Below are 72,089 nucleotides of genomic sequence, written 5' to 3'. Positions count from 1 at the left end.
AAGGTGGAACCGCCCCTTCTTCTTCCTCTTCTCGCATTCTCCACCCTTCGCGCACAGTGCTCCTCGCTCTCTGCGCCTTCACCGTTCTCCGTCCGCCGCCGTTCGCTCGAGCTCTGCCGCCCGGCGAACTTGAGCCGCTCCTCCGCCGGACTTCGCCGTGCGGAAATCCCTCGCAGCGCCTCCGCTGCGACCGCTACATTCACGCTTCTTTGCGCCGTTCTCTGCTCCGCCATCGTCGGAGCTCCTCGGTGACCGCAGGCCCGCTGCTTCGCCGGTGAACGTCTTTCCCAGCGACCGCGCCGCCTCAGGTTAGTTCCAATCTCAGTTTGCTTGCCCTTTGCTCGTTTTCTAGATCTTGGGTCGACAGTGTTTTTATTTCCCCTTTTTCTTTGATTTTCCTCTTACTCGTAGATCTTCGCGCGGGGGCCAACTGTGGGATTTCTGTTTTTCTGCCTCTAAACCAATGTCTAGCGAGGAATCTTCCTCTGGTTCCTCCTCTGCCTCTTCTTCCGGTAGCCGGCGTAGGCAATCTTCCGATAGATCCGCCGATTCCGCTTCGATGGATACCGATTCCGGTAGCCACAGAGAATCCGGTAGCTCTAGCCAAGCTTCCGGTATAAACCCTTCCCCTGTCACTTGTGGAGCCTGGATGGGCTCCAACGTCACTGAGTACGAGATCGACTGGTTATACCGGTCCCGCAGGATTCCGGAAGGAGTAACCTGCCGGCTTCCCGGTGACGAGATTGAACCGGTGCTTGAGCCCGGTGAACATGTTGTTTTCCTCGCTCACTTTGAGCGCGGCTTCGGCCTTCCTGCTTCGCCGTTTTTTCGGAAGTTCTTAGATTTCTATGAACTTCAACCTCACCACCTCCCTGGCAACGCCATTTTTTATCTTTCCTGCTTTGCCACCTTCATGGAGGCCTACATTGGCATTCGTCCCACTCGTGAGACGTTTGCCCGCTTCTTTGCTCTACGGATTAATTCCGTTCAGGGCAAGGAAATTCCTAAGCCCAAACCCCCCGTACAGTGCGGGTCTTGCATCATCGGCTCCCGCCAAGGGAGCACTTTCTTCAAATTCTCCGGCCTCGAGTCCTGCCGCTTATGGCAAGGGACGTTCTTCTACGTGAAGAACAACGGCCCCGCGAACCTCATCGATCTGCCGCCCTTCAACGCGGCGCCACCCAGCAGAGCCAATTGGAGCTATAACCCGAAGACGGATCACATCGAAACCAACCGGGTGGTACGCTTCATGGCGAACTTAGTGAAGGAGACCAACATCTGCTCGGATGATATTATCCGCACTTTTATCTCGCGCCGGGTGCTTCCTCTTAAGCGCCGGCAGCATAGGATGAGCGAGATGTATGGTCATGGCGATCCCACCAAGATCACCGGCCTTCCCCTCTCCAAGAAGGACATCGTCCGCAAGGCTAGGCAGATCTGCCAGACTGCCATGCCGGTTGACTGGGAATGGGGCCTCCTTCCTCTCAGCACTACTAACCCTCCGACCCAAGAAGTAAGAAATTACGCAATTCGGGTCGGTTTACCGGTAACTTTTACTGTTATTAACCTCCTTTCTTCTCGTTTCAGGTCAAGGATCGCTTCCCCACCATTCACGCAGAGCGGCGAGGCCCTTGCGTGAAGCGTGCGCTTGATTCTGTCGATCCGGATCCGTACATCCGTTGGAAGGATCTAAAGATGGGCAAGACCGCAGCTTCGCACCTCGGCAGGTCCGTGCCGGAACCAACCGGTTCCTCCGATGACCTGACATTGCTCGAGGTACCTTTCTTTTCCGGTTTCCTTTACTTCTTTCATTATTGCCCTTTCGCGGATCCTTTCTCAAGTATCTTGAGCTCGTAGGTCCACGAGCACGCGCCGCCCTTGCGAGCCGAGGCCGGCTCTGAGTTCGTGGAGAAGCTGATGGCCCAGGGCCAAAAGAACAAGGTTCCGGCCTCCGATGCCGGTTCCAGCCAGGCCCCTCCCCCTAAGCGCTTCCGGACGGAGCCTCTGGGGGAGAAGGAAGTGGGCATGCGGCGCTACAAGCGCAAGCAGATGCCGACCGCCTCTGGGTAAGTTTCTTGTTTTTTTGCTTGTTTATTTTTGCCAAGTTATTTTTCCGGCTTCTTTTTCCAACTGTCTCTTTTTCTTTTTCTCAGCCCTGCGCTCAAGCTTGGCTCAAGGCCAGCGGGCTCTGAGGGTTCCGCGAGGACCTCAACCCCTCCTCCTCACTCAAGCCCGGCACCTTCTGGTGCCGGCAACACCTCTGCCTCCCCTCTGGGGGGCACTACAAGTTCGGGGCGTGCGGCCCCTACACCGCCTGAACACCGCACGGAGGAGGACTTCGTCTTGTCGGGGGGAAGACCCCGGATAGGGCAATGGATGCGGAGCAGCCGGCTGGCCACTGGCCGGCTCGCGGCAAAGGCCGGCTGAGGAGCAGCCGGCTGGCGCCGTGGCCGGCTGGTCCGGAAGCCGGCTGGCTCTAGGTCCTAGTCGGCCTGGCTACGGCCACCAATGCTGTAGCTGGGCCGGCTTCTACAAGCCATATCCGACTGGGGTTTGTACCTCAGACCGACTCGAGGCTGGCGAGTCTTGCACTGGAAGGGACCGGGTTGGTGATCCGGGTTCCTAAAGTCCACGCTGACTCCATCTTCCGTAAAGCGCGGGGCACTGTGGAGCAATAGTGCCGCGCGCCGGACAGGCCGTCAGGGCTTACGACGATCCGTACCGGCTACAGTGGCTGACGGCGACAGGGACACCTCCTCTCCATACCGCTGACCGTGGCAGCCGGATGGGACAGGCCACGATGCCTCAACAGCTCCTGACGTCACCGCCTCGGGAAGGAGCGGAAGCCGAAGCCGGCCAAGCCGGCCAGTAAACTATAGGGTCTTATATGTAAAGTGCCGGCACCTATATAAGCCGCACTACCCCCTCTCGTGCAGGGGATCGATCATTCTTACTTCACTCCACCCATAGAGCTGCCCTGAGAGAGAGACCATCGTCTTCCTTAGCCTCCCAGGAGCAGCCGGACACAGCTCTAAGAGCACCATTGTATTGTGTGATCATCATATACACTCATAGCAGGAGTAGAGGTTTTACCTCCATCGGAGGGCCTCGAACCTGGGTACGTCGCCGTGTCGCTCGTGCCCATACCCGCATCCGGATACCGCCGTGAGATCCCTCAGGAACCACTCCGATTAGCCACCCTATGGCATATGCCGTGACGATACCACAACATTTGGCGCCCACCGTGGGGCCCTCAGCATCCTCGGCCGGTGTCTTCATCCGGACGGGCCTCACCATCACCACCGGCGAGCGAGTCGCTTCAGGCTTGATCTGGAGATTCGGCTCCCTCGATCGCGCCGGGCCGACAACGCTGGCTGCTTCGCTGACCGGCCCTTCCCAGCCGGCGGCAGCGTCATCTCCTTCGGCGGCCACGACGTCTACGTCGCTACCGTCGCACCGCCGCGCTACCCACGGCAGGTCCTGCGCTGCGCAAGCCCTCCTCCGCGAGCCGGCAGCAGCGCTCCCGCCAGCCCCGTCGTCGTGCAAGTCATGATGGCTGGCGAGGAGCTCCCCACCAAGAACCCGCGCACCCGCGGCCGCAACCTGGAGCGCAACGTCGACCCCAACGCCTCCGGCTCGGGCCCAAAGGCGCCACCACCACCGTCCCGGCTGGACGAAGTCCGGGCAAAGCTGAGCACCCCGCTCACGCCTGGCGGAGACCCCACCACCATCGAGGCGGATCTGGAGGCGCACCGCCAGCTCCTCCTCAAGCAAACCGAAGAACCGGCTGCTGCTAAGCGCCAGATGGAGATCACCCAGCCGCGAGTACAACCGCGCCCACGGCCTCACCTGTGCGGCGACGAGCCAAGCCGAGCCGGCCACATCCGCCGCAGGGGCCGTGACCTCGGCGCCGAGATCGCCCGCGACGGCGCTCCTTCGCCGGCTCCGTCCGCGGAGCTCCCCGTCTACAACACCCCCGACAAGAACATGCGCGCGGCACAAGCCGCCGCAGAAGAGCTGAACCGCCTTCGTGGCGAAGAGTTACGCCGCCGGACCAAGCGGGTAATCGAGCTGCTCAACGCAGCCACCAGGCAGACGGCCGACCCCGTGTATGTCAATGCCCCCGCAGCTTCTCACGCTCGTGGAGCTGCAGGCAACGACAGGAAGGCGCCAGGGACTCGGCCGAGTCCGCCTCCCCAGCGCCAAGCCGGCACCATGACTCCCGCGCCACGCACGCAAGCTCGAGCAGGCCGAGCCACGGTCAGCGGCAGCAGCCGCAGCCGGCCTCCTCCGAGCGTAACCAGGAGCAAGACTCCGAGCCCCGCCGTCGGCACCGGCCGGCTCCGAAGCAGCCGGCACACGCCAGCCGGCACACTCCGGCTGGGCCCGCGCATCGAGCCCGCCGACGCCCGAGATCGCCTCGACCGGCTGGTCGAATCCCGCATTGCGGAAGAAGAAGCTCCAGCCGGCCCAAAGTGCTTCGGGCCCCGCATCGCCAACGAGCCCACGCTTGAGGGCTTCACGCTCCCCCGCGACACCCCAAGTACGACGGCATCGCCAAGCCGGAGGACTGGCTGCAGGACTACTCCACCGCAGCCGGCATTGCCAAAGGCAACAAGCGCCGGGCTGTGCGCTACTCCCCTCGATGCTGGTCGGCTCCGCCCGCACATGGCTCAACAACCTGCCAGCCGGCAGCATAAACGGCTGGCTGGACTTCGAAGCGGCCTTCATCGCCGGCAACTTCACCGGCACCTACCGCCGGCCGGGTCGCCCCAGCAGCTTGAGATGTGCAAGCAGGGCCCCGACGAGACGGATCGCGCGTACCTAACGCGCTGGTGCGAGATGCGCAACTCCTGCGAGGGCGTGCACGAGATCCAGGCCATCAGCTTCTTCATGGGAGGCTGTCGGCCCAACACCATGTTGTGGCACAAGCTGCGCCGCAGCGACCCCAAGTCGATGGCCGCCTTGATGGCCATCGCCGACAAGTACGCGCTGGCTGAGGAAGCCGGCAAGGCGCCGGCTGCTGAAATTTCGCCGGCCCCCGCCGTAAGAGACAACAACAAGCCGGCCGAGGGCGCCTCGCACGGCAGCCGGCGGGACAACTACCGCGGCAAGCGTCACAGTGACCAGCCGGACCGCCGGTACGGCTCCGCCCACGTAGCCGCCGTGGCAGACAACGCGGCAGGCGGCAGCCGCCGCCAGAAGCAAGACCGGCAGTGGAAGCCGAAGTACACCTTCGAGCAGATGCTCGACTCGCCGTGCAAGTACCACAGCGGCAAGAACCCCTCCAACCACACCACCCGCGATTGCCACTTCATGAAGCGGCTGACAAGCGGTGAACCCCTCCCGCCTCCCCCCCCCCCGCCTCCACCAGCCGGCGGGCCGGGTGGCCAAGCCGGCGCAGAGAACGCCAACCTCGAGCACCACGAGGCAAACCAAGTGCACCATGCCGGCCGATATCTGGCCGAAGATGCTACCTACATCATCTTCACCTCCGAGCCCGAGGACAAGACGAGCCAGCAGAGCCGTTCCCTCGAGGTCAATGCGGTCATACCGCCGGTCCCCCAGTACCTAAACTGGTCAGAGCAGGCCATCACTTTTGATCGCCGCGATACACCGGCTGTCTTGCCGAAGCCGGGCAGCTACGCCATGGTCCTCGACCCCACCATCGGCACAACCCGGCGCAGCGTGCGTTTTTCGCGCGTCCTCATCGACGGCGGCAGCAGCATCAACATCCTCTACCGCGACACCGCCCGCAAGCTGGGCATCCAGGAGGCCGAGTTGCGCCCCACCCCCACCGTCTTCCATGGCATCGTGCCAGGCCACTGCTGCCAGCCGATCGGCCGGATCACGCTGGAGGTGATGTTCGGGAAGCTGGATCACTTCCGCACCGAGAGAATCGAGTTCGAGGTGGTGGACCTCGTGAGTCCCTACCACGCGCTCCTGGGCAGGCCGGCCCTGACCAAGTTCATGGCGGTGCCCCATTATGGGTACCTGAAGATGAAGCTGCCTGGCCCCAAGGGGGTCATCACCGTAGCCGGCGACTATCGCCGCTCCATGGACTGCGCCACGCAGAGCTCCAAGATGGCCCAGACGCTGGTCATCGCCACCGAGAAGCAGCTCATCCGCGACGCCGTCGCCCTCGCCAAAGCCGCGCAGACAGACATGCCGGCTGCAGGCAACCCGGCTGGGACGACTCACTTCCAGCCGGCCGACAACACCAAGAAGATCCTGCTGGACCCGGCGCAGCCGGACAAGTACGTCACCATCGGTGCCGGCTTGAGCAAGAAATAGGAAAGCGAGCTCACCAGCTTCCTCCGTGAGAATCGGGACATCTTCGCATGGACTCCAAGAGACATGCCGGGTGTGCCGAGGGAGTTGGCTGAGCACCACCTCCACGTCCGGCCTGAAGCCAAGCCGGTGAAGCAGCCCCTCAGGCGTTTCGCCGAAGAACGAAGGAAGGCCATCGGTGAAGAAATCGCCCGGCTCCTAGCTGCCGGCTTCATCATGGAAGTGCTGCACCCGGACTGGTTGGCGAACCCGGTCCTGGTTTTGAAGAAGAACGGCTCCCGCCGCAGGTGTATCGACTACACCAGCCTGAACAAGGCGTGCCCGAAGGATCCCTTCCCCTGCCGCGCATAGATCAAGTCATAGACTCGATCGCCGGCTGTGAACTGTTGTCTTTCCGAGACGCCTATTCAGGCTACCACCAGATTCCTTTGAATCCGGCTGATCAAATAAAGACTTCGTTCATTACCCCGCACGGGCTTATTGCTACACGACTATGCCGTTCGGCTTGAAAAATGCAGGCGCCACCTACCAAAGGTGCATGCAAAAATGCTTGCAGGATCAAATCGGCAGAAACGTTCACGCATATGTGGATGATGTCGTTGTAAAGACCAAGGAGACGACTACCCTCCTTGATGACCTGAGAGAAACCTTCACCAATCTGAGAAGATTTCGGATGAAGCTCAACCCGGCCAAGTGCACATTCGGCGTGCCGTCTGGCCAGCTCCTTGGCTACCTCGTCTCTCAGCGAGGGATCGAAGCCAACCCGGACAAGATCAGTGCCCTGGAGAAGATGGAACTGCCGCAGTGCCTCAAGGACGTCCAGAAGTTCGCTGGCTGCCTGGCTTCCTTGAGCCGCTTCGTCACCGGCCGGGGGAGAAGGCACGCCCTGTATCAATTGATGAAGAAGGCGGACAAATTCGTCTGGTCACCGCAGGCGGATGAGGCCTTCCGTGACTTGAAGCGCGTGCTCTCAACCGCGCCAATCCTTGCAACGCCGGCTTCAATGGAGTCGATGCTGTTGTACATCGCAGCCACCAATCGAGTGGTTAGCGTTGTCCTGGTGGTGGAGCGCAAAGAAGACGGCAGGGAGCAGCTGGTCCAACGTCCAGTCTATTACCTTAGCGAAGTGCTCTCCCAGTCGAAGCAAAACTACCCCCACTACCAAAAAGTCACCTACGGCGTCTACCTGGCGGCCAAGAAGCTCAAGCATTACTTCCAAGAGCACCTCATCAAAGTGGTCGCCACAGCACCCTTGGCGGAAATCATAGGCAGCAAGGATGCCAACGGCCGGGTTGCCAAGTGGGCCCTGGAGCTAGCCGCCCACACCATCCTCTACGAGCCACGCACAGCCATCAAGTCGCAGATCCTCGCGGACTTCTTCGTCGACTGGGCTGAGATGCAGTACCTGCCGCCTGTGCCGGATTCCACACACTGGAAGATGCACTTCGACGGCTCGAAGATGCGCAACGGCTTGGGAGCCGGCATCGTCATCACCTCTCCCAAGGGAGACCGGCTGGACTACGTCCTGCAGATCCACTTCGCCGCATCCAACAATGTGGCGGAGTACGAAGCGCTCATCCATGGGCTGAAGCTGGCCAAGGAGATTGGCGTGCGTCGCATACTCTGCTTCGGCGACTCCGACTTGGTTATACAGCAAGCATCTGGCGACTGGGACGCGAAGGACGCCAACATGGCCTCATACCGCTTCCATGTCCAGCAGCTATCCGGCTTCTTCGACGGCTGCGAATTCCACCATGTGCCACGAGCAAACAACGAGGCGGCTGACGCCTTGTCCAAGATTGGCTCAACCCGGCAAGCCATTCCGCCGGGCATCGCCTTGGCGGTTCTCAAGAAACCGTCCATCATACAGTCACCGGACTCGGATTCAATATTCGTACCGGCTGACCCGGGGGCTTCTCAGCCAAACCCGGGGGCTTCATCGCCCAAGTCGGGGGCTAACAAGCCGAACCCGCCGGCTACCATGCCGAACCCGGGGACTTCTCAGTCCAACCCGGGGGCTTCATCGCCAAACTCGGGGGCTAGCAAGCCAAACCCGCCGGCTAGCAAGCCGAACCCGGCGACCATGCAGTCGGATCCGGAAGCTCCCACGCAGGAGGCCCTGTTGGTTAGCGTATTCGAGATAAGATGCGTACCTTCATGGGCACAAGAATTCCTCTCCTACCTCACCGACGGTGTGCTGCCTGAGGATAGAGTCCAGGCCAGGCAGATTGAGAGAAGGGCCAAGGCCTATACCATCATCAACCACCAGCTGTACAAACGCAGCGTAAGTGGGGTGTTCCAGCGGTGCGTCGAGCCGGCTGAAGGGATTGAACTCCTACGGGAAATCCATCAAGGAGAGTGCGGACATCACGCCTCATCCAGAGCCATAGTGGCCAAAGCCTTCCGGCACGGTTTTTATCGGCCGATCACGCTCAAAGACGCAGAAGAGTTGGTGAAGAAGTGCAACGGCTGTCAGCGCTTCGCAAAGAAGAGACATCAGCCGGCTTCCGCCTTAAAAACCATCCCCATCACATGGCCATTTGCCGTATGGGGCTTGGATATGGTAGGCCCATTCAGAACGGCGCGAGGCGGCATGCCACATCTCTTGGTAATGATTGACAAATTCACCAAGTGGATTGAAGCCAAGCCGAGCATGAAACTGGACGGGTCCACAGCCGTCACATTCCTCAAGGAAATCATTGTGAGATTCGGCTACCCCCACAGCATTATCACTGACAACGGCAGCAACTTCTCCCAAGGCATCTTCTCTCGCTATTGCGGGGAAATGGGGATCCGGATGGCCCTATCTTCTGTGGCGCACCCAGAGTCCAACGGACAAGTGGAAAAGGCTAACGGCTTAGTCCTAGCCGGCATCCGACCCCGGCTGATGGAGCCGCTCGAGCGAGCAGCCGGCTGCTGGATTGAAGACCTGCCCAATGTGCTGTGGAGCCTGCGCACGACGACAAACCGCTCAGTCGGCTTCACACCTTTTTTTCTCGTATATGGGGCCGAAGCCGTCCTGCCGACTGATATCGAGCACGACGCGCCAAGGATCAAGCTCTACACTGAAGCCGAGGCCAAAGAAGCTCGTGAAGATGGAGTTGACCTGGTCGAAGAGGCCCGGCTGCTAGCTGCGTCTAGATCTACCATTTACCAGCAAAGCCTCCGACGCTATCACAGCCGGAAGGTCCAGCCCTTAGCATTCCGAGAAGGAGACCTAGTGCTCCGGCTGATCCAGCGGACAGCCGGACAGCATAAACTGTCATCCCCATGGGAGGGTCCCTTCATCGTGAGCAAGGCAGTAGGCAATGATTCCTACTATCTCATAGATGCCCAAGAGGCTAAGAAAAACAAGCCGGACAAGGCTGATGAGGAGACTAAACGTCCCTGGAATGTCAACTTACTCCGCCCATTTTACACATGAGAGCAGGAATGTATGTATCCCTTGTATCCCTTCTATAAGCTATGAAAAAGCACGCGCCAAGAGCGCCGTTTCCGACAAGTTTTTCGCGTACTTTACCTCTGTTTCGCCAATTGGCTTGAACCCTCTCACGCAGTCGGCTCAGTAACGTGATCCGGTTTCCGACAGCCGGCTTCCGATCCAGCTACAGACCGCAACCCGGCTGTCCGGCTGGCGGGAGTAAGGCCTAGGGAGCCGGCACGCGAAAAACGGCTAAGGGAAAGAGTAAAAGCAAGTTGACTTGCAACTTTTCATGAAAGTGCCGGATTGCCGAATTCAGCTCGTTCGACTGAAATACTGTCAGCCTCACCCAGCGGCCCGCTCTTGATCCGGCGACGGATCGCAAGTCGGACGTACGACCGGCAAGAGCACAGCCAAAGAGTGGGGCGGATGGGAAAAAGCGAACGAGTCGAAAGAAAGCAACTCGGCACACAAATGATTAACAAACACATTAAAGTGTGACATAATTAAAAGACGATAATATTCATACATGCGCACCCGGCATCCCGGGGATTTAATAAATCGTCTTGGCAAAAGAACAACTGAAAAGCAGGTAAACTAAGCCAGAGGGGCATCAGCGGAGCCGGCTGCCGGGTCGTCCTCGGGCGCGTCTTCCGCCTCCTCATCTTCCATGTAATCTTCATCGGATGCAGGAGGGTTCGGGTCCGCGACGAAGGCGCCCTTGTCGACGAAGTCGGCGATGGCGCTGGCTCGGGCAAGACGGGCGGCCTTGAGTTCGGCTGGGAGCTTGTCCTCCACGCCGGCTCGCCGGAACTCAAGCTGCCCCAGGTCCACCTCGTTGTACCAAGAGAGGACGAAGGACAGCGCCATGTCGGCGCCAGCGCGCGTGGCCGACTCCTTCCAGTCGAGGAAGCGATCCGGCGCCCGCTCCATCAGGGAGGTGAGGCTGGAGATATCTTGCGGCACCGCCTCCTCAGGCCACAGCATCGGCGCCAGCTCCTCAACCGCCTTCCGGAGCTCCCAGCCGAGCTTGGTGATGGGCTCGACGCGGGCAGCCATGGACGCCATGTGATCCTCCATGGAGAAATACTCCGAGCTGCCCTCGCCGGTCTCCTGCCTCCTGGACTCGCGCGCAGCGCCAACGGCTGCCAAAGCCGCGTCCTGCGTCTCCGGGAAGGCCGCTGCAAGAAGAAGCAAGTCAGAAATCATCGAAGCCGAAATAAGCTGAAAAATGCAAATTTTCGAAGTCCTAAGCCAAAAGGAAAGCTCGGCGGCAGCCGGCAAGAACCGATCGCCACCAGCCCGAAGATGGAGATAGCAAAGACATCGAAGTTTCGCTGCCGGCTGCCAACGAAAGCCGGCAGCCGACAGCCGAAAGCCGGCAAAGGGAAAGGAACACTAAGGTGCACTCACCCGCCAAGCCGCGATCAAGTGCGCCAATCTCATCCGTCCAGCGCTTGGCGGTAGCCGTCAGCTCCGTGGACTTGGCGGTGACCTCCTCTTGCAGCACAAGCCGCTGTTTCTCCACCTCCGTTAGCCGCCGGCTCAGATCGTCCACCTTCTCCTTCTCCGCCGTCCTAAGGGAGTTGAGCTCAGAGAGGTGGTTCTGCTCCAGCAGGCGCAGTCGTGCCAGCTCCAGCTCAGCTAGCTTGAGCTTGGCGGCTGAAGAACGGCCCGCCTCCTCGCTCTCGGCGCACTGGGCGCGAGCAGCCCGGAGATCCGACTCCAGCCGCGGGACCTTGGCGGCTTCAACTGCGAGGCAGCCGGAAAGAAACGTCAGCCGGCGAAGATTCAAAAGAAAATAAGACATCGAGTCGAAAGAAGCAAGAGCTCACCCTTGGCGGTTTCCAGCTCGCGGGCCAAGTCGGCCCGGTCCAGCTTGGCCTTGTGGTAATGGGTAACGGCGCGATTGTACAAAGTGGTGCGCCGATCCATCACAGCCTAAGAAAAAGAGAAAGTCAGTCGGCTAGGCGAAACCCGGGCCGGCTCCAAGCAGCCGGCCCATGCCTCGGAGGGCTACCAGGATGATAACCAAATCAAAAAACAGATAAAGCTTACCTTGCCGGCTTCCTCCACCTTGGCAACGCTGGCCGCGGTCTCGGCAGCCCCTGCCTTGAGGTGGGCCTGCAGGCTGGAGAAGAACATCTCCACCGATGCTAGGCCAGGGTTCCCCTCCCGGCTGGTCACCTCGTAGGAGTCGGCGCGGACCCACGCATGCTCCAGGGAGGCACCCGAGCCGAGGCTGGAGTCGGAGGCGGACGGCACCTGAAGAAGAAGTGCGCCCTTGGCCACATGCAGGCCCTGCTGCGACGCCGATGGGGTCTCCGTCCTCACCAGTGCGCGCGAGTCGGCGCCCTCCGTGCGCGCCGGCTCATCCCTTGCCGGCTCCCGCCGGGTTGGCTCACCCCTCGTCGGCTCCGGCGGCGGCGACGCTCCGGGCGCAGCAGATGGCCCAGCCGGCGCAGCTGTCTCCGGCGCCTGAGGTGCCCCCTCCGGGCTCTCATCCAGCACCACCATGCTCGGCGTGGCGCCGGCTCCGGTCGCAGGCGGCGCAGCTCTGCCGGCTCCGGCTCCGGTCGCGGACGGTGCAGCCTTTCCGGCTCTGGCTCCGGGTGAGGGCGGCATGCCCCGGCTGGCCCCAGCTGCGGGGTCCAGAAGGCGAGTCCGGCGCGGGAACATGTCGTCCAGCGTCGGCCACCGAGTCGGCTCGACCCGCGTGCCGCGATCAGGCGCTGAGGCCAGCGGCACGGCGAGGGAAGGTGCCCCTGCGGAAGGCGCAGTACCCGCAGGCGGCGGTGGCGTAGGAGTGCGCGATGAAGGCTGCGGCGTCGGCTCCCTCCTTTGGCGCAGCGGCGGCGACGCAACGCGCGGAGCCTGCCGGGAGCCGCCGCCCTGGGCAAACTTGATGGGAGCCCTAGCCGGACAAACAAAGAGAAGATAAGCATAAAAAGTAAGGAAAGAAAAGGAATCAAACAAGAAAGAGAAAGAGAACTCACCCGGCCTGCTCCGGAACCTTCTTCGGCTGCTGCCGGCGGAGCTTCTTCGCCTTCGCCTCCAAGGCGGCAGTGGAGCGAGGCTCGCTGGCCCGCTTCTTCCCCTGGCGCACCGAAGTCGCCGTGGTGCTTGGCGGCCTCGCGCGCAGAGGCACGGCCGGGATCGGCCCCGTGCCGGACGTCGCCGGCTCCTCGTTCTCCTGCTGCTCTGGTGAGGGGGGCGGATTGTGCTCCCCCTGGCCGCCTAGATCAGGCGCCTGCGGCAGGTCGTCGTCGCCGGCCTGGTCGCCGGCTTGGTCAGCCGGATCGACGTGATCCGGCGTCCACCTCCTCGTCGCCAGGTCGCCGTCCTCGGTGTTCTGGCGCTCAAAGAGCTAGAAAGACAGAAAAAGCATGAGCAAACAACAAGCCAAAAATTGGCGGGAGCAAAAGGAAGTCGGCCTCGCAGCCGCAAGCCGGAAGCCGGCGAAAAACACAAGCTTACCTGCTCGGGTAGGTGGTCCCTGTCGTGGGGCGCCAGCCCGTAGCTCCAGTCGTCCGCCACGTTCGCCTTGGTGATGTAGTTCACCCGGCTGGCCACCTGGGCCTTGGTGAGCACCGCCCTGGACGTCCGGTTCGGGTCGAACCGGCCGGACATGTGCCCGATTTTGTGGGTGCGCTCGGAGCGGCAGCACCCGGCGCTCAGCGATGGTGCAGAGGAGATCTTCCGCAGTCAGCCCGTTCTCGACGGCTGCCCCCAAGAAGTCCCAGAGCTGGTTCACCTCGGCGTCCGGATCCGACGTGCGGGTGTTGTAGCTCCAGTTGATCCGGCCGACTGGAGGGGCCGGATTGTACTCCGGCAGATTGATCCGGTCGACGAGCTGCCCCTCGTTGCGCACATAGAAGAACGACATCTGCCAGTTCTTCACCGAGTCAACGGTGGGGATCTTGGGGAAGGGCGTACCAGGCCGAGTGTAGATCGAGGCGGCGCCGCAGGCCCGCAGGCGGCCCTCGGTGGTTTGCGCCTTCAAGTAGAACAGCCGGCTCCGTGGTCGATGTCTGGCCACAAGCCGGCGTAGGCCTCCATGAACACCACGAAGCAGCTGAGGAGGACGCACGCGTTGGCCGGCAGGTAGTGCGGCTGCAGGCCGAAGTTGTCCAGGAACTGCCGGAAGAAGGTCGAGGCCGGCAGGCCTAGCCTGCGATCCAGATGCGCGCCGAAGACGACGCGCTCGCCGGGCCGCGGCTCGGGCTCCATCTCCTCGCCGGGCGCCCGCTGCACCACCGCCGACGGGATCCGGCGGAGGCGCACCAGCCGCTCGATGTCATCCTCCCGCATGTATGAGCCCCTCCACGATCCGCTGGGGGAGGCCATTGTCGACGAAGAGGAAGAAGTCCAGGAGAGGCGAAACGGCGACGAAGAGCCTTGCGACGGCGGCGGCGACGGCGGCGGCTGAGGACGCTCCGTCGAGACGCGCGGCCCCGTGACGCCGGATTGGTGGAGAGGCGGCGGCGGCCCGGCGGGAGAACATCGGGGCAGCTGCTCGCCGGAGTTCGCCAGGAGTGTTGGCGTGCGACGGAGCGCTCGAGCGAAGAAACAAGAGAGTTTGGGCGAGAGGACGAAGAGCGCGAGGAAGAAGAAGGGCGCCTCGGTACCGCTACCGGGGGCATTTATAGCCGCCTGGCGCGCCAGTTGCGCGGCCACGTGGCGATCGTGGGCCACGATCGGGATTTACTGCGCCGTAACTCCTCCCACGACCACGACGGTTACCGAAAACGGCCACACCACGTCGCCCACTACCGCACCGGATCCGGAGGGACATTGATGTGACCAGACGAACCGACCGCAGCGCCAGGCGTCAGACCGGTCAAGTCGGGCGCGGGACCCGAGGCGGCGGAGGCTCCGGTGCGCCGCAAGCCGGAGCCGGACAATAAGTTCAACCCGGACTAAAAGTCGTCAACAAGGCGGAGACTCCGCCAAAACTTGCGAGAAAGCGAAAGCTGTATAAGTGTAAAAAGCGGCCGGCTAGAAGCAGCCGGCAGGAACGAGCCGGATGAGGGCGCAGCCGGCTGAATGGAAATTCTCAGTCGGCCCCTCCAAGTGCCGTCAAGTATATTCGAGAAGCCAGGAAAACCTGCCTAGGTCTTTCTAGACGCAGGACCTTGCCAGCTTCGGGGGCTAATGTCGGGGGGAAGACCCCGGATAGGGCAATGGACGCGGAGCAGCCGGCTGGCCACTGGCCGGCTCGCGGCAAAGGCCGACTGAGGAGCAGCCGGCTGGCGCCGTGGCCGGCTGGTCCGGAAGCCGGCTGGCTCTAGGTCCTAGTCGGCCTGGCTACGGCCACCAATGCTGTAGCTGGGCCGGCTTCTACAAGCCATATCCGACTGGGGTTTGTACCTCAGATCGACTCGAGGCTGGCGAGTCTTGCACTGGAAGGGACCGGGTTGGTGATCCGGGTTCCTAAAGTCCACGCTGACTCCATCTTCCGTAAAGCGCGGGGCACTGTGGAGCAATAGTGCCGCGCGCCGGACAGGCCGTCAGGGCTTACGACGATCCGTACCGGCTACAGTGGCTGACGGCGACAGGGACACCTCCTCTCCATACCGCTGACCGTGGCAGCCGGATGGGACAGGCCACGATGCCTCAACAGCTCCTGACGTCACCGCCTCGGGAAGGAGCGGAAGCCGAAGCCGGCCAAGCCGGCCAGTAAACTATAGGGTCTTATATGTAAAGTGCCGGCACCTATATAAGCCGCACTACCCCCTCTCGTGCAGGGGATCGATCATTCTTACTTCACTCCACCCATAGAGCTGCCCTGAGAGAGAGACCATCGTCTTCCTTAGCCTCCCAGGAGCAGCCGGACACAGCTCTAAGAGCACCATTGTATTGTGTGATCATCATATACACTCATAGCAGGAGTAGAGGTTTTACCTCCATCGGAGGGCCTCGAACCTGGGTACGTCGCCGTGTCGCTCGTGCCCATACCCGCATCCGGATACCGCCGTGAGATCCCTCAGGAACCACTCCGATTAGCCACCCTATGGCATATGCCGTGACGATACCACGACACGTCTCCCCTCCCGAAAACCAAGATACCGGCGCCAGCAACATCGGCGCCGAGGAAGAAGCTGCCGGGCGGGCGGAACCTTTGGTTCCTCCCGTCCTTGAAAAGAAGAAAACTTCCGCGCCGGGAACTTCCGCGCCGGAAAGTTCCAACCTGGGTGACGCGCCTAGCGCTCCCCCATCTCCACGAACTGCTCCAACGCCACCGCCGGATGCCCCTCGCACCAAGCCATCCGGGGCTGCTCCAACTGCGCCGCCGCCCAAGACCTCCAGGCTCATCAAGGGGAAGGCGGCGGCCTCCAACGCCCCTTCCGGTGGTCAGCAGCCCCTGGTGCTGCACGTCTCCAAGGCAGCCAGCACTGCTAGCGAGAAGGCCACCGGCCTGCTCGGCCGGATCACTGAGTTCCAGCGCGGGGGCTGGGAGCTGGGGCATCTGCTGCCCTACGCCCAGAAGTGGAACGCCGCGGATATGACTCCGGCGACCCGCGGTATGGGCAAGGACAGGCTGCCGGCACCTGACCCTGTTGGGGACCGGTCTTCCGAGGAGCACTTCATGCGGCTTCGCCGCGCCGTGAAGGAGCTCGACAGCGCGTGGTACGATTCCACGAACAATCTGAGGGTAAGTTTCCAGCAACTCTTTGAGGACGATGAGGAGCCTCTGGACGATGCTGATGCTGGCGATGCTCCTCCGGAAGCCCCTGCTGCCTGATGATCTTCTATTAAGTGTTTGCCTGTGATATGTTCGTTTGTCCTGCTTGTCTCAAAACAATGCCCGTTAAATTCTACCCCGGTATGCCGGGGTTTATGATGTAAAACTTTAAGTTTGCTTTTGGTTGTGGCACAACAGTTTATGCCGGTATGTTATACCGGTGCTAATTATCTTATGTTTGCTTTAGCATATTTGCTCATGGTTTTGCTTTTATCCTGCACTGCAAAGATTTCCAAATTGTTTCCGCATCCAATTCGATGCACACTTGGTTCTTTTGCCTTGGCTCTGCCTGCCTTCTCTGGGCGTTCTTTGGCGTATGAGCACAAGGTTCTTTCACCAAACAAGCATTTTCTTGAACTTAGAAATAACTTCAAAATTTTGCAAAAAACCGGTTTAACCGGGGTTAGTTAAATTTTTCTGGATTGCTTGTTCCCACTCTCTCTTTTCACAGTTCACGTGCTTAGTTGCTACCGGTTTATCTTGCTTGCCATGAAGCCGGTTTGCGGACAGCAGCAGAGTCGAAGACTCCGGTAGGTTTTGCACGCTACTAAACCGGAAAGAAAAAATGTTCACTAAACAACCGGTGAACTGAAAAAATAAACATATTGCATGCAATTTTAGGGGTAGTCCCCGAGATTCATTCGAGGTTCCGACATCTTTTTATTCATAGCATATAAGGTACAAAAAGGAACTTCTTACTCCACAACTTCAAGAGTAGAAAGGACGCAACAGAGCTACGTTCCATGGACGCTTGCTCTCCTCTCCGGATTTGTCCGCCTTTCCTTTTTTCCACTCCTGTGCATCGATCAAGTAATAGGAGTCATTGTGAAGAGCTTTGCTCACAATGAAGGGACCTTCCCATGGTGGTGAAAGCTTATGCCGGCCTTCAGTGCGCTGCACTAGGCGTAGCACCAGATCTCCTTCCCGGAATACTCTCGGGTTAACCTTCTGGCTGTGATAGCGTCTGAGGTTTTGCTGGTAAATGGCTGTTCTTGCCAATGCCAACTCTCTTGCTTCTTCTAGCAAATCCACATCATTTTCTCTGGCCTCTTTGACCTCTTGCTCAGTATAGAGCTGTACCCTTGGTGAGTCATGGATGATATCGGTTGGTATGACCGCTTCTGCTCCGTACACCATGAAGAATGGAGTGTATCCGGTGGACCTGTTTGGAGTTGTTCTTATGCTCCACAACACTGATGGAAGCTCATCAAGCCAGCAGCCTGGTGACTTTTCTACCGCTTCGATGAGCCTTGGTTTGATACCGGAAAGTACCAAAGCATTCATTCTTTCCACTTGGCCATTGCCTTGTGGGTGTGCCACCGAGCACAAATCCAACCGGATGTTGTTGTCCTCACAAAACCTTTTGAACTCACCTTGAGCAAAGTTGGTTCCATTGTCAGTGATGATGCTATGCGGGTATCCATACCGCAAAATGACATCTTTTAAGAACTTCACCGCTGTGTGCCCATCACACTTTGCGATAGGTTTCACTTCTAGCCACTTGGTGAATTTATCCACCATAACCAAGATGTGAGTCATGCTACTCCTTGCAGTTTTGAATGGGCCAACCATATCAAGGCACCAAATAGCAAATGGCCATGTTAGTGGTATTGTCTTTAAACCGGACGCTGGGGTATGATTTTGCTTGGCGTACCTCTGGCACCCATTGCATTTTCTTACCAAATCCTCAGCGTTTTCCAAAGCAGTAGGCCAGTAGAACCCATGCCGGAATACTTTTGCTACCAGCGCCCTTGATGAAGCGTGGTGCCCACATTCTCCTTGGTGAATCTCCTCAAGCATTTCTTTTCCTTCTTCTGGCTCCACACATCTTTGAAGGACACCGGTAACGCTTCTCTTGTACACCTCGCCATTGATGAATGTGTATGCCTTGGACCTTCTTTGGATTCTTCTTGATTCATTTTCGTCATCCGGCAAGGTGCCGTTGATCAGGAACTCCTTAATAGGTTTAACCCACGACGGTGTCTCTCGAATTAGAAACACCGGTGCATCTATCTCCATGTTATCCACCAGCATTGTTTCTTCCGGTATAACTGCAACAGTCCCCGAGCTTGCCAGAGCAGTCCCCGAGTTTACCGGAGCAGTCCCCGGGTTCCCTTCGTCGATGTCCATGGGTACTATGTGTGATTCTGGTACGAAAATTGATTCCGATTCCGGGCTTGGTTTGATTGATGGTACTCTTAAGTGTTCCAAGGCTATTCCGGGAGGAATTTCCTGCCTAGATGAGCCCAGTTTGGACAAAGCATCCGCGGCTTGATTTTCCGCTCGTGGTACATGGTGAAACTCACAGCCCTCAAAGAAGCCGGCAATCTTTTGCACGTGAAACCGGTACAAAGCCATGTTGGCATCCTTTGCGTCCCAATCTCTGGAACATTGTTGCACGACAAGATCTGAATCTCCATAGCAAATGATCCAGTGCACACCGATTTCTTTTGCTACCTTGAGCCCATGGATCAGAGCCTCATACTCAGCGACATTATTCGATGCCCTGAAATGCACTTGCAGAACATACCGGAGATGATCTCCCTTAGGCGAGGTAAGCACCACACCAGCACCTAGACCCTCCTTCAGTTTGGATCCATCGAAGTGCATCTTCCAGTACTCTATTCTTTGATCTGGTGGCTTGTATTGCATTTCCGCCCAATCAACGAGGAAATCAGCCAAAGCTTGTGACTTTATGGCATCTCTCCTTTCATACACAGGCACATACGGTGATATCTGAATTGCCCACTTTGCAATCCTACCGCTAGCATCTTTGTTGCACATGATGTCGGAGATTGGTGCTTCACTTACCACTTTCATGGGGTGTTCTTCAAAATAATGCTTAAGCTTTGTGGCGGCCATGTACACACCATAGGTCATCTTTTGGAAGTGAGGGTAGTTTTGTTTTGAGAGGGAGAGCACCTCGCTCAGGTAGTATACCGGCCTCTGGACGGTTTTTCCTTCCTCTTCTCTTTCAACCACAACTACAACACTCACAACCTGGTTTGTTGCTGCTATGTATAATAGCATAGGCTCCCTTTCTAGAGGTGAAGCCAGTATAGGCGCTGTAGCCAACATGGTTTTTAGCTCTTTGAACGCTGCGTCTGCCTGAGGGGTCCAGACGAACGTGTCAGATTTTTTCATGAGAGCATAGAGTGGTAGAGCTTTTTCTCCCAACCTGCTTATGAACCGGCTTAGCGATGCCAAGCTTCCGGTAAACTTTTGCACGTCTTTTAGATCGCGCGGTATAGTTATTCTTTCAATTGCCCGGATTTTTACCGGGTTGACCTCAATGCCCCGGCTTGATACGAGAAAGCCAAGCAACTTGCCGGCAGGGACTCCAAAGGTACATTTTGCTGGATTGAGTTTCATCCGGAATCTTCTCAAGTTATCAAATGTTTGCCGGAGGTCATCGATTAAGGTTTCTTTTACCTTGGTTTTTACCACTACATCATCCACATAGACTTGCACATTTTTTCCGATTTGATCAAACAAGCATTTTTGCATACAGCGCTGGTACGTTGCACCAGCATTGCACAAACCAAAAGGCATAGTGACATAGCAATAAGCCCCGTGCGGGGTGATGAACGCAGTTTTTATTTGATCTTCCTTTTTCAAGAGGATTTGGTGGAAACCGGAATAAGCATCCAAGAAAGACAACAGCTCACACCCTGCAGTGGAATCAATCACTTGATCGATCCGAGGTAAAGGGAAAGGGTCCTTCGGGCAAGCTTTGTTCAAGTTGGTGTAGTCGATGCACATGCGCCACACCTTTGGAGCTTTTGCTTCCATGTTCTCTTCTTTTTTCTTCTCGACCAGCACCGGATTGGCTAGCCACTCAGTGTGCAGTACTTCCACAATGAAACCGGCAACCAGCAACTTTGTCACTTCCTCTCCAATGATTTTTCTCCTGTCTTCAGCAAACCGGCGCAGCGGCTGCCTTACCGGCTTTGCATCTTTCCGGACATTTAATGAGTGCTCAGCCAGCTCCCTCGGAACACCTACCAAGTCATCAGTAGACCAGGCAAAGATATTCCGATTCTCACGGAGGAAGCTGACGAGCGCGCTTTCCTATGCCTCATTCATACCGGCACCGATACGAACGGTGCGCTCAGGGTAAGCCGGATCCAGCACAATGTCCTTTGTTTCTTTTGTCGGCTTAAATGCCGGTGCACCCAGGTTTGCACTCATTGCCGCTAAACTCAGCTGTGAGGACTGAGCCAGCGCAACTGCAGTTTGCATCCTCCTTTTTTCTTCAGCGATCACCAGCGACTCTGCCAGGTTTGATCCGGCGGAAGCTGTTTCCAGCGAGACTTTGTAGTTTTCCTACCACAGTCAAGGGTCCACGAGGTGCCGGCATCTTCATCTTGAGATATGCCATGTGAGTTGAGGCCATAAAAGCAGCCAATGCTGGTCTCCCCAGCAAAGCATGGTAAGGACTATCTAAGTCCACCACCTCAAACTCAAGGTTTTCAACCCGGCAATTGTCACGTCCTCCAAACGACACATCCACCCGGACTTTTCCAACCGGTGCGCAGGATAGTCCCGGAACGATTCCATGGAACGTTGTGCGCGTTGGCTGAAGCATGTTTTCTGTTATGCCCAGCATGTTCATGGTGTGCCGGTACATGATGTTTATGCTGCTGCCATTGTCTATCAGCACCTTGCTGAACTTGACTCGAGCATTTGGCCCTTGCATGATTGGGTCCAAGACAAGAGCATAGCCACCCGGGTTAGGCATGATCTTAGGGTGATCCTTGAATGACCACGAGATCTCTTGATCAGACCACAGCATATATTTTGGTACTGCCGGCATCACCGCGTTCACTTCCATAGAACGGCGATATAGGCTCTATCTGTCGGTTGGCTCAGTTACGAACACCACGCAGCACATATCTGGATCTTTGTAAATATTCCGGCCCAAAGGTGCCGGTGGAGGTGGTTGGCCATTGCCTTCTTCCACCTGGTTAACTTGCTGGTATTGTTGCCGGTTTGGCTGTACCGGTAAGGCGTTTGCCCCGGTAAGCGGTGTTGGTGGTGGTAGCTGTTGTTTCCGCGGCATGTCTTGCGGCGGTTGTGCATCCTTTACCGTTCCCTTTTGCATCAAGTACTTGGTCCAGGTACAATCCTTCGTCAGATGGTTTGACGGGTGTGCCGGATTCGGTGTGTGCCACCGGCAAGGTTGGTCCATGGCCGCTTCCATGGTGTACTTCGCGGGTTCTTGCCAGTTCTTTTTCTGAACCCAAGGCTTCTTTTCTACCCACTGTTTTTTAGGACCCGCCCATGGCTGTGATCCGGTTCTCTGCCTCTGACTGCCGCTGGCCTCAGAGTTTTCTTGTACAGCAGCAACTTGCTGCGGACCGTACCTTCGATCCGGAAAATCTTCCCTTCTTTTGTTATTCCGGTTATCCCGGTGTTGCTCTTGGCGCTGCTGTTCCGGCTCGGGTTGCACTGCCAGCTGCGTTGGGTCTCCCAACGCATAGCTATCCGCCACACGTATCATCTCTGCCAACGTTGTCGGCATGTTCCGCTACAGCTTTTGCCACAACGGTGAACCTCTCCTGCACCCACTGCTAAACCAAGCAATGGCTTGTGCCTCTATTACCCATTCACAGGAGTTCCTTGTAGTGTTCCACCGGGCCAGATAGTCCCGGTCTATTTCGTTCTGGCGCTGTATGCACAGAGCGAGCTGCTGCGGCCTGTTTGGCCTCTGATAGGTGCTGCTGAAATTGCTCACGAAGGCTTCCTCAAAATCCAACCAGCCATTTATGCTTCCTGCCGGCAAGTTGTTTAGCCAGATTCTTGCCGGTCCAACCAAAAACGATGGTATGATTCTCACGGCCCATCGCCGGTTTCCTCCTCCAGCTACGGTTCCTCCGTCGCCTGCGACGTATACCGCGGTCACGTAGTCCGCGAGCCAGTCTTCCGGCTTCGTGGTGCCATCATATGTTTTTGTGTCACGAGGCAACATAAAGTTGCGAACTGGCGGTTTTTCTTTCATGATCCTTGGACCAAAAAACTTTGGGCCCGGGGGACCTTCTTCTTCGATCATTTCTGACAAGTATACCCTATCCAGACGGTGCCTCGCATCCCGTTCTGGTAGGTATCTTTCTCCCAAGCGTTCTCCCAACGGGTTCCGGTATGCTGCCGGTCTTGCGGAATCAGCCTCATCATAACATTCCGGTACCGCGGCCCTTGCCTGCCGGTACCTTGGGGGATCTATTTCCTCCTCATCATACGCCGCCCTTGCAGCTCGATAATTTTGCCTGGTTTCTTGTCTACCGGCATGATCGTTTCCGGCATAGCCCTCTTTGGCGTAGCCTCTGTTTGCCCCTTGGCCTTTTCTGCCGGCATCATATTGCCCGGCTTGTTGTTTTCCGGCAAGAACCGGATCATACACAGTCATCTGCTGCGCATTCACCTCTTTTTCTCTTCTTCTGTCCGGATGGGGGGACGAAGCCTGCCCATGGGACTTGCTACCGGCATTCCTTGTCGAACGCGCGGATTTTGAAGCCACAGCCTTGTTCAGCTTATCAAGCTGTTCAGCATTTTGCTGCTCTATAGTTTCAAGAAGTTCCCGGACACGCTCTTGTTGTTTTGCCAGAGCGTCCCCGGAAAGCGAGTCACACAGCGCTACAGCAGCTTTAGCAGCTTTTATTGTTTTATCCGGGCTACTGTACTTAGGTCTCTCTACAATGCTCACAGATGCAGATGTGCTTTTGCCGGCAGCAATTTCTTTGCGCAGATCCTGATCTAGATTGCGAGCCTTAAGCCGGTTTTCCGGTAGCCTAGCAGCATGAGCGCTAACAGAAGCAAAGCCATGGGCAGCGTTATACTCACGTACGGTTAGGTTCAGCTCGCGCTGCGCCCTGACGATGTCTTTGCCGCTCTCGAGCATCTTCTGGCGCTGCGCCTCCAGCTCCGCTTGAGCCGCTGCCGGGTCGATGTTCTGCGCGATGGGGGTGGCGAGGACGTTCATCGCCGCTTGGAGTGGTGTTTCCGGTGGCGCGGACGATGCTCCCGCAGCGCCTGCGCCGCGTTCCAGCGGTGGCTTGGCCGCACGGGTCGAAACCGCATGCCCAGCGCCTTCTTCTGCAGCTTCTTTGCCGGCGTCGACCGCGCCTGCCATCATCACCTCCACACTGCCAGGAGCGCGGCCTGCATGTAGCCACCTTGGCGGATCCGGCGCCACCAGCACCGGCGAGAGGCACTGGCGCACAGGGACGGTGCCGAAGTAGATGCGGTGGCTGCCGAACTCGATGATGCGGCCGTTCTTGGGGAAGATGCCGCCGTTGGCGAAGCAGCCCGCGTTGTCGTTGATGAAGTCCATGGCATAGATGCGCTGCACCAACGCGGAGACTGTACGCTGGCCGACGACGTCGAGGATGCCCGCCCGAATGTGAACTCCAGCAAGCGCCACTTCATGCCCCATGGTGGGCGCCAACTGTCGTCGTGGCGAACGAGCAGATGCCATGGGATGGCTTAAGTTGGGGCCGAATGGGCGCTAGAGGATTCGGGGGAGGGTTTGCGACTAGATGGGATGAACTTCCGGATGCTTTCCTCAAGAACACAACCAAAGGCCGGTATGCAAGAAGAGAGACAAGAGGAAGAACTCTGCTCTAGATCGCAAGCTTCATTGATCTTAACATGGTTACAGGTTCTTGGATACAAGGTTCTTCGTCTAATCTCCTCTATCGTAACGCGCCCGTAAGAGGCTGTGCCCCCTCTCCTTATATAGGGGAGAGGGTGGCTTACAGTGCAAGAAACCCTAATGGCATCTTTGACTGGACAAACTACTTTACAAAGCTACTTTAATCATGGATGACGCCGGGGTCTTCTTTAATCAGGGACGCTGACGTCCTCCGGCTTCTTTCAGCGTCACCCTTCTCTTTGGCGCCAGGGCTCCGATTAAAGTCACTTTGCTTAGCTCATCCTTGTCTTCTAGCTCTGAAGAGAATCTTTGACCAGTCTTGCCGACAGGCCCTTCTTTCCGGTATCTTCTTTATCCGGTTCCGGTATACCCCTCTTGGGGATACCGGCTTAGCTTCACTTAGCCAAATTCTTATCTTTGTGCTCCGGTAAGAATATTAAACCGGTATCTTGATGGCTCAAACCATCCGGTTTGGCATGCCCTTGGCATACCGGGGGTCATCCCCCCAACACCGGCCCCCTCCCCTTGCTCCTCATTATATAGGTTGAACCCCCAAGTGTTGGACTACAAGTCTTCGAATAAGACCCAAACCCAAAACCTTCCATGTGTAGGGAAACCTACCCAAGGTGGGATTCCCACTTGAGGTGGGATTCCCACCTTTCCATGAGGGGGGGTGGCCGGCCACCTTTGGTGGAGTCCACCTGGGACTCCACCCCCTAGGGTTGGCCGGCCATGCTAGGTGGAGTCCCTCCGGGACTCCGCCTTCCATAGTGATTTCTTCCGGACTTTTCTAGAACCTTCTAGAACCTTCCATAAATGCACCGGATCATTTTCAAACTTATAAAATGACTTCCTATATATGAATCTTATTCTCCGGACCATTCCGGAACTCCTCGTGATGTCCTGGATCCCATCCGAGACTCTGAACAAAACTTCGAACTCCATTCCATATTCAATATCTACTAATACGACATCAAAGCTTAAGTGTGTCACCCTACGGTTCGCGAACTATGTAGATATGGTTGAGACCTCTCTCCGACCAATAACCAATAGCGGGATCTGGAGATCCATAATGGCTCCCACATATTCAACGATGACTTAGTGATCGAATGAACCATTCACATACGATACCGATTCCCTTTGTCACGCGATATTTTACTTGTCCGAGGTTTGATCATCGGTATCTCTATACCTTGTTCAACCTCGTCTCCTGACAAGTACTCTTTACTCGTACCGTGGTATGTGGTCTCTTATGAACCATTCATATGCTTGCAAGCTATTTAGAAAATCCCACTGTTGATCCATATGCCTCAACTCATACTTTCCGGATACTTAATCCCACCTTTATAACCACCCATTTACGCAGTGGCGTTTGATGTAATCAAAGTACCTTTCCGGTATAAGTGATTTACATGATCTCATGGTCGAAAGGACTAGGTAACTATGTATCGAAAGCTTATAGCAAATAACTTAATGACGTGATCTTATGCTACGCTTAATTGGGTGTGTCCATTACATCATTCACATAATGACATAACATTGTTATTAATAACATCCAATGTTCATGATCATGAAACTATGATCATCTATTAATCAACAAGCTAGTTATACAAGAGGCTTACTAGGGACTCATTGTTGTTTACATAACACACATGTATCAATGTTTCGGTTAATACAATTATAGCATGGTATATAAACATTTATCATAAACACAAAGATATATAATAACCACTTTTATTATTGCCTCTTGGGCATATCTCCAATAGTCTCCCACTTGCACTAGAGTCAATAATCTAGATTACATTGTAAGGTACCTAACACCCATCGCATTCTGGTGTTGGTCATGCTTTGCCCTAAGGAGAGCTTTAGTCAACGGATCTGCTACATTCAGATCAGTGTGTACTTTGCAAATCTTTACTTCGCCATATTCAATGTACTCGCGAATCGAATGATAACGCAGCTTGATATGCTTCAGCCTCTTGTGTGACCTTGGTTCTTGTGCATTGGCGATGGCACCCATGTTGTCACAATAGATGACTAGTGGGTCCAATGCACTAGGAACCACACCAAGCTCAACTATGAACCTCTTCATCCATACCGCTTCTGATGAAGCCTCTGAAGCCGCTATGTATTCCAATTCTGTTGAAGACTTCGCCACCGTGCACTGCTTCGAGCTTGACCAGCTTACTGCAGCACCATTCAATATAAACATGTACCCAGACTGAGACTTAGAGTCATCAGGATCAGTGTTCCAACTTGCATCGATGTAACTGGTTACAACGAGCTCTTGGTCACCTCCATAACAAAGAAACATATCCTTAGTTCTTTTCAAGTACTTCAGGATATTCTTGACCGCTGTCCAGTGTTCCATTCCTGGATCACTTTGATATCTGCTAGTCAAACTAACAACATGTGCTAAATCCGGTCTAGTACATAGCATGGCATACATGATAGAGCCTATTGCCGAGGCATAGGGGATCTGATTCATCCTTTCTCTTTCTTCTGCCGTAGCCGGACCTTGAGTCTTACTCAAGACCTTACCTGGTAGCATAGGTAAGAACCCTTTCTTACTTTCGTCCATTCTAAACTTCTTTAGAATCTTATCCAGGTATGTACTTTGTGAAAGCCCTATTAGGCGTCTTGATCTATCTCTATAAATCTTGATGCCTAAAATGTACGATGCTTCACCAAGGTCTTTCATTGAAAAACTATTATTCAAATAAGCTTTTACACTGCTTAATAGTTCTATATCATTCCCAATCAATAATATGGCATCTACATATAATATCAGGAATGCTACAGAGCTCCCACTCACTTTCTTGTAAATACAGGCCTCTCCATGACACTGTATAAACCCGAACTCTTTGATCACCTTATCAAAGCGTCGGTTCCAACTTCTGGATGCTTGCTTCAGTACATAAATTGAACGCTGAAGTTTGCACACCTTGTCAGCATTTTTAGGATCGACAAAACCTTTGGGTTGTACCATATACAACTCTTCCTCAATGTCTCCATTAAGGAACGCCGTTTTGACATCCATCTGCCAAATCTCATAATCGAAAAATGCAGCTATTGCTAACAAAATCCTCACAGACTTTAGGTTCGCTACAGGTGAGAAAGTCTCATCGTAGTCAACACCTTGAATTTGTCGGAAACCCTTTGCGACAAGTCGAGCTTTATAGATAGTAATATTACCATCAGCATCTGTTTTTCTTTTGAAGATCCATTTATTCTCGACAGCCTTGCGGCTATCAGGTAAATCTACCAAAGTCCACACTTTGTTATCATACATGGATCTCATTTCGGATTTCATGGCTTCTTTCCATTTGTTGGAATCTGGGCTCATCGCTTCTTCATACGTCGCAGGGTCTTCATCATTGTTATCCACAATCATGACATTTAGACAAGGATCATACCAATCAGGAGTGGTACGTTCCCTTGTCGATCTGCGAGGTTCAGTAGCTATCTCGTTTGAAGTTTCATGATCATTATCATTAGCTTCCTCTGCACGGTGCAGCGGCACAGAATAACTTCCTGCATGCGCTACTCTGATCAACGAGAGAAGATTCAGTAATCTCGTCGAGTTCTACTTTTCTTCCAGTCACTTCTTTAGTGAGAAATTCTTTCTCAAGAAAGGTTCCGTTCTTAGCAACAAAGATTTTGCCTTCGGATCTGTGATAGAAAGTATACCCTATAGTTTCCTTAGGGTATCCTATGAAGACGCATTTCTCCGCTTTGGGTTCTAGCTTGTCCGGTTGTAACTTTTTTTACATAGGCTTCGCAACCCCAAACTTTAAGGAACGACAGCTTAGGTTTCTTATTAAACCATAATTCATACGGTGTCGTTTCAACGGATTTAGATGGTGCCCTATTTAAAGTGAATGCAGCTGTCTCTAATGCATAACTCCAAAATGATAACGGCAAATCAGTAAGAGACATCATAGAACGAACCATATCTAAGAGAGTTCGATTACGACGTTCGGACACACCATTTCGTTGTGGTGTTCCCGGCGGTGTCAATTGTGAAAGTATTCCGCATTTCTTTAAATGCATGCTAAACTCATAACTCAGATATTCACCTCCGCGATCCGATCGTAGAAATTTAATCTTCTTGTTACGTTGATTTTCTACTTCACTTTGGATTTCTTTAAACTTCTCGAAAGTTTCGGATTTATGTTTCATGAAATAGATATACCCATATCTACTCAGATCATCTGTGAAGGTTAGAACATAACGATAACCACCACGTGAGGCTACACTCATTGGTCCGCACACATCGGTATGTATGATTTCCAATAAGTCTGTAGCTCGCTCCATAATACCAGAGAATGGAGTCTTAGTCATTTTTCCCATTAGACATGCTTCGCATCTATCAAGTGACTCAAAGTCAAGTGATTCAAGTAATCCATCGGTATGGAGTTTCTTCATGCGTTTCACTCCAATATGACCAAGACGACAGTACCACATATAAGTAGAATTATCATTCAATTTAATTCGCTTAGCATCAATGTTATGAACATGTGTATCACTACTATCGAGATCTAATAGAAATAAACCATTCTTCTCAGGTGCTTGACCATAAAAGATATTATTCATAAAAATAGAACAACCATTATTCTTAGACTTGAATGAATAACCGTCTTGTATTAAACAAGATCCAGATATAATGTTCATGCTCAACGCGGGTACAAAATAACAATTATTGAGGTTTAAAACTAATCCCGAAGGTAGATGCAGAGGGAGTGTGCCGACAACGATCACATCGACCTTGGATCCATTTCCAATGCGCATCGTCACTTCATCCTTCAATAGTCTTCGTTTATTCCATAGTTCCTGTTTCGAGTTACAAATATGAGCAACCGAACCAGTATCAAATACCCAGGTACTAGTACAAGAACCAGTAAGATAAACATCTATAACATGTATATCAGATATACCTTTCTTCTTCTTGACAAGGCCGCTCTTCAGATCAGCCAAATACTTGGAGCAATTACGCTTCCAGTGTCTCTTCTCCTTGCAGTAATATCACTCAGCATCAGGCTTAGGGCCAGTCGTAGGTTTCACAGGAGGTGTGGCAGCTTTCTTGCCACCCTTCTTGAATTTGCCTTTAGACTTGCCCTGTTTCTTGAAACTGGTGGTCTTGTTGACCATCAACACTTGGTGCTCTTTCTTGATCTCAATCTCAGCAGATTTCAGCATGGCGAAGAGTTCAGGTAACTCTTTGTTCATGTTCCACATATTGTAGTTCATCACAAAGTTTTTGTAACTAGGTGGCAGTGATTGAAGGACACGATTAATCCCCAGTCTGTTAGGAATCACTATTCCCAAGTCACTGAGTTTTTTCGCATGCCCAGTCATGATGAGCATGTGCTCACTAACGGAGCTGCCCTCTTCCATCATGCAACTGAAGAAGTGTTTCGATGCTTCATAGCATTCCACGGCCGCATGAGTTTCAAAGATAGCTTTCAGCTCATTTACCAACTCATGAGGATCGTGGTGCTCAAAACGTTTTTGAAGATCGGCTTCCAGACTGCATAGGATGGCACACTGAACTTGAGAGTACCGAGTTTTCCGAGTCTCGTAAACATTCTTTACTTCATCGGTTTCAGTTTCTGCAGGAGGGTCACCTAGCGGTGCTTCGAGCACATATTGCAGGTTTCCACCAGCGAGGAAAATCCTCACATGACGGAACCAGTCGGTGAAGTTGCTACCATTGCTCTTAAGCTTTTCTTTCTCTAGGAACTAGTTAAAATTGATTGATGGGGACGCCATAATCTACAACATATATTTGCAATAGTTTAGACTAAGTTTATGAAAAATTGAGTTCAAATGTTAATTCAACAAAATTAAAAATCTAGGTGAACTCCCACTCAAAACAATATCCCTCGAATTGTCTTAGTGATCACACGAACCAAATCCACCACACCAAGTCCGATCATCACGAGACAAGATGTAACTTCAATGGCGAACACTCAAAGTGTTCATCATATCAATCATATGATTCATGCTCTACCTTTCGGTATCACGTGTTCCGAGACCATGTCTGTACATGGTAGGCTCGTCAAGGCAACCTTAGTATCCGCATGTGCAAAACTGGCTTGCACCCGTTGTATGCACTTGTTGAATCTATCACACCCGATCATCACGAGATGCTTCGAAACGACAAGTCTTGGCAACGGTGCTACTAAGGATGAACACTTTATTATCTTGATATTTTAGTGAGAGGGATCATCTTATAATGCTACCGTCGCGATCTAAGCAAAATAAGATGCATAAAAAGGATTAACATCACATGCAATTCATATGTGATATGATATTGCCCCTTTGTCTTTGCGCCTTTGATCTTCATCTCCAAAGCACAGACATGATCTCCATCATCAACGGGCATGATCTCCATCATCGTCAGCGTAGCGTCAAGGTCAATGGCGCCGTCTTCATGATTGTTCTCCCATGTAGCAACTATTACAACTTCTGTGAAATACTACTCAACATGAAATTTAAAGACAACCATAAGGCTCATGCCGGTTGCCACAATACAATAATGATCATCTCATACATATTCATCATCACATTATGGCCATATCACATCACCAAACCCTGCAAAAACAAGTTAGACGTCTCTAATTTGGTTTGCATATTTTACGTGGTTTAGGGTTTTCGAGTAAGATCTAATCTACCTACGAACATGAACCACAACGGTGATACTAGTGTTGTCAATAGAAGAGTAAATTGAATCTTCACTATAGTAGGAGAGACAGACACCCGCAAAGCCACTTATGCAATACAAGTTGCATGTCGAGCGTGGAGCAAATCTCATGAACGCGGTCATGTAAAGTTAGCCCGAGCCGCTTCATCCCACTATGCCACAAAGATGCAAAGTACTCAAACTAAAGACAACAAAGCATCAATGCCCACAAAACAATTGTGTTCTACTCGTGCAACCATCTATGCATAGACACGGCTCTGATACCACTGTAAGGATTCGTAGCATAAAAAACAAAAAAATTCCTACCGCGAGAATGCAATCCAAGCCAAGATGCAATCTAGAAGACGGTAGCAACGAGGGGATGAACGAGACTAACCCTTGAAGATTTCCAAAGCCTACGAGATTAGATCTCGTTGTTGCAGAAGATGATCACTTGCCGCTTTCAAAAGCGTGTAGAAGATCTTGACGGTGCCACAATCGGGCAGCACCTCCGTACTCGGTCACACGTTCGGTGTTGATGAAGACGACGTCCTTCTCCCCGTTCCAGTGGGCAGCAGAAGTAGTAGATCCTCCTTGGAATCCCGGCAGCACGACGGCATGGTGGCGGTGTCGATGGAGATCTCCGGCGGAGCTTCGCTAAGCGTATGCGGGAGAAGAGGTGGAGGAGGGGCGGCTAGGGTTTGGGAGAGGGGTGGCCGGCCACTTGAGGGGTGCGGCCAAGCTAGGGCTTTGGTGTGGCCGGCCCCCTCCCCTTGCTCCTCATTATATAGGTGGAACCCCCAAGTGTTGGACTACAAGTCTTTGAATAAGACCCAAACCCAAAACCTTCCATGTGTAGGGAAACCTACCCAAGGTGGGATTCCCACTTGAGGTGGGATTCCCACCTTTCCATGGGGTGGCCGGCCACCTTTGGTGGAGTCCACCTGGGACTCCACCCCTAGGGTTGGCCGGCCATGCTAGGTGGAGTCCCTCCGGTACTCCGCCTTCCATAGTGATTTCTTCCGGACTTTTCTAGAACCTTCTAGAACCTTCCATAAATGCACCGGATCATTTTCAAACTTATAAAATGACTTCCTATATATGAATCTAATTCTCCGGACCATTTCGGAACTCCTCGTGATATCCTGGATCCCATCCGAGAATCCGAACAAAACTTCGAACTCCATTCCATATTCAATATCTACTAATACGATATCAAACCTTAAGTGTGTCACCCTACGGTTCGCGAACTATGTAGACATGGTTGAGACATCTCTCCGACCAATAACCAATAGCGGGATCTGGAGATCCATAATGGCTCCCACATATTCAACGATGACTTAGTGATCGAATGAACCATTCACATACGATACCGATTCCCTTTGTCACGCGATATTTTACTTGTCCGAGGTTTGATCATCGGTATCTCCATGCCTTGTTCAACCTCGTCTCCTGACAAGTACTCTTTACTCGTACCGTGGTATGTGGTCTCTTATGAACCATTCATATGCTTGCATGCTATTTAGATTACATTCCACCGAGAGGGCCCAGAGTATATCTATCCGTCATCGGGATGGACAAATCCCACTGTTGATCCATATGCCTCAACTCATACTTTCCGGATACTTAATCCCACCTTTATAACCACCCATTTATGCAGTGGCGTTTGATGTAATCAAAATACCTTTCCGGTATAAGTGATTTACATGATCTCATGGTCGAAAGGACTAGGTAACTATGTATCGAAAGCTTATAGCAAATAACTTAATGATGTGATCTTATGCTACGCTTAATTGGGTGTGTCCATTACATCATTCACATAATTACATAACCTTGTTATTAATAACATCCAATGTTCATGATCATGAAACTATGATCATCTATTAATCAACAAGCTAGTTATACAAGAGGCTTACTAGGGACTCATTGTTGTTTACATAACACACATGTATCAATGTTTCGGTTAATACAATTATAGCATGGTATATAAACGTTTATCATAAACACAAATATATATAATAACCACTTTTATTATTGCCTCTTGGGCATATCTCCAACAGGTGGCGACACCACAAGGCTGCGCGGCCAAGGAGGGGCCCGCGCCACCCTATGGTGTGGGCCCCTCGTGCGCCTCCCGACTCTGCCATTCCGCCTACTTAAACTCTCCGTCGCGAAAACCCTATTACCGAGAGCCATGATACGAGAAAAGTTCCAGAGACGCCGCCGCCGCCAATCCCATCTCGGGGGATTCAGGAGATCGCCTCCGGCACCCTGCCGGAGAGGGGAATCATCACCCGGAGGACTCTACATCAACATGATCGCCTCCGGACTGATGTGTGAGTAGTTCATCCTTGGACTATGGGTCCATAGCAGTAGCTAGATGGTTGTCTTCTCCTCATGTGCTATCATGTTTAGATCTTGTGAGCTGTCTATCATGATCAAGATCGTCTATTTGTAATGCTACATGTTGTGTTTGTTGGGATCCGATGAATATGGAATACTATGTCAAGTTGATTATCAATCTATCATATATGTGTTGTTTATGATCTTGCATGCTCTCCGTTGCTAGTAGAGGCTCTGGCCAAGTTGATACTTGTGACTCCAAGAGGGAGTATTTATGCTCGATAGTGGGTTCATGCTTCCATTAAATCTGGGACAGTGAAAGAAAGTTCTAAGGTTGTGGATGTGTTGTTGCCACTAGGGATAAAACATCAATGATTTGTCTAAGGATATTTGTGTTGATTACATTACGCACCATACTTAATGCAATTGTCTGTTGTTTGCAACTTAATACTGGAAGGAGTGCGGATGCTAACCCGAAGGTGGACTTTTTAGGCATAGATGCATGCTGGATAGCAGTCTATATTATTTGTCGTAATGCCCTAAGTAAATCTCATATTAGTCATCATGATATGTATGTGCATTGTTATGCCCTCTCTATTTGTCAATTGCCCAACTGTAATTTGTTCACCCAACATGCTATTTCTTATTGGAGAGACACCACTAGTGAACTGTGGACCCCGGTCCATTCTTTTACATCTGAATACAATCTACTGCAATCATTGTTCTCTACTGTTCTTTGCAAACAAACATCATTCTCCACACCATACGTTTAATCCTTTGTTTACAGCAAGCCGGTGAGATTGACAACCTCATTGTTAAGTTGGGGCAAAGTATTTTGATTGTGTTGTGCAGGTTCCACGTTGGCACCGGAATCTCTGGTGTTGCACCGCACTACACTCCTTCACCAACAACCTTCACGTGGCTTTCATCTCCTACTGGTTCGATAACCTTGGTTTCTTACTGAGGGAAACTTGCTGCTGTACGCATCACACCTTCCACTTGGGGTTCCCAACGAACGTGTGCTTCACGCGTCATCACTTATCTCTTCCTGCTTCGGGAAGGAACTATATATAAAGGAACTCCATGAAATTCTACTCAACATGTGAAAACTAACGAATATAGTTTTCAGATTAAAATCAACATTTTGAAAAAATATTTGCGAAACATGCTTTGACATGTGATTTCCTAATCGTCTACGGAACTGAGGAGACTGAGACTGAGGAGTAGTTAATCTTGGGTAGTAGTTGTTAAGCCGAGCTGCCTAGAACCTTACCTAAATAAGATGCTGAGCTTCTAGAATGTTTAGCTTATTACTTCCGTTAGTATTTAAGTTGTTTCAAGTCGACTTAGAGTGTGAGTCGTGTCCTCACTGGTGCGATGAGGATATCGAAATGTTTGTACATTTTTGGCTTGTAATAATAAGTTTGTCATATTCAGATCCAAAATGTTTCTGTTGTACTACTCCGAGTGATGTAATATTTGTGAAGAAATACCTTTAAAATTAAGTATTATATCAACGATTTGTGTAATACAAAATGCATTGATATGATGGTTCCACACGGGAACAAAAATATAATATGAAAAGGCACTCAAGTAGGAGACACAGTAGCTAGTCGCAGGCTGGCCGGCTTCGGCTAGCTGCTTCGGAACTCCGTTGTTGGGCTGCTAGCTTGCTGCAATGCTGCCTTACGGGTTTTTTTGACACTAATACAGTAGGATAAGGCTCCCTACTATGATTTTTTTCATTCATAACATATCAATCCATAATTGCATGCCTTTCTTGAGGCTAGGCTTAGCTCTATGCATAGTCAAGGTAAAGAATGATTTAAATCTTTGTATGCATCTAATTGATCGATGTATCTCTTTAAAGATGGCATCATTTCTTTGTTCTCAGATGCTCAAGCAACCAATAATAAGAATTTCCATCATGAAACTGGTCGAATATCTTGTTTTAGCATCTTTAATCATGGTGATGCTCAGAGTTTAAGCTCCTCTGTTGTGGGGGCGAGCGGTGACAGGCAACTAGCAAATGAGGGGAGGCAGGGGTCTGGGGGAGGCCATGGGCGGGGTGAACTGTGGGTGGAGGTCGCGAGGGGCCAGACAGTGATGAGGATCGGAGGTCGTTGAATCCTAGAGGCACGGGTGGATAGATATCAGCAGCGACTGGTTTAGTCGTTGCTAGATTGTTCAAGTAGGACAAGCAGAAAACATTTATGGTCATTGGACCTAAAATCTAAATTGTAGAAGATAAAAACTTTTTTTCCCGGAAATTTGGGGTGGACTACGGCCACTGGCGGATCTAAAGCTAGCTACAGGGGTGCACAGGACACCCCTTACTCCCTCCGGTACAAATTAAATATCACAGCTTTGGTTAGATTTGGTCTAAATACAGATGTTTCTAGACACGTTTTAGCGTGTAGGTTCACTAGTTAAAAAAACTAAGACACTTAATTAGAAATGGAGGAAGTACATCTTAACACAAGTAGGTTACAAATACTGAAATCAAGGTCCATGGCTACACATTTGCCGCTTATCAAAAATGAATTTCGTAAGATATGGGGCAAAGTAGAGATTGTTGGCAATGTCCCTCTTTCACTCACTATTTCTCTGAAGATGAAGTTTCAAAATTTTACATTGCTAATTAAGAGAGAGTTTAAGTAGTTTATAAGGTGACATATAATCCCACTAAGTGAGCAGAAGAGAAGAAGTTCAGGGGCACTCCTCCTCCACCACCACTTGTCTCTCCACGCATCGCGCGTACATGCGTCGCGTTTCGTGAATCGAGCTAGACACCTATTTTATGGAAAATTAATTTTTTTGCATGGTGCACCAACGGAGTTGGGTACATGTTGGTGTGTCCATGCTCGACGCGCCAACACGTGGTGCTTCGGTCGGTGCCTCCCCTCACAGGCTATTTCAGGAGACGAAAGATATATCTAGATTGTTCTACTCGCTTTTATCTCTTTCCCTCGCGATCAGTTTCGTTAGCTGTGCTGCTCTCTAGACGTCTCCACCGTTGTGCTGCTCTCTAGACGTGTCCACCCGATGATTGTGTGCTCGACCGTTTAGAAGTGCATGCATCCAAAACCCCGTTCATTGAGTTCTTGCACCGGGAGACATATCATAAATTCATAATGTATTTGGGAAGGGTATCATCATGATTGTTGGCCTCTGTCCAAGTTCTTCATCGCGGACTTAATTCATCCTTGCTGGCTTACCGTTCTCCATCGCCGGCCTCAAAATATCCGGCTACTTCAACCACACCATGAGCGACAAGAACATCGATCATGGTGATGCTACGGTGGCGATCTTCCCAATAGCGATGTATGTGTTTCTGCTCTCTTTGCTTGCACTAGTTTTTGCTCTATAATCGTATATGCTAGATGTGCTTACTGTGTTGTACATGGATAACTCCGGCAGTGCATCCGTGATGTTGACTTTTCGTAATTAAACTCACGGCAAAATTCCTTAATAACCTAACCTAAGACATTGTGATTCAAAGTGTGAGACAAAAAACGGTCGTGGCCGACTAGATTTTCTGCTTCCATTTGCACACTCACGCACGTTTGTGTTTGCTTCAGCTCATCCACGCATGGATCACATCATGACGTACACTACACGAGCGGTCAGCTTATCTATATCCAGAAGTCAAGGCTCGTCGACGTGGCGCATCACGGCGTCCACGTCATGCATCGTTCGTTGGGAGGTATTCGGTGTGGCGCCTTTGTAGCCAGGAGTTTCCAGCACCATCATCCATGGCTTGCGTGTGCACTGCCGATTTCTTGCATTTCCCAGATATTTCTGAACCAAGATTTATTTAGTACGCAGCAAATCTTCCGCCCAGATCTTTCTGGAGCGAGATTTATATAGGGAAACGCTTAATATCCGGCGACCGATCGGCTGGAAAAGATCGGTCGTCCCAGGCAGCGCACGATGATTTTCCATCCGAACCTACACGCGCGCTTTTCTCGTTCTGACTAGTTCGCTAGTTGCTTCTTACGTGACTGGACCCCACACCAGCTCACAATTTACTGATTCGCTTCTAGTATGAACACAAGGCCATGGACCATGGTGCATGTGGCTTGCATGTAGTAGTACCTAAGAGAGGACATGACAGTATGACACCTGAGCTAACCCCTACGACGTGCCAGGCTCTTCAGCTAACTTTGGCTAGCTTCTTTTTTCCCTACAAGCCAAGCATGCATGTTTTGGAGGCCTAGCTTTTAGACTAGCACGCATCCACAGCTAAGCTTGTTTCAAGCCACTAATGCTCGGGCGCAGGTACGGTAATATTTTTTTTGTTATGTTTGATGTTAATTTTTATTGTAAATATATTGATAATATGTTGTAAATATACTTTTGGCATGGGAATTGTTGTTTTTTGGTTAAAACTGTTGCTGGCTATTTGTTGTGAACACCCAAATTATTTGTTGTTTTTTGTTGCTAAATATTGTTGTCAATATGTTGCTGATTTGTTGTTATTAATTTTTTGTAAATACCCAATTTTTTTCTTAAATTTGTTGAAAATACTTTACAGATTTGATGTAAATACATATTTTTTTGTAAATTTGCTGATAATTATTTGTTGTAAATACTTTACTAATTTATTGTAAATACGCATTTTTTTTAAAATTTGCTAATAATTATTGTTGTAAATACTTTACTAATTTATTGTAATATATTTTTGATAGGGACATCATTACTAATTATTATTAGTGTTGAAACTGTTTTTTTTGTCATAATCATTGTTAACTAATAAATTGACTTGAGCTGGGAAGAGCTAGTAGGGTGGGTACGTGTATATGCCGCGTTGATTAAATAAGACAAAACAGAGGGAGTATTGTTGTGAACACCTCGTCAGGATTATTTTTGTTGTAAACACCTTAGCTTCATTCACTTTTTGTTAGGGAGAGAAACAGTGAAAGCAAACACTGACCATTCACGAGACGTGTTGTATCCAACAGCTAGTTACTAGCTAGTCTAGCGCGATTTTTTTTTAAATAATACGAATTTTTTATTTAATTCGAGGAATAGCGCGCGATTTGAAAAAATTCGGAAACTGTGACCTGGTCGGTCAGCAGCCGACCGATCGGACAGCAGCGGGCCGATCGGCCAGCAGCTGACCGATTGCAGGCCGAGCGCAGGCGGGGGCAGGCCGACCAGCCTTGTCGGCCACTAGCAGGCCGATCGGCCGGTAGCCGGCCGACCGTGCATGCCGCACGCCTTTCCACGCCGCAGACGTTCGCAGCTGCCTCCCGTGTCCGTCTCCTTTTAATTTATGCGCCGCAGACGCTCGCAGCTGCACTGTTTTCTCTTCTTCCTTCCTCCTTTCTTCTTCCTTGCTCCTGCAGCACACGAAAATAGCTCGAAGAACTCTGCGTTTTTCGCAGATCCCCAGTGATTTAGCCAATAAAACTTCACCATTTTGCTGGTATTAGTTGAGGGAAGCCCGATCTACAGATGGGTTAGGGTTTGGAGGCGTTTGGTGGTGTTGTTTAGCAGCAATGGTGATGAAGTGGTGGAGGTTGGTGGTGGTGTAAGGGGCTGAGCTGCTGCTGTGGATTGGTGGTGGTGGTGAGCTGCTGCGTGCTGTTCGTGCTGCTGCTGTTGGAGAGGCTGCTCACGCTACAAGGGTAAACCCTAATCTTTGCATATTAGTGTTAACTGTGTAGGTTTATGTGGGCTGGTTGTAGTGTTAGTGTATGTATGTGCTTTGTAGTAGTTACGTTTGTTGATGTGGGCGGAATTTTTTTAGGTGAGCAAAGATGGCAGATGTAGTGAAGATAGTATTTTACTATGGTATGGGTAGTGTCCGATCAAATGAAATGGGAGTTGATCTGAGTGAGTTCAAATATGTAGAGATGAGTATGACTGCTCCTAGAACATGGACAATTGAGCAGGTGAAGGATTGGTTGACAGAATGTTTCGGCTTAATCTGAAGTGCATACAGTGGGTGTGCATGCATTGTGGACTAAGTCGGTATCAAACATTTTGTGGTATCTGAGGCCTGTAGATGATACCTCTAAGTGGGTGAGCTGGTTAAAAGGGTCTGAAAGGAGAGGAACTAACCCTGTGGCATTAGTTCTTCCGGTGGCGAAGGAGGTAGCGCCTCCTGAAGGCGGTTACAGTGGAGGAGGTGGTTACGAATCAGGTCAGAGCAGTCAAGCACCCGGCGGTGGCGGTGATTACGAGCCTGAACAGAGCAGCCATGGGGAAGATGTTTATAGTGGTCAGGGTGATGGTTACACAGGAGAAGACGGTGAGGTTGATGGTGACGAAGAAAATGGATACAGGCAGAATCAGATGGAAGAAGAAGATACAGAAGGTGAAACTGATGATGATGATTCCGATGATGCAGCTCTCTTCGCCTTGCTGCTAGGCTCAAAGATATCATCGTCGTCCTCACTCTCAACCGCCCACCGTGCTGGATATTTCAAATCCCTTTCCCTATCTTCTTCATTCTTCCATGTTAGTGACTTCCACTTCTCATTCAACCTGATAAGCTCACACCTTATCTCCCGTGGGCTGCGAGCAGGCATCTTCTTCACTGGCCACCCATAAGAATATTTCTCAAACTCCCTACCCACCTTACGCAGCAAGGCGTCGCCATCGATGAACTCCTCGAATGTGTCTACCTTACTCTCCGTCATCACTTTGCGGGCCTCGTCTAGAAGAGGCCCGGCCATGAATTCGTTGAAAAGATGGGGGGGATTCTTATATGGGGGATCCATCTTCTTCACAGAATACACTGAAACACAAGGAAACGGTTGGGGGTTTTTATAGGCTACAAGAGATGACTTTCGGCGGGAAGATTGAGCGGGAAAATTGGGCGGGAAAAAGTGGCGGCAGATTTCGGCGGGAATAAATGGCGGGAAAATTGGGCGCGAAAAATTGGGCGGGAATAAATGGCTCGAAAATTGGGCGCGAAAAATTGGGCGGCAAATTTCGGCGGGTAACACTTGAGCCAAAATTTCGGACACAACAATTTTGCGGCAAATTCATTTCACATTAATACTAAAACTGAAATAAAGATACATTGAAGCTGTAATTAAAATACGCCTTATCACTACAACGGAATTTAAGATACAATGACAAACTAAAACTGAAATTAAGATACATAGCTAGTACGACACATCACACTACTTTCCATGCGTCCACCGTGGCCATTTTCCAGACTTGTCGCCTCGTTCTTCTGCCGCTTGCGCCAAAGAGCCTCTTTCCCTTAGTCTCTTCCTTTCGCTTCACGAGCCTCCTGCGCACCTCTTCCTCTCGCAAACCTACGTGCAGCCTCATCATCCATCCTCTTCTGATTCACCTCGCGATTACGAGCTTGTTCCGCCCCTAAGTTTCTCAGATCTGCCTCTCTCGCTCTGCTTTTTCATTAGCACGAACCTTTTCCCAACGCTCCTCCTCAAAGAACGTTGCCCACGCACGCCGGTGTTTCTCCTCAACCTCCTGACGCGTCCAATCCGGCTGCTCCGTGTCTATCCAGTGAAACCATTTGCATAGGGGCGGGGGAGACTGCAACACAAACAATAACATTAAATCACATTCATAAATAAATTTATGCGAACATAAAATTATGTCGAAACATACCGGCGGCCTGGTGGACGACGAAGCTGAACTACGGGGTGGATCATGCTCATAGCTCGCACACATAAAAAATTTCATGCCGAACTGGTCGGAGAAATCCTCCACCTGCTTAACCTTAGCAAGACGGCCGCACCAACACCGCTCCGCAGTCACACCCGGGGGCAAACTTGCAACCTTCGCCTTCACCGGCCTTAACTCCTGGTCAGAGCACGGCACACTCATGATGGCTAAGGGTGAGCCAACAGAAAAAATAGAGAGATAGAAGCACTTGTGCAGCGATGAGTGTCGATGCCTGCTTTTATAGGGAAAAATCCGAGAGCGTGGCGGGAAAATATAGCGGGAGATGGTGGCGGGATAAATTTGGCGGGAGATGGTGGCGGGAAGAAGTGGCGGGATAAATTTGGCGGGAGATGTTGGCGGGAAGAAGTGGCGGGAAGGGTGGCGGCAAAGGGCGAGAGGGAAATACGGCGGTGTGAACGGGAGCGGAAGAAGATATGGCGGGAAAATAATGGGGAGAAGTGCCAGCAGATATCCCTAGTAATAAACCTAAACTAAATCCATGCAAGGGGTGGGGCTACAGCCAGCCGATCGGTCGGTAGCTGGCCAATTGGTCTGTAGCTGACCAATTGGTCAGCTATCGACCAATTACTTTCTAACTGTCACTCTCAATCGGCCGGCTACTGACCGATCGGTCAGTAGCTGACCGACCAGGTCACAGTTTCGGATTTTTTTCAAATCGCGCGCTATTCCTCGAATTAAATAAAAAATTCGTATTATTTAAAAAAAATTCGCCTAGTCTAGCAGGCTTGCTGCATGCGGTGCGGGAGGTGGGACGTGAAGACGCGACACGTCTGACTGGACAGCAGCATGCAGCAGCAGAGCGGGGCCCACGACCGATTTTTATCCCAAAATCAGCCGACCGACGCTTAGCACGACCCATTTATATAGCATCACGTACGTTTGCAGCTAATCTGCCGGTCACCGTCCTCTCTCTCTGTGAGTGAGTGACATCAGAATAGATTCTGCCTTTCTACACCGCGCACCACAAGCCTAGCCCATGAAATACTCATACGAGACTCTCGGAAATCTTATTTAGCGCGTCTCGTTTACGCGAACCGTGCATACCTGAATTGTTATATCTCATATGTTACTGTACTTAATTGCAAAATTGGACAACCATATATAAATTATCGGATTCAGCTAAGGGGAGAGGCTCCCGTCCTGCTTCCTACCTAGGGCGGCACCAGGGCCAACCCTACCCGCCACCAAAAGTTCCTTTGCACTGTGGATCCTCGCCGCGGCTAACGTTGGCCTCGTCTGCGGCGGTGGCAAGGCCCAGTGTCGAAGGAGCGGAGGGGGTGGGTGGGGGTGGGCGCTGATCGGGGCGACGGCGTTCAAGCATGAATGGGGCGGCGTGAGCACCTCCCGTCGAGCACGACAGCCGGGGCAGAGTCCTTTGGTTGAGGCGCCGACGTTGATCCAGTTCTTTGTCGATGCACTTCGGTGCAATCATGCGGAAAAGGCTTTCTATTGATTCTTGGGTCCCATCCAGATCCTCCGCCCTTGATCCGTCGACCTAGTCTTGGTGCATCTGGCGACCGGTGACAGCCGATGGTGTGGGGACTATCGGCCTGGCTTCGAATAAAGGGGGTTCGGTCGATCCTAGGATCCCTCTCACGCCATGAAGGGGGTCTCCTTGATGCATGTCTTCATTGATCTGACCGAAGTGTCGAGTTCTAAAAGGCTCCACCAACGAATCCAATGGACGACATGTTTTAAGATTGCCGGGTCGGATAGGATTCGGTCGCGCGTAACCATGTTTTTTCTGACTGTTTGGTTTCGGGGGGAGCGATGTGGAGCCTGCAGTATGTTACCATCATGGGACATGTTTTTAGTCCCATGTTGAAATCTGTTGTGAAGAATGGCAAGGAAGGTGAGATCTGAGAACTGGTATTGGTGGTTTGAGTCCTGGTAGCGATGATGTTTAGGCTTGGTGATTTGTGACTTGGAGCAGATTCATCGGCAAGTGAGAGCGATAACACGGGAGAAGTTTAGAGTCTAAACTTGCAGGGTGAAAATCCAAGATCTAGCTTTAGTTGGTTGTGTCGGGCAATGTCCTTGTTGAGGTATTGTTTTGTGAGCGCGAACTTTCTCGTGGCTGAAAACATATGATCTATGATCAGGACGGTGATGACGCTTGTGCTTAGTTTCCTTATTGGAGGCGGCGCTTTTGGAGAAGATAGATTTCTGGTGCTGTCTTGGTGATGTTTGGTTCGTTGTTACAAGAAATGGATCAATGTAGTGGGACTTTTCTTTTATGCATTTTTTTTCCAGTGTGCATCCGTATTGCCATTAGGGCACTACGTTGTTGCAGAGGCTAAATGTAATTGATATCTTCACGATATTAATATATATTTTTTATAAAAAATATTGTCAAATTTGCTAGGTTGTCTTAGGTCTTAGTTACCCCCAAAAAAATGTGTTAATTGAACTTAAAAAGGTGCAATTACAACAGAACCAAGTTGCATTTTTCTTCAAATTGCAATTACACTTTTTTCAGGTGATTATTAAGACGAAAATGTAAGTAAATTGAGACATTGATAAACCTATACATCGTGAACTTTTTGACGCGCCAAGCTGCGGCGCATGGAAGCAAATTAACCGCACGCGCGCGAGGGGAAGGCATCGCGGCTCTTGACGAAGGGCGACGAGGCGGTGTGACTGAACCAACATACGACAACGGCAGTAGCTGCGGCAACAAACAAAGCACATCACTCGTGCGAAAGTTCCCCCCAGAAAAGGAAGCAAGAGACAGATCAGATTCTACGGGAGCAAAGCGAGAGCTTCCATGTCAAGAGAGCCACCAACCTCAGAATAATCTCTCTCTCTTCCTCCACTCCCTCACTCTAGCTCCGATTCTCTCTCGGTAGCTCCATTCCATGGCCTTCTCCTCCGGAAGCGGAAAGCAAGCATACCACAGCACAGCACTAGGTAGCTACGTGCTCGATCCCTCCAAAAGCAAAAGCATTCGGAAACCACTCACCTCCACATCATAAGGAACCCTATTCCATTCGACCGCCACCTCCCGATCGCTTTCCCATCATCACCACCACGCGCGCGCCCATCTCCCCTCCCCTGCTTCCATGGCGGCCGGAGGGCCGCCGCCGACGGAGATGCCGCCTCCGGGGCCGCCGCCGATGGTGCGGAAGCTAGCCGTGGAGGTGGTGGACGCGCGCGACCTCGTGCCCAAGGACGGGCTCGGCACCTCCAGCGCCTACGCCGTCGCCGACTTCGACGGACAGCGGAAGCGCACGCGCACCGTGCCGCGCGACCTCAACCCGCAGTGGCACGAGCGCCTCGAGTTCGCCGTCCCCGACCCGCCCAGCATGCACGCTGAGTCGCTCGACGTCTCGCTCTACCACGACCGCCGCTTCAACCCCTCCGGCGGTGGCGGCGGCGGCGGCAAGAACAACTTCCTCGGCCGCGTCCGCATCTACGGCTCCCAGTTCTCGCGCCGCGGGGAGGAGGGCATCGTCTACTTCCCGCTCGAGAAGCGAAGCCTGCTCAGCTGGATCCGCGGCGAGGTCGGCCTCAAGATTTACTACTACGACGAACCAGCGGTGCCGCCGCCGCCGCCTGAGGAAAGGCCGCCCGAGGGAGCTGACAACGCGCCGCCACCTGAGGTCCCACCGGAAGAGCCCAAGGAGCTCCCGGAGGTCCCCGAGCCGACCGAGGCGGCCGTCGAGGTGCAGCAGCCACATATGCAGCCTCCGGTCATGATCGTGGAGGAAGCACCGATGCACGGTCCGCACGGCTCGATGATGCCACCGCCGATGCACGGCCACATGATGCCACCCATGCACGGGCCACACGGCCCGGTGATGCCGCCGATGCACGGGCCACACGGCCCTGGCCCGATGATGCACGGTCCACACGGCCCGATGATGATGCACGCTCGAATGATGCCGCCGCAACCGGAACCGGAGCCAGAGCCGGAGCAGCCGGGGCCGGATGGGGCGGAGCCGTACCCGCCTGAGGTGCGCAAGACGCGGATGGCTTCAAGCACGGAGCATGTCCGCATCCCAAGACACCCCAGCGGCGGCTTCGGGCCTGACTACTACACCGCCTCGCCTCGCGTCATATCCGGACGGTTCGTGTCCACCGGCGAGGCCGTCGAGCCGGTGCAGTCAACGTACGACCTGGTGGAGCCGATGCGGTACCTGTTCGTGCGCATCGTCAGGGTGCGCGGCATCCGCGCCTGCGAAGGCCCTTACGTCAAGATCCAGGCGGGGCCGCAATGCCTCCGGTCCCGCCCCGGCCGCGACCTCTCCGGCACCGGCAGTCCCGAGTGGAACCAGGTGTTTGCCGTCAGCCACGCCAAGCCAGAGCCGACGCTCGAGATATCCGTGTGGGACGGCCAGGCGCCCTCTCCTTCCGACGCCTTCCTCGGCGGCGTCTGCTTCGACCTCTCCGACGTTCCGGTCCGCGACCAGCCGGACGGCCCGCTGGCGGCGCAGTGGTATCGGCTCGAGGGCGGCGAGCCGGGCATGGTTACAGGGGACATCATGGTGTCGGTGTGGATCGGCACGCAGGCCGATGACGTGTTCCCAGAGGCGTGGAACACCGACGCGCCCTACGCCGCGTACACGCGCGCCAAGGTGTACCAGTCGCCCAAGCTCTGGTACCTGCGAGCGTCGGTCATCGAGGCGCAGGACCTGCGCGTGCCGACGCCGCCACCGGGACTGCCGTTCGACGTGCGTGTGAAGGTTCAGCTCGGGTTCCAGTCAGCGCGCACCCGTCGGTCCGTGGCCAGCAGCAGCGGCTCGGCGTTCGCGTGGGCCGAAGACCTCATGTTCGTCGCGTCCGAGCCGCTCGACGACACCCTTGTCCTGCTCGTCGAGGACCGATCGATGATCAAGGAGCCTGCTCTGCTCGGCCACGCCACCATCCCAGTGAGCTCCGTCGAGCAGCGCCTCGACGAGCGGCAGATCGTGGCGTCAAGATGGTTCAATCTCGAGGGCGGTATGGGTCATGGAGATGGCGGCGGCGATCAGCAGGGACAACCTCCAGGGTTCTACTCCGGCAGGCTGCACCTTCGGCTTTCCCTGGAAGGAGGGTACCACGTGCTCGACGAGGCAGCGCACGTTTGCAGCGATTACCGGCCGACGGCGAAGCAGCTGTGGAAGCCACCGGTGGGCGTGCTGGAGCTCGGCATTGTGGGAGCGTGCGGCTTGCTCCCCATGAAGACGAAGGGAGGATCCAAGGGCTCGACGGACGCCTACTGCGTGGCCAAGTACGGCAAGAAGTGGGTGCGCACGCGCACTGTGACGGACAGCTTCAACCCACGGTGGAACGAGCAGTACACGTGGCAGGTGTACGACCCGTGCACGGTGCTCACGGTGGCCGTGTTCGACAACTGGCGCATGTTTGCCGGCGCCGGCGACGACAGGCAGGACTACCGCATCGGCAAGGTGCGGGTGCGCGTGTCCACGCTCGAGAGCAACAGAGCTTACACGGCATCGTACCCGCTGCTCGTGCTGCTGCGCTCGGGGCTGAAGAAGATGGGCGAGGTGCAGCTCGCCGTGCGGTTCTCGTCGCCGGCGCATCTGCCGGACACCTGGGCCACGTACACGTCGCCGCTCCTGCCGCGGATGCACTACCTCCGCCCGATCGGCGTCGCGCAGCAGGAGGCGCTGCGGGGCGCGGCCGTGCGCACCGTGGCGGCGTGGCTGGCGCGCTCCGAGCCGCCGCTCGGCCCGGAGGTGGTGCGGTACATGCTGGACGCGGACGCGCACACGTGGAGCGTGCGGCGCGCCAAGGCCAACTGGTTCCGCATCATGGGGGTGCTCGCCTGGGCGGTCGGGCTGGAGCGGTGGCTGAACGGCGTTCGGCGGTGGCGCAACCCTTCCACCACCGTCCTCGTCCACGTGCTGTATCTCGTCCTCGTCTGGTACCCGGAGCTGGTGGTGCCCACGGCGTCCCTGTACGTGTTCCTGATCGGCGTGTGGTACTACCGGTTCCGGCCACGGGCACCAGCCGGCATGGACGCGCGGCTGTCGCAGGCCGACACGGTGGAGGGCGACGAGCTGGAGGAGGAGTTCGACGCCGTGCCGGCGCCCGACGTCCTCCGGCTACGGTACGAGAGGCTACGGACTCTGGCCGGGAGGGTGCAGCGTGTCATGGGAGACGTGGCGGCGCAGGGCGAGCGGCTGCAGGCGCTGGTGAGCTGGAGGGACCCGCGGGCAAGCCGGATCTTCGTGGGCGTCTGCCTCGCCGTCGCCGTGGCGCTGTACGCGATGCCGCCCAAGATGGTGGCCGTGGCGAGCGGGTTCTACTACCTCCGACACCCCATGTTCAGGGACCCAATGCCTGCGGCCTCCGTCAACTTCTTCCGCCGGCTGCCGAGCCTCTCGGACAGGATGCTCTGAGATTGGCTGGAAGCACGGGTGCATTCTTTTTTTTCCCTTCTGTTGCCGTAATAACGAGTGTGCAATAGGAATATCAGAGGAGAGCATAGGAATAACAGAATGATTGTATTCATAAACATATAGTATATAGAACACACAACAATGATACAGTAACAAAATTATGATTGTCGCAGCAATTGATACGCTTAAAACAGGCTTGTTGACCCTGTTCATCTTCATCGGGAGCAGTACTATACTATGTTTTGCTTCGACAATTTGGATGTGATAGGGAGGCTATTCTAACAGAGTTTCAGCTGCAATTCTTTATGACAGCTATCACTTGGCGTCGGAATTTCTAAAAGTTCAGTTTAAACACATTTTCCCTGAAGCAAATTCGGTTCCACATGAATTATAGTATAGACTAGCACGGGACTCACCAACATGGCTGGGAAGAGGAGGCTCCAGACTACATTGTACCTTTCCTGGTCAATGATGTGATGAATGAATAAAGGGTATGATTATGGTAAATAAAAAAACCTTAGGCAGTACTTCAATTGATCGGATATTCTAATCAAGCTGCATCAACATGCATGGAGCTAAGAAATTTAACAAAACGAAAAGCAATGGATATTTAGTCTCTAAATTGGAACCGGACGACATGCTTTTTTTCGACAAAGACCGGCCGACAGGCTTGCACTTGCACAGACCATGAACACAACAGTTCATTTTACCCAGGAAAAAGTCAATTCTAAACATTCAATTCGTAGTGGTTCGGCGAAATACACCCTGAACTCTAAATCCCTATCGTTTATACCTTAAACTTGAGAATTCCGGTCTAAATTAAACCCTAGAGTTGTTTGTTACACCGGACCACTACAAATTTAGGGTTTAAAATAGAATTTTTTTCCTTTTACCCAAGGGAACAAATACATGCACGGAGATCATTGGCATGGATATGGCAGCCGCGATCATGTCCAAATCCAGATTCCCCGTGGAGAGCAACTTTATGAAGCAAATCAGATACTAACCGAAGCACAACAGATTGTGACCCATGCATCGTCCATGGATCACACTGATTTACAGAAATATTCTATGGGAGGACGTGGGAGCAGCCGTTTGGTTCACTAGATGATTCCCCCCGTATTGCTGCGGAAATGTGTTGGTGCATCTTCAAAAAAGAGGGGAAAATTGTAATGTACAATATCAGTGTAGGTAGCACTATGGTATATCAGTTGTTTTTTCCACTATTTGCACACTTTCTTTTCCCCAATGACATGTAAAACCAAATCATTTTTTGCGGGTTAAACCAACTCACATTTGCATAAAAATGTCTTACTCCTTCTATCTAGGTAAGTGGATATGTCTTAAGTAAAAATGTATTAAGTTTGATAAAGATTATAACAAAAATGATAACAACACAATACTGCACCCGTTCATAATTACCTCGCTTTTTAGGTTTATTCAAAGTCAAAACTTCATAAAGTTTGACCAACTATCTAGGAAAAAATATCAACATACAAAATACAAAATGTAATACCTTTCCGCAGATGTCTCTTGTCAGCATATCTAGCACCAATTGAGATGGTGTTCATGTTGTACTCCCAGACAGAATCATGCCGGTCAGCCACTATCATTGCCTCCGACAAATCCTGGTTCCAAGAAGAGGGGATCGGATCCTCCCCCTCGTTGTCATCTGAATTACCAGATCCACCGGATTGATCTGAGTCAAGCTCAATCTCCACTCCATCCTCGTCTTTCTCGTCCATCATGTTTTGCATCTGCTCTTCTTCTTCCTCGCTATCAACCTCCGCACTACCATCATGACCATCAGCTGCATGGCTACTCTGCCGGGATTGAAAACTGCTGCCTCCAACATCATAACTTTGACTGCTCTGGCCTGGATGGAACTCACCCTCACATTCTTGGGAATTGACCTCCTTCGCCTCGGAAAGCATTAAGGCGATGTGGTGAGTTCCCCTGCGCTCGCACGCTTGTAACCAATGCACCCATTGAGAGGTCCGCTCAATCGGCTTCAACCGCTAGAAAATTTGGGTACTTGAGCTGCTCCACAAAGCATGCGCACCAACAGTGTATGCTTCGGGATTAAGCCCAAAATTCTCGGTCAACCACTCCTTCAACTGACTAACTCGCCATGTTTTTGGGTTTGACAGATGCAACTTCTCATACTGAAACTCGCTCAGATCAGCTCCCATCGAAGTTGTTCGGACCATGCCGTTACTGAAGTAAACAACAAATTTTACTTTATCTGACATATCTGCTCACCTATACAAATTACAGACTCATCAAAAAAATCTAGCACCTACACTCCTAAATAAATCAAAATCCTGCACCTACACTCCTAAATAAATATTTCTACCGGTACCTATATCAGTAACTAATCTGCGAAGCTAACGAACGCAGCATGCATGATTATACCATTTAATATCAGGAATTAGGGTTTACCCTTGAAGCGTGCCAAACACCTCCGTTAGCAGCACAGTTCCTCCACCACGCAACAGCTGCACCACCACGCAGCAGCACCACCACCAGCAGCAGCACCACCACCAGCTCATCCACCACTACCACCACCACCTACTCCAACAACACCTTCACCAAAACGCCTCAAAAACTAACCCATCTATAGATCAGGTGATTCTACAGCATTTGGTGGTCAAACTACAACAAATGGCTGGACAAATCGCTCACAAATGAGAGAAAATGCCGCTGGAGCTGAGAGCAAACGAGAGAGTGAGGAGATGAACTGAGAACAGAGGAAGAAGAGAGCGTCAGCTCGGTCGAATTAAAATAGGCGCCATGATTCGGAGTCAGGGAACCCGACTCGGGGTCAGGGAACCCGATTCCCTCTCCTCGGGATTCCTCAAACCGACAGCCGCTGCTCCTGCCCAGCCGAGAGGCCGACACGGCCCACGCGTGGCCGACATGCGCCACTCGGGTTCTACGACCCCGACTTTGGGCGGCAGGACGAGATTCCCTGCCACTCGGGTTTCTGAACCCCGATATTTAAAATTCGGGTTCGTGGATGGTGTATTATTCCTGTAAAAAGTAAAAAAACGAATATTATTTCTAGAATTAATAAAAAGTGTATTATTTTTAAAAAATCGCTTAGGCAACGCGGATCCGAAGTAATACATGCTCGCCATCCTTAGAGCTCTCGCATCGGTTTAATCAGATCGGAGGAAGTATTTTCTTAGATATTTCAAAAATTGTGTTTTCAAAATTATATATATTTAATATTATGAATGTTGATATTTTTTATTATATTTTCGGTCAAACTTTACAAACTTTAACCTTATCTAAATACAGAATGCGGGGTAATTATGAAGGGCCTACCAAGTTTCAAAAGTTTGAGTTATGAACAAATCCATATACCCGGACGAAAATCGAGTTCATAAAACAACGCATGTGCGAAGTTTTGTTTTCTAATCTGAATCGTTAATTGACGCATAATAAAAAAGTATAAACGGTTTAAAATTTCGTCTCCTGGCTGGCCTTGTCTCGTGCGCATCCGCACAGCCACCGGTGACGGTGGGGCGACGTGCCTAGCCCGGATCTCACAAGCAAAGCTGAGCCCCGCACGACCTTCCTCTCTGCCTCTGACGACTTCCCTTCCCTCTCATAAAATCTCCACCACATCCGCAGGCGCCAACTCTCTCCTGGATCTGCAACCACCAGCCTCCCGATCCCTCTCGCCGCGCCCCGGCGATCCGCTGCCACCACCGCCGAGAAACTTCGGCCGGCGACAGCTAAGATGTATTCCTGGGAGATGCTCTCCTTCAACATCCACGACGGCTTCCTGGAGGCCATCGTGCGGGGGAACCGCTCGGGACTCCTCACCGCCGCCGATTACAACAACCTCTGCCAGTGCGAGACCCTCGACGACATCAAGATGCACCTCTCCGCCACCGAGTACGGGCCATACCTCCAGAACGGTACGGATCGATTTCTCCCCAACTAGCGTGGATCTCCTCATGCTCCTCTTCATTGGGGTTGGTTGGATTGGGTGGTGCCGCCGTGCCGTGTGCTGCGATTCCTGATCCTGTCCATGCGGATTGCGATCTCGATCGCCCAATCGGGGATTTGGGGATTGTACGACTCACTCGTGCCCGGCTGTTCGTTCCTTCTCAATATAGAATACCCGTGCAATGCATTGTTATTGTTCTTTTTTTTTTCGCTTTGTCTGGGATCTCGGCATGAAAGCTCGTAATCCAGGCCTAGTGTTAAATACCCTGATTGATGCTCTCTTGTGCTATGGTATGATATAGTTGCTGTGTATGCTTGTTCTGATAAAACTCTACTCTGATCAATTGCAGAGCCTTCTCCATTGCACACAACAACAATTGTGGAGAAGTGCACTCTTAAGCTGGTTGATGAATACAAACACATGCTGTGCCAGGCCAATGAACCTCTGTCTACATTCCTACAGTACATAACGTAAGTGATGCTATCATACCTTCTCTTTCTTTTGCACACACCAACATATCAAACTCTAGTGCAGTGAAGAGCTTGTTCATGATGGGATAATGTTTTCCACAGGTATGGGCACATGATTGATAATGTTGTCCTTATTGTTACTGGGACATTGCATGAAAGAGATGTTAACGAACTGTTGGAGAAATGCCATCCATTGGGCATGTTTGACAGGTATTCTTGTGCTTCCTTTCTCGCTTCTCTCAAATGGGACATCTATCAAAATACTTACTCTTCATTTTCTTTTCTTTTCAATCAACAGCATTGCATCACTTGCAGTTGCTCAAAATATGCGTGAGCTTTACAGATTGGTTCTAGTTGATACTCCCTTAGCACCCTACTTCTCAGAGTGCATTACGTCTGAGGTAAAAACTTCGCTACCATTTGTGCTGTCTAATACTGTTGAAACAGTAAGTATACCCTGTATGAGAGCTTTACCTGTATTATGCAGGATTTGGATGACATGAATATTGAAATCATGAGGAACACACTCTACAAAGCTTATCTTGAGGATTTTTACAAATTTTGCGCGGTAGGTACTCAAATATGATGGCTTCTACAATGTTTTTTTTTACTAAACGCTTTTTTTCCCCCTCTAATTTTGTTTTGTTTCTACTAAATAACTTCTTCACAACAGAAACTAGGTGGTGCAACAGCTGAGATTATGTGTGATCTCCTTTCATTTGAAGCTGACAGAAGAGCTGTTAACATTACAATAAACAGGTAAAAAACTAAACATTCCATTTTTTGAGTTGACATATTTCACTTGTGTGTGATCATATCTCCATGTTTTCCCCTTAACGTCTGACCGTCTTAATTTCCCTGTCATGTTTTTTTCAGTATCGGGACTGAGTTAACTAGAGATGACCGCCGGAAGCTATACTCCAACTTCGGTTTATTGTAGGTTTCAATGAAAAATAACACTGGCAATACTTTTAGTTAAAACATGTCTATGCTGCATGTGGGTTATATTATTTTGATTTTTCCAGGTCTCCATATGGTCATGAAGAGCTGGCTGTCTGTGAAGATGTTGACCAGGTTTATCTCTAGTTATGCTTTTGAGTTCAGTGTCTGCTACGCACATATTTTCAGTTGATTATAGATGGAAGTACAATGCCATTTCGTTATATTGCTCAGTATTTCAGTCTTATATTCTGTTATTATGGTTATTCCATTATAAAATCTTTCTTCCAAGTGTTTGTGATAGGACCATTGATTATAAGTGGCGCCTTTAAATATACTACTTGCCCAGATGAGCGCTTCCTCCTTAAGAATAGAGAAGCTTCATATTTACCAGCCATCTTGGTCAACACAAATGGGGACACTGCTTGCGGGTGATTTTAAAAGTGCGGGTTTAAAAAATGGAGGGGGGAGGGTTTTTTTTGGAGATTCTGTGTTGACCCAGTTACAAAGTTGTATACTTGTATTATGTAAATTTAAACATGTACGTAAAGACAGAGCAAATGAAAAAAGATGGGTAGCCTGGCTAACGCAACCCTAGGCAGGGACTTCCTTACATAGACTGGTCAATCCCAAAAGCCCTCCTTTTGTACCCCTTGTACATGCTTGCAAGACTGCTGTGGAAACTGTGCTGCTCAAGTCACCGCTTCCATCTCTACACCTTCTCTGTTTTTTTGTTAGAATTTCTTGTTATCTGCCTAATCCTCAAGCTGCCTTGTCGTTTGAGTGGACTGCTACTTTGCCTCAGCTGCAGATTTTATGTGTTGATAGTTGTTGGGCAAAGTTGTCTGTGTACCTCTTGTTAACGAATGTGGACGGTCAGTTAAGCCTCTGTTAATTTGCCTGCAAGTTTTGGCTGCCAATGTTCATAAGGGTGAATCGATCCTGGGTGAGGGGACACTGTATCGACCAGTGTTCCTGGCTTATCTGTGAAGCGTAGTATTCCATGGAAGAGGCTTTTGTGGCATACATTTTATGTGTGATGGGCATACATGAAACATGGCTTAGTGACTGCTCTTCTATATCAGCTGTAGTATGAATCGTTTGGCCAAGACATTATGCAGTCATTTTCTCAGTATAATATCATATGGTTCTTTTCTCGTACAAAAAACATTGTCACATGGTTCTTATGAAATTGCCTATGGGGGATACTTATTCTGCAAGCATATATGCCAGACTATATGTTTATCTTTTTGTGTATATCAGAACTTGGAAAGCCAACATTTTAGCCAACAGTAACACACAGTTTATTGCTGGTCCTATTTCGTTGGCTCAATGGGCACATAATTATTCTTTGCTCTCACCCCTTTGTCTCTCTTGTTAGGATAACCATCTTTTTTTCCTGTTCTGATTCATGCTCTCTACTATGCATTGTAGTATTATATGTGATACTACACTTTCAAAATTCTCACTGGAAAGTTAAGTGTTTTTTTTTTGTTGCGAGGTACCCTAGAATTTAGACCAGTTGCCTCGTCGTAAAAGTGAAATATGTGCCAATGCATTAGTTAATCTGGCTGCTGCTAACACCTTTTCCATGGTCATCCTGTAGGTGCGTGGTGTAATGGAAAAGTATCCTCCATACCAGTCTATTTTTGCCAAGATATCATATGGCGAAAGCCAGATGTTGGATAAGGCCTTTTACGAGGAGGAAGTGCGGAGGCTGTGCCTGTCATTCGAACAACAGGTACAATTTCTTAGGTTTATCTTAGATGAAGGTTTACACAAGCTACTTCTGTATATGCACTATCTGATTGGAATAATAACAGATGGTCAAAATGTAAGAGATCCAATCTTGTACGTTGGATATACTAGTATGTAGAACGTGCTCTGCACGTTAACAAATAAAATTGAAGAGTGCAACTTATTTTAAACATCATATATTATGGAGTAAACGTCTAATTACACAAGACTTTGAAAACAAAGGGCTCTACCAAATTACTTGAGTTGTCATGCTATATAGTCAATTGAATTTATGACCTATTTCTTAGTTTTAAGATCAAACATATTATTAGTGTTTTTTAATAAAGTTTACATGCATGTGACATGTTATTGTATTTTAAGTTATAATGTGAAAATTGTTTTAGAATAATCAAAATATGCAAGTAAAAAAATAGATGGAATACCTTCAGATTATACCAAATGCTCCAAGTCCAGCAAAACATGTATGTACACATTCATGAAATATAGGATCGTAATAGTAAAAATACACGCTATGAATTTCTGCAAAAACGTGTTTTGGGTCATGATAAATCAGATTATACACACCATAAATTCTGTATGGATGGCTCAACATCATTATTAGTTCTTATGATCACATATAAGAGAATTGGACTATCTATGGAATTTTAACTGGGTGAATTATCTTTCGTTAGTTTCAAATCGGACATGCAAAGTTTTCAATCATTTGTGAAAATACGAATAAAGAATAAAGGGCAGCGCTGTGAATGTCCTGTTGATTGTGAAGTTCACATAACTTTTGAAGTGTTTTAGTTATTGCACATTTCGTACTTAATTAGTTTTATATCTAAGCGTTAGTTCCGAAATAATTTTGGTGGCCTACCAGACCTCTGAGATTGTCGGCAGGCAGCAGCAGTAGCATTTTTTTTTATTCTACAGCATTGGATAAGATGTTCTAGATCAATCACCACAGTACCACACGATTCCCACAGCATCCTAGGCGAGCACACATGCTTCTGGAAAAATAATTTAGCTCCCACTCTTGTTCACACTACACACCACTGGTACAGAGCAGACTTGCTGCGTGTGGCAGGGATGAATCCCATGCTTGTGAGCCGTCAGATTCTTATCCTTGATAATGAATAAAGGTAGATGTATGCCTGGTATATCACTCTAGGGTTGTTTTGGCGGGAAACATTAGAGGGAGGTGGTAAATCCAAATTGAAAACTGCTACACTATAGTGTAGAGATAGAGACAATACTAGTTTGTTATAAGGTCGATTATACTCTCTAAAGATTAGTAGTAAACAAGAACTACCGGTAGACTGGTTTAGTTAAGATCTCAAATATGCTCAGCCACCTGCAGTACTGATGCAAGCATACATGTAAACCTGTGCATGCTGGCTTCTGCCGATCCTCAACCCTGCCTGTGTGCAGCAGTTTGAATTGGACTGGCCTGGTTTAGATAGAGGGGATTTGTCGGTCTGGTGCAGGGTGATCAAACAGTGGTAGTTGGTTGGGAGCGAGGGAGCGAGGGAGGGAGGGAGGGAGGGAGGGAGGGAGGGAGGGAGGGAGAGAGGGAGAGAGGGAGAGAGAGAGAGAGAGAGAGAGAGTTTTTGCATGTGGTTTGAATCCGAAAACCATTGAACCCAGCGTGAACCGTTCATCCGGTCTGGTGCGGACTAGGCCGTTGTTTTAGCTGGTTTGAACTCGAACCATGAACTGGCTTTACATACATGCTTGTAAATATGCACTAACAAGACACTACTTTACACTTGATTCTATTGATACGTCTCAACTTCTTACAAATGTTTGAACAACGTTTGAACGCTATGCTCAGCCCACCCAGGATCTGAGTCTTGGTGCTCCGTAGTTCTTCTAAATAGAAACGCCACAGGTGCTAGTGCCTATTGATTGACTTGTTTTGTTCGAAAAAACTTGTGAGCGCTGTGCCACTATTGCAGACCTGACTCATAGAATTGGGGGTGTAATCTCTGATGTTTTCTCGTTTGTGCAGTTCCACTATGCTGTTTTCTTTTCATACATGAGGCTGCGAGAGCAGGAGATAAGAAACTTGATGTGGATCTCAGAATGCGTCGCCCAGAACCAGAAGAACAGGGTCCATGACAGCGTCGTGTTCATCTTTTAATATCCTTCTGCTACTATGCATATGGTTGTACAGAAGGCCTGCTTTGATAATGGCACAATCGATCGTACTTGTTACAAACTCAGGGTTTGTTATTCTTCTGTTCCTCTTTCTACGCGGCTGAAAAGCTAGACCTGGAGTAATGTATCATTATTTGTTTCCTTAGTAAAATAAAGGCGCGATTGTCCGGTAAACTAAATAAATCTCGTCTATTTTCGCAGCGGGTAGCACTATTTGTGCAGTTTGTTTGCAATGTACATCAAGATATCATCAAATGGTTTGTTGGCAAGGTCCTAGTTTCAACTTTTGGTGTATTATTTTCTGTAAACTTCTACATTTGTATGCTAGAACTGTGCAAAAAAAAGTGCGAAAAACATGTGTGCTTTGTGGAAGGAAATGTGAACCTATCTTTTAAAACAGCACTACATGTGCTCTTAGAGAAAAGCAAAATAGCCAATCTACACGCGTGGGTAGCTGCGCGCTAAAAACCTGCACACGTTAGTATAACTTTTGCGCACAGGTGGAGGATTTTTTTTCTCACGGAAAAGTTATAGCTGTGAGAAAAAAATCCAAAAAATCCAAAAAATCCTCCAGCTGCACGCAAAAGTTGTATATACTGAGCAAAATTACCTCTGGGTTCTGGCGGTTGTGTTTTGGTCGCTTCCCTTCCTCTCCGGTCGTGGTGGGCAGATGTTGATAGTGTTTTTAGGAGTAATGGTCTAGTTTATGCCCTTGCTTGCAGGGGGGGTTGCTGATGCTAACGAGAGGCTTGTGGAGTCCAAACTGGTTGTGTGGCTTCGATCGCCACTACTTCGTGGCGTGGCAGCATGAATAGGCTGTTCTTGGAGTGGGGCGGTGTTGACTGTTGCGTTCTTGCAAAAAAACGATGGGGGATCCGGCTGCTAGAAGGGTGGGGTGGTGCTGGCCCCGGATCCGGGGCTGAAGAGGTTTAGAGGACTCCTCCAGCCAATGCTCCTTATTGGGCTGATCGTATGGGGCTGGTAGCTATCGTGGCTCATCAACACCTTATGACTAGATGTTTCGTTAGCATTGAGAATGGACCAAGTGCTGATGCTTTTCTTTTCTGGCAACAACGAAAGACGTGCATGTTTGGTAGTTGTGGCAATTGCAGTTTGCAGTAGTACAACCATTGTACAAAGTTTTGTATTCCTCTTGTATTTCGTTGCTTATAGAACTTTCTATTACTATGAATACAAGTAATGCATGTCTACGGGTGTACATCGTTAGAAAAAAATACCTATGGGCAAATAAAAATTGTGGGCGCCTAATGCCTTTTTTACGGTTTTCTCATCATCACGAAGGGGCACAAACTTTTTTGTTGGCATGAAGTGAAAGACATGGCTCCACGTCGCACAAAGTTTAATGGACATTAACAAACATCAACAGCATGGGTATTATCTTTTAGGGTGAAAATCTATAATTTGGCCTTAATTGGTTGTGCCGGACGATGACCTTGTTGTAGATATTATAGGACGAACTTGCTCCGGAGTGAAAAATCTAAGTTATGTTCTTAATTGGTTATCCCTAACGATGACCTTGTTGAAAGCATTGTTTTGACAACGTGGAATCCAGGTGTTGTCGTGGCAGTGGTTTGTGGTGTAGTTACAAGTTTTGATCACCGTAGCGGGTTCTTTTATTTTTCTTCTTCTTTTGTAGTAGGAATACGTGTATCCGTAATGTCTTTAGAACATTTTGTTGCTGCAGGGATTGAGTGTAGTGGATGCTTCGCTATATTTATATATTTTCTTTGTCGAAAAAAATCAACATCGTTGAACAATATTGAACAACCCAAAATGCATGCCTCGTAAATCCATTTCGGTGAATCAAGGTTTAGCCTGATGGCTTGAACATGCTGATGCGTCCCACCCTTAGCTTGGTGGCTTGGACGGGCTGATGCGTCCCCGCCTATTTGGGAGCCTCCGCATTCACAATCCAGTATCGTGCACATCAATCTCTTAATGAAAAGATCCAGAGACTCTTCCCCCCTCTAGCTATTTTTTCCAGAAAAAGTCCACTTCAAAAAATAGAGAAATAACATACAAAAATGCTTGCTTGTATGAGCGTACACCACACAATGGAAGTAGAAGCGATCAACGCATACTGAACCGGTAGGGTAGCCAAGGAGAGGGCGATCACGAGACGACAACCAAAACCTATCTAGGGTTTCGTCCCTCTCTCCAGCGATGCCGCTAGTTTACTCGGTGTCCGGTGGGCTTGGGCTTTGGAGGTGTGGCGGACCACGGCCTCTCGCCGGCAGGATGTTTTTCGTTCTTTGTTTAGCTTATTTCGAGTGTCCTTTTGGGAATGTTGAGGCGACGGCTCGTTCGGAAGTCAGAACCACTCTATCCTCGCTTCCGTGGTGCATACAATGTCGTTGGAGGGCGTGTGAAGTCTTGTGTCCGGCTAATCTCTCGAGATCCGGTTGGTTTTCGTGTTCATTTGTGTGTTTTTAGGTTAGTCTCTTCCGATCTACGGTTATCATCAATTGTGATGGTTGTTGCTCTGGTGTGTTGGTCCTTTGTGGCATTAGCTTGACGAATTTCCGTCTGTCTGTTACAACAAGATCTACTACGACAAATTTTGCTCGGCTCCAGTGATGAAGAGGGAGGACTGCGGTGCGCCGGTTGTTGTTAGGTGGTCCAAAAACATATTTATATTTTTTTACTACTGGGATTTTTTATACTACTATTAATGATTTTTAATAGATTGGTGAAATTTAGTTTTGAAAAAGCAAGTAGAACATGTATGTGTTTCGAGCACTCCCCAGGATAGTTGCCACAATCCAAGTCAGATAGTTTTTATCGGATGTCAAATAGAAAGCAGGAAAACGTTATGGGTCAACTAATTTGGATGGTATTCTCAAAACAACTAAAACATGGTACAGACGTGGACCGTTTATAATACACAGATACACTCACCCACATTAGTACATGCGTTAATTTTCAATTTGTTAGAATAGTACACATTTTGAAAATATCACCTGCCCGTTTTGCTCGTCAGCAGCTCGATACGTGAACTCATTAGACTACTTATGGTGTAAGTAATTTCATTAGTAACTAAGTGTCCAACTCAATAAATTTGCTTACGTGGTAATGATTTAATAAAGAGAGAAGAGGATTGAGCTAATTACTGTAACATCAGACTTACCAAGATACAATTCGTCTCCAAGTAATTAATGAGTACATCTATGATACTACTTGGATGTTACTAACCACTATGAAAGTTACTACTCTATGTTACTTTTTACTATGAATAGGGTTAGAACATCACCAACTGATGCCATATATTAGAGCGGATGCCCAAAAACCGCTAATATCCAGCGTCATAGGGCTCCAGCAGATGGAGGCCAACGATGTGAACCCGGGTGCAGGTGCACCCCATTATGAAAAATTCCAAAAAATGCTTTAAACTTTTAGAAAAAGAAATTTTTTCACAAGACACCGTTATTTTGTGACGTTTGGTGAAATACATCGCCCGATTGTGTCTTCACCATGTACCATTATAATTCTGTGGCACATTTTCCACAACATACCACCTGATTAAAAATGGAAAGTCACCACATGCGCCTCGTTATCGACAGGAACGTCACCTCCCACTAAATGAATATTTCGCCTTTATGAGACACACAGATGTCAAACCTGAAGTTTGAACTCTGGTGGGCCGGGGGTACAACCACCCTCTAACCACCTAACCTCAAATTGGTTCTCAAATATGCATGTATATCTTATGTTGACACTTACTTGTGCATATTTTGGCATTAAAAACGAGCATGTGTGACCTATACACATAAATGAAAAAGGGGATTTCCTATTACCATGAACATTACATAACCAATCATTATAGTGTCATTTGAATATTTTGTTATTTTTGTGTAGGTCATGTACAATCATATTTTTACGTGAAAACTTATACAATTAAGTATCAATATAATATGTACATGAATTTTTTATTTCAATATTTTAAGATTTTCAAATATTATTTTTCATATTAAAGAAAAACGGGTGTGCACACACCTAGATTTATCCTTGTAGTTTCCTCTTGCAGATGCCGTACTTTGTATGGCACCGTAAATTGTTTTAGGCACGACTATACCTAGGCATTTCACTCTGCAGAGGTGTGTTACTTTTCCTATAAAAGATCTTATCTTTGTTGCAAACCGGACGTACCTTCCCGTCCAAATTTTCTTGGTGTGAGGCCTAATATAAGGTCCAGGCCAATCATTTCCCTTCTCCGTGACCGCGCATACCCACCCTTATTGTAGTTTCGACCTCGGATCCTCGCCGATCTCACCAACCTCGATATTATACCCCCGTCGGGCCACCATACCCCCTTCGCATGTTCCGACCTAGATAGCCTTCGTCGGTCTTCTACAACCCATCTTAGACCACAATACCGTGGGGACTTAAGGGTTCCCCACCACTCTGGTTGCTCCCAGCATGACACAACTGCTATGGTAAGGTGCGTCCGTTAATATGCGAGAGGAAAAAGGTATAACTGAGTTCTCCGTCCCATTCCAGACCTTATGGTTAACACGGTTGTTACGAGGCAAGTATCACTAGACGATATTGTTACGGGGCAATGGAATCTCCACCCAACTCATACCATGGTTCCATTGCCCACAACATATTCATATTAATAATTGGAAAAGTAATACTCTGCTTTGTAATGCAAGAATTATAAGTATAGTACTTTACAAGAAATTTGATAAAAATAGTCAAAGTGGCATGAGCAAGCAATGAACTTGCTTGGATGCTGCAATGTCGTGCAGTTGGAATGTTTGGACGTTCCTCGGTTTCTAAAAACATTGTTCGGTAAGGGATATGGTTAACAATCCAAATGATGCACGCTTTAGTGTTTTTGTTGGTTTTACCCCCTTATAGGTAATGGTTATAACTTGGAGTGTATTTATTAAATAAAGAGGTGTTCTAATTCATTTTTCTAAAAATGTTGTTTTAGAAAATGAATTGATTTAAGGTTTTTTTTTGTTTTATAAGAAAAATGAGAAATGAATTTTTATTATTGGAATATTATATATATTATTGAATTTTATTAATTCTTGTATTTGATTTAAAATATCCCAAGAAATAATAATTCGGAATAGAAATGTTAATTTTAGATGTTTCTTAGAATCCTCACAACTTTTGATATTAAAGAAAAACCCTTAAAGTATTTATTTGAGCCTTTAATCAATAAATTTTAGTTTATTTGAAATTTACTGAAGAATTCATTTTTAAAAATTATCTTTGAATAGGAAATAGTTTTTATTTAATTATTCCTATTTTATTGAACATTTAGGGTTTTCTTTTGGGTTTTCTAAATTAGGGATTTTCTGGAATTGTGAAATGTCACAATTGCCCCTAGGCCCACTACTTAGGTTAACCAAATGGTTAGGACGGACCATCTCCCCTTATCCGGCCCACCGGCCTTACTCGTGTCTGCACCCATTTCTGAACCTTAAATATGTCCCCTCCCCTCTCTCGCAATACCAAATCGCCTGCTCCGTCGCCCTCCTCCTCCGGCCAGCTTCGGTTGTCACAACCCTCGCTGTCCATCGCGTTCAACGCGCCGTTCAATGCTCCCGCTATTGGTTCGCCTTGATTTGAGGGGCGCGTCCTCAAGAGCTCGCGCGCAACCCTACCCGTGGGTAGGGTTTCGGCATGGCGCGCGTCGCCATCGAGTTGGTGCTCCTTGGCCCACATGTGCCGCCATGCCGCCGGTGTTCCTGCTGCTCTAGGTACGGCCTTCCTCCTATCTACCTACTCTCCCTTCTCTAGTGGTTCTAGTTCCATTGAATCGATGTGCTACTAATACATGGGGATGGTTGTTACCTATCCTAGATGATCATGGCGTGATGCTGTTGGTGCTAGTGCTTGTTTATTGTACTCATATGCTTTATGAACCACTATTTTTTAATGTGCTAGTGTAGTTTAGGTAATCCTTGTTGCTTTCTAGTGGTTTGATGCCAAACTATCTTGCTTCTTTTGTTGTGTTTCTTTCTACACTTGCACAATAGTTACTTGCTAGATTTGGTGTTGTTCTACTATTGCTATTTTGATTGCCAGTTGCACTTGGTCTATGACCAAGTGATTTTAAACATGCTCGACGACTTTCTATTGGTTGATTGCTTATTTTGATTGTGTGCTAGGAATGGAACAAATCTCCTGGATTGTTCCATGGTATATGGTATACCTGATTCCATCTCCTAGATTATATGCTTGCGCTGATCTTCTGGTTTTGGTCATTCTCCTCCAAGCTCCAGTGCCTTGATACATTTCCACATCATCTTCTTCATTATTATTATCTTCAGTTTCAGCATCAGAAATAGATATATCATTCTCTTGTTCTTTAGAATTCCCATTTTCTTCACTTTCATTGGGGTATTCTCCCGCAAAAGATTTCTTCTTAAGAACCTCTTGATCTTTTCTGTTTGGATGTCCCTCAAGTTTTAGAAATTTACTTCAAGCGAGAAGTTTTAATAACATTTTCTTTGATAGACCTTGAAGCTTCTTTCATGTCCTCATTAGATAATTCAAGAATTCCTCTCTTATTATGGGTCACTTCTTTCTTCTCCTCTTCCTCAATATGCCAATCATTATAATTCTGATGAATGGTGTTTGTAGTACTTGCAACACTATCTAGATAAGATCCAGATTCGTCAGTTAGCCCATATAAAATATGTCAAGTAACTCATTATTTTTAAAACCATGTGCATGGCACCTCCTCTTAAGGGCACAATAGCTCCCCCAAGCATGGGGAATACCTTCTTATTTACTTTGAGTAAAGTTACTAATTTCAGCAACCATAGCATATATTTTACTAGCAGGGAAATATTTATTACAAAATAAGTATATGCATGCCTCTTTACTAGTAATTGACTTTGGTGCTAAAGAGTTATACCAAGATATTGCCTTTCCTCCCAAGGAGAAAGGAAATGATTTCAAGAAGTAATAGGGTCGTTGGATTTCAATATTCCCAAATAGGTTAGCTAGATCATTGAGGTTCGTTAAGTGTTCATAGGTAAATTCTTCTTCTCTACCATAGAATTTAATTGCTTCAACCTTTTTTATTTTCTCAGGGTCAACATTGAACTCATAATCTTTATCTTTAATTTATATTGGAGGTTCTTCACTTTCACTAGCCACAAGGAATAAATCTCCTAGACAAGAACTCATACTAGCATCAAATTTATCCAAATCATCTAAATCAATGTTCATAAAAGCTTTAGTAAAAGTAATGTCTTCTTTAGAGAATATTACTTTAGGACTGATTAAACTATCACTTTCATCATAAAGTTCATCTTCTTCATATTCAGATTCTATTTCATCATTAGAAAAAGACTTACATAAATTAGGCGTCTCCTCTTTATCCTTGCCATCATCCAACATATCTTTTTCAGTACTAGTAGACATCCTAGATAATGGTGAATTTTCTAGAGTATTAGTTTTGTTTTTAGTAAATGGACTAACAACAGTAGGTGAAAAATGTGGCCTAGAAGGCAGATTCGTACCTCTCCTTGTAGTGGAAGGCATAATATTGTTCTTAGAAGAATTCTTGTCCTTTCCCAGGATGATAAACAAATAAGTACAACAAGTAAATGATAACAAGTGCTCTTACCAATAAAGCTAGGTTCCCCAGAAATGGCGCCATAAAATGTCTTGATTCCCCCAAGTATAGGGGATCGCTGAAATCTTCGATGGAAATTATTACCAAAATTTATAGTTTGACTCAAGGGGAACACTAGAATGCCAATAAGAATTTAGCAATTGAGACGTCACTCTCAACCACACTTGTATATCAAAAAACTCACATTGAAAGCGGTGATATGTAGTTGGTGATTCAAAGCAGTAAATAAGTAGTAGACAATATCAAAAAATATCAAGTTTTCATCGGAAGTAGGGATGTGCAACCTCCAGTGACTAAAAGCGTAGGCATGAGGTGATATCGGGGTTTTGCATGAATCATATTGATCATATATTCTGTTCCTAATAACATAGCATCCATCTCTAATTCAGTTGTTTGTAGGTGTGTGATACAAATATAGCTATGCATACTAACAAAGAGAATTTGCATAACATCTTTTGTCCCTGCTGATGTCTACGCACGCTTCTATTCTTGTAGAAAGTGTTGGGCTTCCAAGTGCAGAGATTTGTAGAACAGCAACAAGTTTTCCTTAAGTGAATCACCCAAGGTTTATCAAACTCAGGGAGGTAGAGGTCAAAGATATCCCTCTCAAGCAACCTTGCAATTAAGATACAAGAAGTCTCTTGTGTCCCCAACACACCCAATACAATTGTCAGGTGTATATGTGCACTAGTTAGGCGAAGAGATAGTGAAATACAAGTAATATGGATGATTATAAGTGGTAATTGCAATCTGAAATAAAAATGGCAGCAAGCAAACATGTAGTAGAACTGGTTGTAAATGGCGTTTCAATGCTTAGAAACAAGGCCTATGGATCTTACTTTCACTAGTGGATACTCTCAACAATGATATCATAATTGAATACATAAATATCATCTCTTCACTATCATACTCTGAACCACTCTCCGGTTGGATAACGAACACCAATTCACCGTGTAGGGATGCAAAACCACTCCTTAAAGTTCGTGTTCCAAACCTAGGGACACCCCACTCTGTCACTTTGAGCATCCAAAGATAGTACTAACAGACAGCACAATTTCATAGATCGATACATCCAACTCAAATTATAACTCATGATAAGTATTTCTGTAATCTTTAGACTAAGAGACACACACGGTGCGCACACTGTCACCTTCACACCATGGGGCGAGGTGTCTCCGGAGATCACAATAATAAAACCACTTGAGTAGCATAATAGATGAAGCGTAACATCTACTTATTCAACTAGATTACAAAGCTCATGATCACATAAAGATCACACCATGGGAGAGAGAGATAAACCACATAGCTACCGGTAAAGCCCTCAGCCTCGGAGGAGAACTACTCCATCCTCATCATGGGAGTCAGCAACAACGATGAAGATGGCGGTGGAGTCGATGGAGATGGTTCCGGGAGAAATTCCCCATCCCAGTAGTGTGTCGGAACAGAGATTTCTGTCCCCCAAAACTTGTCTTTGATGGCGGCGGAGCTACGGAAATTTTCGTGGATGGAGACTGATTCCTTTAGGGTTTTCTCGCCGGGAGCAATAAATAGGCGAAAGGGCGATGTCGGTGGGCGCCCGAGGGGCCCACACCATGCCTAGGCGTGGCCAGGAGGCCCGCAGCTAGGTGTGGTGTGGCCCCCTCCTGGCTCTTCTCCGTCTCCCATTTGGACCCCGTCTGCGTGACAGAAAAAATAGGAACTTCGGCTTTTGTTTCGTCCAATTTCGAGTATATTTCCAGAACAACTTTTCTGAAATACAAAAACAACAGAAAACAGGAACTAGCACGGTGGCATGTTGTTAATAGGTTAGTTCCAAAAAATGCATAAAAATGCCACGAAGTGTAAACAAAACATATAGCAATTGGTGTAAAACAAGCATGGAGCATCAAAAATTATAGATACGTTTGCAACGTATCACCTGCCTGCCCATTTTATCGGGCCAACTTTGAACTACATGCAATTAAGGTCCCTCCTTCCAAATATCCCGGAACAAAAGCATTAAACTTCATCAACACACAATATCCTCGAACTATCACATATTCCCCTTGTTTTTTCCTAACTGTCACTTTAGGGATTCACAGGTTCAACATAATAATATGCATTACACCTTGCAGATAAATACCAACCTCATATATATGATAGAGTAATATAGGTTCAGTACTGAAATCATGTCACTCGGGCCCTTTTAACAAGCATTAAACATACCAATGTGTACCAACACTCATACATGAATATCCTCAAGACAAACACCTTAAATCTCGATACATATGGATGATTACATGATTAATCCCATCAAATCCCCATCCACCTCTTATGCCTACAGAACAATTCACTCATGATGAAGGAGAGTGAGAACATGGTTGTTGGTGATGACGTTGGTGGCGGTGATGGTGAAGAAGCCCTCGAAACCCCCCACTCCGGGGTGGAGAGCAGGATCAATCTGACCCCCGAAACAAAGATCGTGGATGTGGCGGCGCTCTGTGATGGGTTCGTTGCATGGAAAACAAAAAATTCTACCGTGAACATGAACAAAAACCAAGATCCAATCTAGGAAGAAGCAAGATCTAATCTACAAAGATCGAAGCAACGAGAAGATTGCGAGACTAACCCTCGAAGATTCCAAATCCTACAAGATTAGATCTCGTTGTTGATGTAGTCGATCGTCTGTGCTGCAATCCGGCAGCACTTTCGTACTCGGTACTGCGTACGGTGTCGATGAAGCCCGTTCCAGCGCGCAGCGGAGATGTGGTAGATGTCCTCGGAATCCCAGCAGCACGACGGCGTGGTGGTGGTGGTGGAGGATGACACGCGTACAGCACGCGACCGTTGGGAACCCCAAGTGGAAGGTGTGATGCGTACAACAGTAAGTTTCCCTCAGTTAGAAACCAAGGTTTATCGAACCAGTAGGAGTCAAGAAGCACGTTGAAGGTTGATGGCGGCGAGATGTAGTGCGGCGCAACACCAGGGATTCCGGCGCCAACGTGGAAACTTATTGGGTGTCTCTCCCATAAGATAAACAGCATGTTGGGTGAACAAATTACAGTTGGGCAATTGACAAATAAAGAGGGCATGACCATGCACATACATATTATGATGAGTATAGTGAGATTTAATTGGTCATTACGACAAAGTACATAGACCGCTATCCAGCATGCATCTATGCCTAAAAAGTCCACCTTCAGGTTATCATCCGAACCCCTTCCAGTATTAAGTTGCTAACAACAGACAATTGCATTAAGTATTGCGCGTAATGTAATCAATAACTACATCCTCGGACATAGCATCAATATTTTATCCCTAGTGGCAACAGCACATCCATAATCTTAGAGATTTCTGTCACTTCCCCAGATTCACGGAGACATGAACCCACTATCGAGCATAAATACTCCCTCTTGGAGTTAAGAGTAAAAACTTGGCCAGAGCCTCTACTAATAACGGAGAGCATGCAAGATCATAAACAACACATAGATATAAATTGATAATCAACATAACATGGTATTCTCTATTCATCGGATCCCAACAAATACAACATATAGAATTACAGATAGACGATCTTGATCATGTTCGGCAGCTCACAAGACCCGACAATTAAGCACAATGAGGAGAAGACAACCATCTAGCTACTACTATGGACCCATAGTCCAGGGGTAGACTACTCACACATCACTCCGGAGGCGACCATGGCGGCGTAGAGTCCTCCGGGAGATGATTCCCCTCCCCGGCAGGGTGCCGGAGGCGATCTCCTGAATCCCCCGAGATGGGATTGGCGGCGGCGGCGTCTCTGGAAGGTTTTCCGTATCGTGGCTCTCGCATCGGGGGTTTCGCGACGAAGGCTATTTGTAGGCGGAAGGGTAGGTCAGGGGGCGTCGCGAGGGGCCCAGGAGACAGGTCGGTGCGGCCAAGGGTGGGGCCGCGCCGCCTACCCTCCTGGCCACCTCGTGGCCCCACTTCGTTGACTCTTCGGTCTTCTGGAAGCTTCGTGGCAAAATAGGATCCTGGGCGTTGATTTCGTCCAATTCCGAGAATATTTCCTTACTAGGATTTCTGAAACCAAAAACAGCAGAAAATAGCAACTGGCACTTCGGCATCTTGTTAATAGGTTAGTTCCAGAAAATGCAAGAATATGACATAAAGTGTGCATAAAACATGTAGATATCATCAATAATGTGGCATGGAACATAAGAAATTATCGATACGTCGGAGACGTATCAGCATCCCCAAGCTTAGTTTCTGCTCGTCCCGAGCAGGTAAACGATAAACAAAGATAATTTCTGGAGTGACATGCCATCATAACCTTGATCATACTATTGTAAGCATATGTAATGAATGCAGCGATCAAAACAATGTAAATGACATGAGTAAACAAGTGAATCATATAGCAAAGATTTTTCATGAATAGTACTTCAAGACAAGCATCAATAAGTCTTGCATAAAAGTTAACTCATAAAGCAATAATTCAAAGTAAAGGTATTGAAGCAACACAAAGGAAGATTAAGTTTCAGCGGTTGCTTTCAACTTATAACATGTATATCTCATGGACATTGTCAATGTAAAGTAATATAACAAGTGCAATATGCAAGTATGTAGGAATCAATGCACAGTTCACACAAGTGTTTGCTTCTTGAGGTGGAGAGAAATAGGTGAACTGACTCAACAATAAAAGTAAAAAGAATGGTCCTTCAAAGAGGAAAGCATCGATTGCTATATTTGTGCTAAAGCTTTGATTTTGAAAACAAGAAACAATTTTGTCAACGGTAGTAATAAAGCATATGTGTCATGTAAATTATATCTTACAAGTTGCAAGCCTCATGCATAGTATACTAATAGTGCCCGCACCTTGTCCTAATTAGCTTGGATTACCGGGATTATCGCAATGCACATGTTTTAACCAAGTGTCACAAAGGGGTACCTCTATGCCGCCTGTACAAAGGTCTAAGGAGAAAGCTCGCATCGGATTTCTCGCTATTGATTATTCTCAACTTAGACATCCATACCGGGACAACATAGACAACAGATAATGGACTCCTCTTTTATGCATAAGCATGTAGCAACAATTAATTTTCTCATATGAGATTGAGGATATATGTCCAAAACTGAAACTTCCACCATGGATCATGGCTTTAGTTAGCGGCCCAATGTTCTTCTCTAACAACATGCATGATCTAACCATAAAGGTGGTAAATCTCCCTTACTTCAGACAAGACGAACATGCATAGCAACTCACATGATATTCAACAAAGAGTAGTTGATGGCGTCCCCAGGAACATGGTTATCGCACAACAAGCAACTTAATAAGAGATAAAGTGCATAAATACATATTCAATACCACAATAGTTTTTAGGATATTTGTCCCATGAGCTATATATTGTAAAGGTAGAGAAATAGAAATTTTAAAGGTAGCACTCAAGCAATTTACTTTGGAATGGCGGAGAAATACCATGTAGTAGGTAGGTATGGTGGACACAAATGGCATAGTGGTTGGCTCAAGTATTTTGGATGCATGAGAAGTATTCCCTCTCGATACAAGGTTTAGGCTAGCAAGGCTATTTGAAACAAACACAAGGATGAACCGGTGCAGCAAAACTCACATAAAATACATATTGTAAACATTATAGGACTCTACACCGTCTTCCTTGTTGTTCAAACTCAATACTAGAAATTATCTAGACCTTAGAGAGACCAATTATGCAAACCAAATTTTAGCATGCTCTATGTATTTCTTCATTAATAGGTGCAAAGTATATGATTGAAGAGCTTAAACATGAGCACAACAATTGCCAAGTATCACATTACCCAAGACATTTTAGCAATTACTACATGTATCATTTTCCAATTCCAACCATATAACTATTTAACGAAGAAGAAACTTCGCCATGAATATTATTAGTAGAGCCTAAGGACATACTTGTCCATATGCTAAAGCGGAGCGTGTCTCTCTCCCACACAAAGAATGCTAGGATCCATTTTATTCAAAAAAAAACAAAAAATAAAGACAAACCGACGCTCCAAGCAAAGCACATAAGATGTGATGGAATAAAAATATAGTTTCAGGGGAGGAACCTGATAATGTTGTTGATGAAGAAGGGGATGCCTTGGGCATCCCCAAGCTTAGACGCTTGAGTCTTCTTGATATATGTAGGGGTGAACCACCGGGGCATCCCCAAGCTTAGAGCTTTCACTCTCCTTGATCATGTTGTATCATCTCCCTCTCTTGATCCTTGAAAACTTCCTCCACACCAAACTCAAAACAACTCATTAGAGGGTTAGTGCACAATCAAAATATACATGTTCAGAGGTGACATACTCATTCTTAACACTTCTGGACATTGTACAAAGCTACTGAAAGTCAATAGAATCGAAATATCCATCGAACATATCAAAACTGGCAATGCGAAATAAAAGGCAGAATCTGTTAAAAACAGAACAGTTCGTATTGACGAATTTTATTGAGGCACCAGACTTGCTCAAATGAAAATGCTCAAATTTAATGAAAGTTGCGTACATATCTGAGGATCACTCACGTAAATTGGCATAATTTTCTGAGTTACCTACAGAGAATTTTGCCCAGATTCGTGACAGCAAAGAAATCTGTTTCTGCGCAGTAATCCAAATCTAGTATGAACCTTACTATCAACGACTTTACTTGGCACAACAAAACACTAAACTAAGATAAGGAGAGGTTGCTACAGTAGTAAACAACTTCCAAGACTCAAAATAAAAACAAAGTACTGTAGTAAAAACATGGGTTGTCTCCCATAAGCGCTTTTCTTTAACGCCTTTCAGCTAGGCGCAGAAAGTGTGTATCAAGTATTATCGAAGGATGGTGCATCGTTATCATAAGCTCCCCCATCCGTAGTGGTACTAAGAGCTTTGTCAATTTTAGGCCTATAATAATATTTCTTTGGTTTAGGCACTTTAGAGACATACATAAACTTTTGCTCTTTACCCACATAAGCTTTCCCCTCACATTTAAGAGAAGAAAAAGTTGAACTCAAGGTTCCCATAGCTTTTTCAAGTTCGCCAATCCTATTGGTTTGATTATCATGGACAACACAAGTTCCTAGGACACTAATTCTTTCATCGATTCCTCCTAAGGATTTATCAAGTTCATCAGTTTTATCAAGTAACATTTCCATTTTAGTTTCAGTACTTGGAAAATTTTTCTCTATGGTTTCCAATTTTTTCATAACATCTTCAAGAGAGATTTCAGTTTTAACTTCATCAACAGGGGGTATTCCAAATAGACTCTCAATAATGCAGCTAGCTTCTAATGCAGGAGTACTTAGGAAGTTACCTTTCGCGAGACAATCAAGAACATACCTATTCCAGCTAGAGACACCAACATAAAAATTCCTAAGTAGGATAGTGGTGGAGTGTTTCTTAGTGCACCTATTATGGGCATCACTAATTCTATACCAAGCATCTCTTAAACATTCTCCCCCTCGTTGCTTAAACGTACGAACTTCAACTTCAGGATTACTCATTTTAGTAGCAGTAAATAAAGCAAACTAGATAAAGTAAATGCAAGTAACTAATTTTTTTTTTCTGTTTTTTTTGACACCTCTACCGTAGGGGAAGCCCCTACGGTGTGATTTTATATATATAAGAAACAAAAAGGATATACAACTGTACAGAAGGCCCTAAGGCAGGGCTTATTACATCAAGGAGGAAAGAAAACTAAAGGGGGGGACCTGTAAGTTACAAAAAGATGGATGCAATCCATTCAACAAGAGGTTGAACACAGCCTGATCTAACTCTGTATCGATGCAGCAATAAATCACTTTGGAAGCAGACTCTCCACCTATCAAAGTCAGCCGGTATGTTGTTGAAGATTAGATCGTTTTTGACCTTCCATATGTTCCAGGTAGCACAAGCTACAATTTCAAAGAAGCATGGACCAGAGAAATTAGCTTTGGTGGCAGTAAAATTGAGGGCAAAGGCTCTACTGAAATCCCACTGTATATCCAATAACTCCCAGCAGTATTGCGCAAAATCGCATTGGAAGAAGAGGTGCTGAGCAGTTTCAAGAATATTCTGA

The 72,089-nt window shown here is 48.9% G+C and overlaps 2 protein-coding genes across 2 annotated transcripts; both read left to right on the top strand.

Moving 5' to 3' along the window:
- Window positions 1-43,459: 43,459 nt before the first annotated feature.
- Window positions 43,460-47,315, top strand: LOC127342771 (protein QUIRKY). The gene has a single exon (XM_051368780.2). It carries the CDS (start codon window positions 43,873-43,875, stop codon window positions 47,155-47,157), a length of 3,285 nt encoding a protein of 1,094 aa, XP_051224740.1. The 5' UTR covers window positions 43,460-43,872; the 3' UTR covers window positions 47,158-47,315.
- Window positions 47,316-50,702: 3,387 nt separating this feature from the next.
- On the top strand, window positions 50,703-56,710 carry LOC127342770 (probable V-type proton ATPase subunit d). Its single transcript, XM_051368779.2, has 10 exons — window positions 50,703-51,086; window positions 51,468-51,588; window positions 51,691-51,798; window positions 51,887-51,989; window positions 52,076-52,156; window positions 52,262-52,347; window positions 52,465-52,524; window positions 52,614-52,662; window positions 54,134-54,268; window positions 56,279-56,710. The coding sequence occupies exons 1-10, from the start codon at window positions 50,906-50,908 to the stop codon at window positions 56,408-56,410; spliced, it is 1,056 nt and encodes a 351-aa protein (XP_051224739.1). The 5' UTR covers window positions 50,703-50,905; the 3' UTR covers window positions 56,411-56,710.
- The last annotated feature ends 15,379 nt before the right edge of the window (window positions 56,711-72,089 follow it).

Source organism: Lolium perenne, chromosome 3 (assembly GCF_019359855.2).
Source record: "Lolium perenne isolate Kyuss_39 chromosome 3, Kyuss_2.0, whole genome shotgun sequence".
Classification (NCBI taxonomy): domain Eukaryota; kingdom Viridiplantae; phylum Streptophyta; class Magnoliopsida; order Poales; family Poaceae; genus Lolium; species Lolium perenne.
Note: the sequence above shows the minus strand (reverse complement) of the source record. Positions and strands in the feature narration are given on the sequence as shown.

Bases quoted from the DNA above. Each gene is read 5' to 3' on its own strand.
- LOC127342770 (XM_051368779.2), top strand. From the start codon at position 50,906: ATGTATTCCTGGGAGATGCTCTCCTTCAACATCCACGACGGCTTCCTG. The intron at 51,589-51,690 runs GTAAGTGATGCT...TGTTTTCCACAG, and splicing joins ACATTCCTACAGTACATAAC to GTATGGGCACATGATTGATA. The intron at 51,990-52,075 runs GTAAAAACTTCG...TGTATTATGCAG, and splicing joins CAGAGTGCATTACGTCTGAG to GATTTGGATGACATGAATAT.
- LOC127342771 (XM_051368780.2), top strand. From the start codon at position 43,873: ATGGCGGCCGGAGGGCCGCCGCCGACGGAGATGCCGCCTCCGGGGCCG.